Raw genomic sequence first — 72,089 nt, 5'->3', positions numbered from 1 at the left:
ACGCTCGATACAGGATCGATCAGGGTTTCGACTTCCACCTATGATTTTTCTGACTCCTATTCGCACTCTCGCACATTCGATGTTATCCTTTCCTTTCTTTTTTGTCACTCGTCCAATCTTGAAGATGCAAGTACGAATTTTGGTTGAGGAGGCCACGGTTCTATATGTCTTCAGATTCTCCGCACGGAATTTTAAGTTGATTCTTTCAATTGATTACTGAACATTAGCTCAGTAAATAGAATTCAACAAATTCTATTTACTGATCGTGAAATGAATTATGCGCTGGTATCAAAACGAGTTGTTCAGAAGCGAGTTCGTCGGTCTTTGCGGATTTTGTTTCAGCGATGTCACTAATAACAATGACACGGCCTTTGAAATTGGAACTTGCTCGATTACAATCAACAAACAGCTAAACGAAAAGTCCAACATAGATTGCGATCAAGCTTTTGATTCTTCACACTCCAATCAATGCAAATGTCGTTGCGGAAAAGCCGGATTTAGATCTTTATTTGCTGTAATCACTGTAATCCCAAATTTATGGTACACTTATAGTGCTCGGTGAAAATTCTTTTGTAATTGATTTTCGCAATTGTTTCTTTTTCTGTAAGAAACAATTATAACTATTCATTATAGATATTAACTCTCTTCATTTTCTCATCCACGTGTCCTTCATCTTTTCGAACAAACTGTATCTTCACATACGTTAGCAGGCGGTTTATTTCTCTTCACAGCTAATCAAATCGCCGCAGTCAGCCGCAATCACCTTATCTTTCACTTTTTGGTAAGGACTGCTGGGTATCTTTAGACGATCGTTTGCCTTTCGTTTACGAACTTTTTTTACTTCTTCCTGTTTCTATCTCTTCGCGTTTGGTTGTGCGCGACGTTACCGTTTCTGTTCGGTTCTACCTGTACACCTCGAGGTTCGGCGGTGGTCCGGTGGTGGTAGCTGGTGAGTGACTCTACCGCAGAGATCTACAGGTGCTTGCGCACGGTGCCACTCGTCATCGTACCCTCACCACCGTCGGCTGCCGCCGCCACCACCACCGCCACCTCCGCCGCCGCCGCCACCACCACCACCGCCGCCGCCGCCGCCACCGTGCCCCTTCTATATGGGTTCACCGGTTCACTCTTCTGCCTCCACCACCGATTCGTTGTCGTTCGCGTGTCCCTACCAGACGAGCGGTAGTATAAAGCGGATGGTCTTTCTTCATCCCCCACCAAAGTCTTCCTCTGTGGTTCTCTCCTTGTGTTTTTCCTCCTCTTTCTCCTTTTTCTTTATCTTCTTCGTCTCGTTTCTCCTCCTTTTTCGTCCATTTTCTTGTTTAAATTTTGTTGCCTACATTTTCCCCGCGCTTTCATTTCTTTCGTCCTTATCCTTCTAATTTTTCTTTTTCTGTGGCTTTCAACTTACGTTGATCCTCTATTTTTCTTACATCTCCCTGCTTCTTTTCTCTTCCTTTAGTTTACGCGTTTTTTGAACTTGTTTTTTCTTTTTCTTCCTCCGTTTATTACTTTCTTCTCTATATTCTTTCATTTCCGTACGGTTCGGAATACTACTTTATTCTCTTTATCTTGAGACTTCGCTGCCTTTGCTTCGCATACGGATCTCTTTCGTGACGAGAGTCACTCGGTCGCGCCATTCACCGTTATTTGCCCGTAGGGTGCCACCCTCTTTAAGTTTGATATCCTGCTTATCCAGCGTACGTTGAGTGTAGGAGCGGTTTGATCAAATATACTCAAACGTTTAAATATTTATACAGATTTATTATATTTATAGACAAAATGAAAGAATTAAGTGAAGAACAAGAAAACTGTTTTATAGTATAATATTTAGTTTATAATATATAGCCACATTTCATAAACTTTCAATGATTTCATTTAAACGTTCGTCTATAAATTATAAGTAACTAGACACAGTTATATACAGTGTTCAAAACTTCTCACCGCTTGTGGACAGAGAGATCGGACAAAACTGATTCGAAAAGTTCTGTACCATTTTATTGTTTTCACAATACTTAGTGAGATATTAATTTCTAAGGCCGAATGATTAAGTAGATAAAATTGATGTGTAAGATAGCTATAAGATATCTTTCAGAGTTATTTATGAAATATCTTAGAGATTTTAAACATTCTGCTCATTGGATAACGAAAAGATTGTCAAAATTACAAAATAATAAAGAACTCTTCTCCGCTCTACTACGCTTGATACTCCGCTTACCTGCAAGCAGTGTGTCAAAAAGTTTTGGATACCTTGTATATCTTAAATAATTAATAGATATATTAAATATATTATATGATAAAAACATGAATATTACTACTCGCTTTGATAGAAAATATTTGTTATCATTTGCGTTCAATACCTTTCGATTTACTTTTAATTAATATTGTTTATATCAAATAATTTTTAATTAAAATGAAACGATATTGATTATTTTATTTAATTTGTGTAATTAAATATTGCTTAAAAATAAAGCTATTTTAATGTTGATAATAACTTATCTCATGTAAATTCCTTTTAAAATTACCGTTATGAATATTTCATCGTGAAAAAGTTCGATTGCAAAATGTAATTGTGTATATAATAATTTAAATTTATTAATTCAAGAAATTTATTTAACACACACACACAAAGAAAAACATATGAACATAATGAACATCTATCTTTCTTTAAAGAGATCTAAATTCCATTTTTATCCGCGAGAGTATTTAATATTAGAAAATTATTAGGATGATATAACAAAGAAGATATTTCAATGACAAAGGAGGGACCGAGATTCGCCGAAATCGATTCGTCGCGTCTTCCGTACCCTTGAATGCGCGATTATCTCGAGCCGGAGGAATCGCTCGGACCGTGCCCGCAGTCGTTCGTTGGCCGAACGTGAATATTCCGATGGTCATTGACCTCAGGCCGGTCTTTGGCGCCAAACCCAAGGCTAGTCCGACTTTCATGAAACGCTTGCTACCAGATATTTCATTATAGATCTTGGTATCCGCGCTCTGACATTTTTCAGAACAAAAGCATGATAAATTTTTTAGCTGCCCAAGCATTCGCGTGGTGCTTATGGTGCTTCAATTCTTCCCTGATTTCATTTATTCCGTTCACTCACGAGATATATATTGATACCAATCGATTTTCGATCTTGCTGATATAAAGTATGATAAAAAAATTTATTTAATATTTAGACTATCTAATGGAATTTTGTATACAAGTAAAATCGCTATTTACTTACACACTTCTCTTTCGTATGTATTTAAAAAAATGGATACTTTCAAAATTTATTTATAGTTTATGGTTAATTTTAATTTATTTATTTATAGTTTCGAAGTGTAAGAAAAAATATCTACCTTGTGTGCGCGCGCGTGCAGTATCTAAATTATGCACTGTTTCTTGAATTTCTAGACGTTATGAATGTTTTAATATACTTAAGTTTATGTACCAAATAATAAGACGAATGAATTGAAGAAAACATCTGTTTTTAAAAAGTTATACAGTACATAATTGCACATTTTTTAAGAGCAAGTTTTAAGCTGACATTTTACGTCGCAATATTAGAAACAATGATCGCGTGCCACCCCAGCGAGTTGAGAACGTACAACGCGTTATTGGCAGATCTTTTACAGAAAGCTTCACAATGAATTATTCGAAGATCTTCTCCTATATGATTTCTTTTTCGATACCGCTCGCATTGAGTTCTTCCTTCGCTCAACGCAGTAGCTATCAGTTTTATAGATAAAAACGTTAATTGTAAAAGGACACGCATAGATATATTTAAATTTATACGCATTCTTCTATATAATGCATATATTTTAACGATTGTTAACTTAATCATGCCGTCAGAGTTTCTTTTCAGAGGAATTTTTCCGTGATTTCAATTTAAACCATTTTTCAACATCTGATCACAAATACTAGCTAAAAGTTATAATGTGTTTCAGTGGTATAGTGAGAAAGGTGTTTCAGGAGGGGCTGTAGAAATCAGTTTTTTCTTAAATGTTCTTTTTTATACTAGTGACACATTTGGTAAGCATAAACAAAAAAAAATTCGTTTAAAATGTTAAATAAAAATGTAGTTAATGTTGATTTATATAACATTTTGTACATCAATTTGATCACATTAGTCGCCAAGTTTAAGCCTCTACACCGCGTCAAGATTGTGATCATTGCAGAGGTTTCTTTGAATTTTGAGAATTTTTGAATTTTTTTGTATTTTTTATAATTCACTAAATTCGACAAAATATTATTAAAAATCCGCCATTTTGTTGTAAAATGCTTCGAAAATTTCGGAATGACTCTACAAGTCGCAAAATATGTCAAAGATTATAGTGTAAAAATTTGAATAATAAATATTAATATCCGACTGAGATTTCACGAAGTGCTGCCGTTCTCCCAACGCCATTTTTTACGGTTGTACTAGCAGCAACATTTCTTTCCGTATAATTTATCGAATTTTTGTTTACGTACCAAATACAAAGGAAAATCATATTTTAAGAAATTATATATTTTATTTATTTTAGGAAAATATGTATATTTTTAAATACATAATAAACGGTATTTTTGCAACTAAATTAAATATGAGAACTATCCCAAGGATTTAATTTCTTCTCTCAAAACAAATTGATTTACGGCTCCACAATAATTTTTACACATTCTTATGAAATTATTGAAATTATTTAGAATTTCGGGAGAGGGCTGCAGCCCCCACAGCCCCCCTCTTGGTTACACCACTGATGTGTTTATATATAGAAACTTGTGTACTCAAGATTGCATGAGTATTTGAAAAGTATATTTGTTTAAATACAAATAGAGTTCGCTCGAACTTTCGCGTTTCGTCGTTTTTACAAAAGTTGTGTCTAGTGTGGTAGGTTTATAGGGACATCCGTTTAACTTATATGAGCTTGTGAAAATTCTCCATCAAATAGATGCGCTCGTAAGCTTGCTTCTTCGAGCATGCGCACAAGCGGGGGCTAGGCTGCTGAATCAAATCGCGTGCAAAACTTCGCTTCTCGCGCGAGTAGGTGGGAGAGCAAAGAGGAGAACGTCGGGCCGCAACCGCAACACGGATGCCGCGTGAGCGAACGAGCGGCTCGCAACGGTAAAACGTAACCGTTGTGCCCCCGACTGCGAAAATTGTGATGAGGAGGGGGCACGACTTGTGATGAGAGACGCGAGAGGGAGAGAGTTCGAAGAGTAACACATAGCGGTATAGCATCCCCACCATTGGTGAAATCATCCTCGGGGTTCACGGATAGTCGTAATTCGTGGCTATCGCGCGTACGGAGCTCGTTTTTTAATTTTCCGTGGGATACCGTGACCGATAGGCTCGGAAACCGGTATTTTATGATAATATCGCGCTGTATACAGCGCGGTAGAGCGCTGTTGAGCAATGATAATCTGTTTATTTCTCTCCGGTACGCCGTAACCGTAGTGACGATTCAGATGTCAGCTGCACTATTAAGGCTTTGTTTAACTCTTTCGATAAGATAAAATTTTTAATTTTTAGAAACTTTAAAAAATTTGTTTTACTTGCATTTTAGGACAATTAAATTTTAAACACAATTTGACTAAAAGAGAATGAACGATTTAAATTGATTGCAATTAAAAAAATATTAAGGTATGAGGAATTTATTTGTTAATCTTTACACAACGAAAAAACCACTCTATTTACACAAAAGGAGCTGTAAATTTTTAAAATAAGCCTTTGCTCTTAAAAAATTCTTACTTCTTTATACTTAATAAGAATAACACTTTCAAGAACATTGTTTTACGATGTATTATGTCACGTTGATTTTATTATTGTCAATTTCTGAAAAATTTTACATTTTTCAACAATTTTAATGCTTTTGTTACAAAATCAAATTGTCATCTTAATATTTAAATATTTATAATAATTAAAGGAATTGCATTTAGTAAATACTTAACTAGTACAATTTAAGAGAGTATAGGTATATATTTATTAAAATTTGTATCTTTTTCTCAGAATGATTTGTTTTACGAAAGTTCGAAAAACAACAATAAAAAATAAAAAAGTAAAAAAAGTAATTCTATAATTTCATTTTAGCCATAATATTATTAAAGTGTTTCTTCTTAGGAAGATAGCATCAGGATCAGAACTCGTTCTTAGAAAAATAATTTTTTCGACAGAGCGTTTCTGTCATAAAAAGAAGTATCTAACGGTTAATCGACTATGATTAAGGTAAAGTTAGCGAAGACGTAGGCTCCAAATATCGAGACTTCGAAATGCTTCGCCCTATTACCGCCTGGTAACTTCGATGCTGTCGCCTTCAAGGTTCATGGTCGGTCATTTTTGTGTCTATCGCTGTTACGTGAATCAAATGTCATATACTATTACTTCGATATTCTATTTATAGTTTTATTTTTATCCTTATACAATGTAAACTTTCTAATAGAAATGTTAATTTTTTTGAACAGCAATAATCTAACGCCGCTTTGGCACAAAAAATTATATCATTTATTTATTATATTGAATAAATCAAATTATAAATTATTATACAACTCGTAATTATTATAATAATAATAATTATTCTAATTTGTTATAATAAGAATTACTGCAATAAATTACTAAAAATTATACTATTGCTTGATGTATAAAGTTTTTTTTATCATTTAGACATATTTTTATCCAAAATTTAATTTAATTGCGAATATTATTTTTTTCTTTTTATTTAAGTCATATAGTCTTTACTTTTAGATCAATTTGTTTAGGTTTTATCTATAAATATTAAACAACATATTAATTTGTGATTAGTTTGTAAACTTTTATTAATATATCCACGTACATTAGCATAAATATACAAAATCTATGCTTAAAACGAATAATTCGTTTTTAGAAGGAGCCATTACTTACCATACACTTTTGTGTACGTCGTTCTCCGTGAAGTTCATGGTCGGTCGTTTGTACACTGTTCGTTCGCCATTACGGACCGTTTGCTACCACGCTGTATAATGAAATTTGCTTTATAAATTTTACACGTTAACTTATTTCCTGTTCAGTAATTTTATCGAGGATTCTTTCTTCTATAGTCGTTTCAATGCTTTCACGATATATGATGTTCAATACTAATATCTTACCTTCAAAAGTAACACAACTACAAGTTAAGTTGTCTAAAATAGCCAATTCTAGACTAAGCAATGGAATCTTTCTACGTATGTCCTTTCGTTTTTTTATGTGCTAAATTATTTACAAATGTTAATTTCAAGCAAAATTGATAGAAAAATATCAAAAATTGTAATCGAAGCTTGAAGTTATACTACTTTTTATGCGATTTTCAATATATTCAATATATAAATTTGCAAATGATTCAGCACATTAAAAAATATAAGAAAACATACATAAAGAATGTTTAAGTCAAAATTCAATATATACTTTTATTCAATAATTTTACCCCTCATTTTTTATTAAACAAAAGATGCTTAAAAACGATCTCTATGTTAAAAAAATTCTAAATCATTTCCACTTATTTCTGTATTTCAAAACATCAGCATTCATCATTTGAGTATTGAATTAACAAAAGTATCAATACTTGGTAATCTGTAAGGTAACCTTAATCTGTGTGCCCTGTAATTTTGGGTGCGGTTGAACATCATGACGTGTCTGATTCTTTGATTCCATCGAGAATTATGTTCCGAACGGGACGCGCGAGATGAGAAGAAACTGGCGATGTGAAGAGAAGAGAAGAGCTGTGACGCCCACGGCGATCAACGGTACATCGCACCCGCTTGTAATGCCTTGTACAGCAGCCATATGCGCGCCTCAGGTAATAAGTCCGTACGTAAATATGTAAATCTTCTAGTGTCTTATGTGTACTACGTGCATCGCGCTTCAACTTTCACGAAGTCAAAAACGTGTATGCAGGATATTAGTAACTGTTGCATTTCCTTTTATTTATAGTACCGTATGTATTATGCGGTGATATCATTGCAGTCGCAACATACAAAATTTTATTTCATATGACAAACAAAAGATTTGCGAGTTATCACCGTGTTGTGATCAATTGCTAATGCCAACGTTTTGTAAACCTTGTCGTTCTCTTCGTTACGACGAGTGCACGGATAAATTTATATAACTTTCTTTTCTTATAACACTATAATATATACAATTTATAATTGTATATTACTATTTTACATCTTTCTATTTATTAATCTTTATAGAAAGAAACAAAGAAAAAGAGAAAGAGAAAGAAAGAGAAAAAGGGAAGTTTAAGTTAATTATTTTTCGGTTACGTTATTTTTCAGGAAAAGAAACATTGTAACGCTAACGTGTTACTTTTAAAAAGTAACTTTTTTAATCCTTATAATAAATTGTTTTTAATCCTTATATATAAATAGATTAATAGAATATATAACGTTTAGATTTTTTTTAGAGTTAAGAAAAGTTCGTTACCTTTTTGTAATATTAAATAAGTTGCTAGAGAGAGAGAGAAAGAGAGAGAGAGAGAGAGAGAGAGAGAGAGATGGAGGAAGAAAGATTTTAAATTAAATTGTTTTATAATATACATATAAATTTATTTAATTGATTGATAATAAATGTTAAATATTATAATAAATATTAAAACTTGAAACTGTCTAAACTAGTTTTGTATATACAGCAGAGTTTTTCTTTATATTAAACTTACTTAATAATTTTTTAAATTCTTTATATTATCTATTATATTTATTTCTTAGTACTCATTTATATAAATTTAGATTAAATATTGTTTTTAAGTATTAATGTTATTACTAAGAGTGTACTTCAATATTCACTTCCAATACCAAAGATTTATGGTATGCACATATGTAATGTAAATTATAGGATGGTATTCATAGACAGTTCTCTACTTATATTTAATTTTAATTTTAAGATGAACCAAGGGAGCCGTATTAGTACCTTAAGACGGTTATCTTAAAATAATTACTTGAGACAGTTGTAAAGTAAGAATAAATTATGAATACCGTCCACAGATTTTCAATAGCAACATTGGAATGCAGCTCAAGAGATGAAGTACATTTTTCGGTACTTAAATTTTTATTATCAAATATTTTCAGTTAAGTAAAAATAATACGATCTATTAAATAGTAATAAATATAATAAGAGATTAAAATAACGATAAAAGTAACGGCCGAATTCATTAAAATTACCGTTACTGTAAAAATGTAAAGACGTTACCGTTACCGTTATAGACAGAAAAAAGTAACGATCATTACCGAAAAGAAATATTTAACGAAAGCGGTAATGGTATTACAAATAACCCGATAAGGTTCAACCCAGCATTTTATTTTGTATAAGAGTTTCAGCATTTAAATATTATTAAATGAAAAAAATTGTTAAATAAGTTTACATTAGTATAAAGTATTTTAGTAACTAATATTCTTTCTATTTTTTAAGATAAAGTAATAATAAAAATATATATTATTTTAACTTGCATTTATGTACATATAATGTTTATAAAGTTATAGATTAGTATATTAATATTTATTTCATATGGTAATCGCGGTACAGAACGTATAACTACTACTCTCTGTGCTTCTCTGTATCAATTATAGATTCAAAGTTCAAATCAAACCAGAACATTTTATTTGATCGCCACCTCTTGGAAGGCAATGGCACCTTTGAGAGTCTCTTTGCCATCGCTATTCAGATTCAACGTTAAAAACTGTAAGTCCTATATATCAGTGGCTATATGTATATTGATATACTCGCCAACACGCATGTGGCAAGAGTGGCATTTTAATGCCAAACTCTTTCCTTCCAAAGACCATGTATAATAGAATGGAAAAGGTTGAAAGAAGCCGATATTTAATAGGGGGTGAAATTAGGCTGATCTAGATAGATATAGACATTAATGTTTATAGAGTATATAATGTTATTGCGTTATAAAGCTTAGCTGTTTTCTTTTATATACGTTTTCATTTATATACATTCTTTTTAAACTAGATATTTCCAGAATTCTCGGTAAAATAACTGTTACGACTCATTTAAAATAAAAAATATAAAATAAAAAGTTTAGAAACTTATTTAGAATATAAACTTGCAGGATAAAATAAAAAATGATACAATTTATTTATCTAATATATTATATAAAATATAAAATAAATAAAAAATTTATTTAAAATGTTAAGTAGGAAATAGGTCGAAAAAGTTATTTAAAATAATAAATACTAAATAACTATTTTATTATCGCGTTTACCGAAAGTATATATTTTAAATAAAATTAGTTTAAATTTTGAGTATTTCATTTAGACCTTTTCTAAATTATTAATATTGCACTATTTTCAAAAGCAAATTATGTACATGTGACATGCGAATATATGTATCTATAAAGTACTGTGTTTGGGTTTGTGGATTCATTGTAGATCAATTATCAGTATTTTTATAAAAAATATATATGGATAGTCTTCTCGTTGTAATAGACGCGCCATCAACCGAGTAACAAAGGAAAGATCTAGATATACCCAGAGAACAATTTGACGTCTTAAAGACGTCATAAAGACGTCCTAAAATTCATGAGACATTTTTTGGAAGTATCAGAATGGCGTCTATATGACGTCTTAAAGATGTCTTATGCGTCGATTTATGACGTCTTAAAGATATTATCTTTAAGACGTCTTATGGACATTGATTTAGGATCAATTTCAGTTATGTTAACGTAAATGAAATTGATCCCAAATCAATGTCCATAAGACGTCTTAAGGATAATGTCTGAAAGACGTCTTTCAGACATTATTTTTAGATCAATTTCAGACTTATGCATTAATCGTCGGTAATGTAGAAATCATTAATTATTTAATTATTAATTTTTATTTAATTTTTAAATATATTTTTACACAAAATAAATACAAATTTTTTTTTAATTCCAATGCACGTCTTCTTTGTTACTATATATTCTTTTCAAGAATAGGAGTTTCGATCCGCATCCGCAATCGAGTTGGAAGAAAAACCAAAATAGGGAAACTCAGAAGACGGTGAAGGAGTAAGGACATTGCAGCCTTGGACAGGAGAGGAACGAATGCTGGGGAGGAATGAATGAATGAATGTTATGTGATTTTATAGTCACCGAATTTTAATTATAATCATTTTTTAGTATTTTATATTATTTGAAATATTTATGTTATATATGGCGCATCTAGAGATTTTTATTATTAATAATAAATATAAAATTGACAATATAAGTCAACTCTTAGTCAATTACATTCAAAATCGACAAAAAATCATTTCAGAATAGTCGATATTATAAATGTCAATCTTAAAAATCGACTTTAAGAGTCGACTATAAAAATCAACTTTAAGTCGTCTTAACGATGTCTTTTGGAAAAGTCCTCAAGACGTCTTTTTCAAATGTCCTCAAGACGTCTTTCCGACTACATGCAACAGACTTATTTTGGATAAAATCCGAAAGACATCTTAAGAACGTCTTTTGGAAAAGTCCTCAAGACGTCTTTTTGAAGACGTCTTTTGGATGTCTTTCAGACGTGCATTGTTCTCTGGGTATATATTCAATATGAGAAGAAGGTAGTGGAGTTATTATCTTCCGTCGCGTTGATACATCCTATTTTACCGACATAAGAAATTTTATTGTTAGATATCCCAGAGAACAATTATGTTATTGCCACGTGTTAAGTAATGTCTTCTTTAATTACCTTTTTGCAAATAAAATGTGTTATCAGTGTCAATAATTTTTTTAACTTACAATTAATTTTAAGTATTTTTGAGAATGGAATTATTGTGATATTAAATATACATTTTTTTACACTATATAATTAATATTTATGTATTTTTTATATGACAACTGTGTTACTTATCAATTCATTATCATAATTAAATTATAATATTATGTTATAACTATATATTTTTTACATTAGAGGTGTGCCAAATATAAATTATTAAAAATTTTATTTACTTATTAATATAAATTTATAATATGAAATTAAATTATACAGAAGTAATTATTATATTTGTAAATAATAAATTGTTTATGATAATTGTAATATTTGTAACATAATGCAGTATTGTGAATTAAATTAATACTATGAGAGATTATTTTTTTAAACATAATTTATTTTGTTTTTACTCTTATAACATACACATTCTATTGTAAGAAGTTATAATAAATGATTTTTTATTTATCTTGCATACATTCAACATATACGCGTAAATCATTTATCAGAAGACGCATCCCTTGTCAAGTATTTTTGATGAAGTTTAGTATATTAATAACATCTTCTTTATATATTACTTATCATGAAAGAGACGATATAGCATATCCTTTACAGAAAGGAGAATACTTATGCGAACAAAATTATTATTTTGTTTAAATGAACTGATATTATAAAATGCATTTATATTGAGGAAGATATATATTTTTATAATTAAAATGAGATAATGTTCATGTCTGTAGGTGCATCTAAGTGTATTATACATATGAACATATATTTATGTGTGTATCAAATAGGTATGCACATATTTTTCTATTTGATGTATATCATTCAGATACGTGTCATCATCTTCTTCGCAAAATTAAAAAAAAAGGATTCTCTGACTTTCTGAAAATAAAATTAATAATATTTATTATACTTTGTGTCTCGTGCTTAGAGATTGCGAAGGTAAAATTCTATGCCTATCAAGCCACATCTTTAAAAGTCGAATTTTTAATTTGACGCCTCCCATGTCTTGCGGCGATTTTACATTGACCTTATGGAACTTTGGAGGATTGTGCAAATTTATTTTCATCATAGTGGGGAGTGTCTAAGGGGTGGTAAATCGTGGTCACAAGACGCATCATCATTCCTGGTTCCATCGTTAACGCTTGCGCTATCAGAGCAATTGTACGCAGAGCGCGCGGCCATATAAAAGCAGCCACTTGTTGAGCGACACGCATTCTGCCGATTCGCTTCCGTCGCGGATATATCCTTCTTGAGGACGAAAAGGGGAACGAACATCCGACGGGTGACTACGGTGGTATTTTCCGTATTGTGCGACTTCAAGTTACGGCTTTAGCTCAATTCGTCACAAGGAGTGATTGACGTGGGATTTCCAAACAGGTTAGCGCTAAAATTAAATTAACAAATTGAATATCAATTAAATTATTATTTAAAAAATTAGTTTTATAAGCGATCTAGACACAAGCTTAAATTATAAACATGTTTTTTGACACTATTGCACACAAACTGCATTACACACCCAACTATCGGCAAATAAAAGAGAACATTTAATGTGATTTGTGACGATTACATCATTATAAAATAAAGTAATATTTTAGTAATAATTTAGTAATATTTTAGTAATAATAACAGCTTTTTAATAATCAAGGATTTCAAACCTCAGTGTAGTGTCTTTATAAAATTGTAGTGACAGCTTAATAAATTGTATAAAATACGTATATATACTTTTGCATGTATAATGTTTGTTAAATTCGTTTACGTGAAAAAAATTGATTTATCACAATCTTTATTAATGTGATGTGATTAATCTAATACGTTTAAACCGTCATTTAATCAATAATTGAATAATTATGTAATTACAATATCCGAGAGATTATTTTGAACGAAATAAACAGTGTGATGAATTATCGAATAGAAAAAAAGCATTTTACATGTAAACAAGTTCGTCTCATTAATATTTAACACCTTTATTATAATATTTAAAATAAGTGCAATTTGGACGTATCGTTTTAACATATAAACTACTTTTCATGATAGCATTAGTCACTTTTTGTGATAGCATTAGTCATTTGATTAAAACAGAAAAGTTGCAATTGTGTTGAAAAGTAATAATAAAAGTAGTAATTGCTTCTAGCAATGCAATAAATAAGTTGCACATTTGTAAAACACACGATTCTCTTTCTTTTTTCTCTTATTCTTACAACAACTATTCTAGAAATCATAAATAATATCTGAATATTCTTTATTTGAGAATTTTTGTAGCACTTTGATAAGAAATTTTGTATTACACGTATACTGATCTTTGAGAGTAATACAAATATTAATAAATTCTTCTAAAACATCTAAACTGTAAAGATTTGACAAAGTGTTCATATGTAAGTAGATAAAATAGATTAAATTGTGTGAGTCGAGATGTTCTCTACCATTTTGTAATTTTCATAATAATTAACAAAATATTAATTTCTAAAGATTATGAAAGCGAGTAAAATTGAAGTTTATTTGGACCAATATTTATAAACTCATTTTTATCTACCCATAAAATATATTAGCAAGATCTAATTATTTAACTTTGGAATATCTTATGTAAATTTATAATTTGATGTGAACTCGATTTGATCGAAGAGACTATTGAATTACGTATATTGAATTACCTACTCGATAATCGTTAAAGTGCTTTGATAGTATCGACATTATGCCGCTATCAAATGCCTAACTGGCATTTTCTTCGTTGAATCGCGAATCACTGATGGAGAATCCGCGGGCGTCCGACGGCTTTGCGGATAAATAAATCTCTCAGCAAACCGCTCGGTGGCGGTGAAAGCTACGGGAAATTACAAAAGTCGGAAGCGGAAACAGAGGAAGGACGAGCTTTTAATATCGCCGGGCGTCATTCTGGCTTTAGATCTTCGCTACTGCTCGTGGCCAGTTCGATTTTCCGTTCTACGCGTGTCTCGTGATTCTTTCCGGATTTGCTATAAGATCATCTTGTCGAAACTATATAATAAAAAGATATTGTGTTGAAAACGGTGCACTCATATTCTTGTTAACAGTTTGTGTTGAAAATTATGTGCTGAATATAACACATTTCACATGTTCCAAATGGTCTATTTAAATTGTTGTGATTATTTAACATAAATGTGTTAGAAAATAATACAGATATGCTATTGTGAGAAAAATGATCACAAAAAAGGTACTCTGATAGAATTTGTTAACTATGAAAGTATTAATATATGTATATATTTTTTTAGTATAATTAACATTTATGACATGTTGAATTAACATGTATTTTATTCATTCTTCTTAGAATTTATGTTTTAAAACATTATTTTTAAATTTACTTCTTCACTTATTCATAAATTATGTCATTTTGACACTAAGAAACGTTGAATATCAATTTAACACAAAACCTTTAAATTACGTAATCACATTATGTTAAAATTTAAATTAACACTCGAATCTTAAAAAATCCAAAACGATTAACAATAACGTAAGACAAAACTGTTTCTAACACAAAATTTTTTTGTGTCTACAACTTTCTTATTTTTATAGCTCACTAGGATATTAAATTTTTAATATAAAGTTTTTTTAAAAAGGTTTATTTAAAATAATTATTTTAGCATTTTTTCTTCAACAAATTAAAATAGGTTGATGTCTAATTTCATTGTAATAAACTTGTAAAAAGATATTGATAAGTTAGTATCAACATGTAATTAATAAAAAAATTATTAATATTTATGCGCCGTGTGTTGTAAAGTTTGATTTTATAATACACATATTATCGAATATATATACACGCGAAGATACTGTTTATGTTCACATTGTTTTTGAAATAATTTTTATTATTATTAAGTATTTTTAATATCATTTTTTGCTAGAAAACACGTGTTTCCTATATAGATGGAATTAATATAAATATGAAGAGACTAAAAGCTTGGTGTCGCCAAACGAAAATCTCAATAAATCGCCTATACTAAGAAGCTCGACTTATATGACTCCAACGCGATCGATGATGAATCCGTAGAAATTAGCGACTAACTCGCATTGCGAATTTTGGTATTAGGTCAACATCGTTCGTAGTGTTATAATCGTGCTTCGGCGGTGTCTGTATACAAACCTTGTCGCGAGAAAATTTCATGGATTTTACTAACAATAAGTAATTAAAAAAGTGCACAGTGTTTTGCCTCCTAATTTTTGCAATTTGCAACACTAATTTGTAGAAAATCAAAGAACATGCAACGAGTTTAAATCAGTGTGCCATAATTCTTGTAACTTAAATTGACAAGGAATTATCACATGCTACTAATAAAGTACGATCAATAAACCATCATTAAAGTGTTATTCACAAACCATTATATGTATTTATATATCCTATATTTATATATCATAAATATAGGAAATATAAATTATTATTTTTATTATTAAATAGAAATCTTGTAATTTTCTATTATGTTTTTCTAAATTAAAGCAATGTACATACTGTATGTGAATTTAAAAAAATCTCATATGACATTTAGCAATAAGAAGTGGAGTCTTTTGTTTGCTCACAACTCGATTATTGATGTCAATCCATTGCAACTAAAAGGATTCTCTAGCGTTTTCCTGAAGCAGAAAAAAAGTTTTTTAATATAATATTATTTTTAATAAAGTCTTTCTGTTTTGATACAATGTTTTACGCAATATTGTGTTAAAAAATATATCGTTCTATAATTTATTTTTAAAAATTCTGAAAGATTTTAAGTTGAAATAAAACTGAATAGTCAATAATTAACAATTATCTAATATTGTTTCAGGTAAAATGGATTTGGAGGATTACCGCCGATATGGTAAGCAAATATACACATATGCAAATTTAACAAAAGTTTGGGCGAATTTTGAATTTGTATAATCATTTGGGTTCACATATATCAATGATTATTTGTATTTAATGCAGTAACATTAAATTCATTTTTGTATAATTTTACACAACATTTGTAAAATAAATAGTTAATATTTTACAAAAATTTTAAAATCTAAAGATTTATATATATTTTCTAAAGATTTGATTAATATATATACTAATGTATCACATACACACACACAATCAACTCACTACGCTGATAGAAAAATAACACAAATAAACAATTACCATTTTTTAAACAATAAAAGAGAGAAATAAAAGAAATTTAACCATTAGGTGTGTCGGAAATCTTCCGTACGTTTTTATGCAAACAGTATGACTTCATTTAAGAAACAAAATAAAAACGTAAATCAATCAAAGTATTGGCCATCGTTAGATATGATATTTTCCCATCTTTCTGGTAATAAGCGGATCCCACGGTGAAAAAACGACTCATCTTTAGAGACTATCCAGTTAGAGACTCATTTTTTGACGCTTTCATAAGAGTTGAAGTGTTCCTCTGCAAGTGCGTGTGCCATCGACCGAAACAAGTCGGAAGGGGCACAGTCTGGTAAATATGCCGCATGGGGTAGCACTTCCCAGCGAAGTGCTCCTAACGTTTCTTTAACGAGTTTTGTGACGTGAGGTCGAGCGTTGTCATGAAGCAAGATCACTTTATGCTGTCTCGTTTCATATTCTGGTCACAAATAGTATTTCGGCGTTTGGAGTTATCGAAATAGATCCACTTTTCATCACCAGTCACAATTCGGTACAAAAATCCCTTTCTTTGTTGCCTAGCAAGCAGAATTTCGCAGGTGGTTTTTCGCCTTTCAATGTCTCTTGGCTTTAGTTGGGATCCGTTTTCCTTCCTTGTAGATCTTTCCCAAGGCTTTTAAACAATCGACATATTCGATGCAGTAAAAAACAATGTTATTGATGCAAACGTATACTTTTATACACTGAATTTTTTTGACAGACGGTAAAACTAAAAAATTAAGCTTGATTTAAACATTAGAGTTATCGACAGTTCTAGCTATAGCTACTCGCCGCTAGATGGATGGAACTTTCCGACACACCTAATATAAAAATTAATAATAGATGTATTTTTGTGAAAAAATGACACATTTGTAACTAATTTGCTTATATGGAAAAGTGTCATAAATCTGATATAGTAGTATGTGTAAAATTTATATATCTACTATAATAGTATTATCCAATGTTTAAATTTTGAAAATTTATGATTTATAATTTTAAAGAATACATTATAATTGAAAGTATAACATAGAAAGCAAGTAAAAAATTCGAGAAATTACATATTTATTTATTTACATTACTATTCTAATTGAAACATTTTATTTCAATTCAGAATTTTTAAACGTTGTACTACTAAAAAGTTGCTAATTTCTAGATGCGTTATTTTTTCATTAGCAGCAAATTGATTTAAATCTGAATCGAAATAATATGTCGCGCAATGAAAAAGTCAAACCAATTCAAGACAATGATTGTACTATATGGAGTCAATAAATAGAGATCACTGGTAGAAACTTTATAGGTGTGATATTGTTTCCAATACATCGTTTACAATCTAAAGTTCCCGCATTGAAACTACGGCTTGGTTTGAAATCGCTTTTCTCCTGGGATTTCATTTCTAGTCGATTATTTTATTTATACGTTTTGGTAAATTAGAATTGGCAATGCGTGTCACTTTATATTGTAACACGAGATAGTCTATTAATTTATAATCGTTACTATATTAACAATAAGTAAAACAAATTAGTCCTTTTTCTTTTAGATGCCTATAAAGTATTTTAATAGAGAATCAATGATCGAATAAAACAATTTTAGAAAACTATGTACTCTCATTTACAGAATGTTGTTTCCGTTGAGGACATTATATAGTAACAGAAAGAGTGATTACGTTTTTCAAATAAAGGAATTCGCATGTGCAAAGGGAGAGTCTAATCTCTGAAAAATTGCGTCTTTTCTTTAGTACAGAATAGTTCCTTTAGCATCTTTGTTCCTGTTTGATGGCTTTTTGTTGCAGATAATGACGCTAAGTTTTAAACGAAGAGGATTCGCAAACTTATTTTCTATAGTTTACTTAATATTAGGATTTTTAATTCTAGTTTGTCAACACTTTTTAAACTTATTGTCTCTTAATTGTCTTTATTTAAGATACTTACAATAAATGAGTCGACGAAACAAATTAGAATTAAACAAATTAGAACCGTTTAAAAAATGCAGTATACCTTTAAAATATTGTTTCGCGCGCGCGCCGTTTACAAAATTAATTATTATTACTTTTTATATAATTACTTCATAAAGAAATTAAAAAGAAAAAATTATTAATGTGATTATTGTAAATGATTTTGTGTGTCGTAATATTAAATTTATTTATTACTTTAATTATTAGTTATAATTTATTTTTATTTAATGTAAACATTGATTAAACATTATATTTAACAAAAAAATAGGAAACAGTTTCAACACGCTCAAAATTATACAAAGTTGGTATAAATCATCACAAACAAAAAAATAAAAAAGCATTTTAAAGCTTGAAAATTGCAAAAGCATGTAGAAAAAGCTGCAAGCTTTAAAATACTTTTTCATTTCTTTGTCCGCGATGATTTTTCATCGAATTTCGGTGATCTGATTTCAAAATTATGTAATTTTGAGAAGTTTGAAAATATTTTTTATTTTTTGTTAAATAGTGTATGTTTTATAAGCCAATTTTATAAAATTATCATTTCTGTAAAAATATAAATAATTAGTCAGCAATTTGTAAATTGAGAAGTACAATCTGTAAGAGAGTGCACTTTATAGTAATGTAGTACTTGTTAGATATTGTGCACAATGATTTAGAATAATCATAAATTTGAAAATTACGCAGGAAAGGAAATGGTAGATTATATCGCCGATTATCTGAGAGACATCCGTTCTCGGCGAGTATATCCAGCGGTCTCGCCGGGATACTTGAGAAATGTCCTGCCGGCGTCGGCCCCTGTAGACGGCGAGTCCTGGGAGAACATATTCGCCGACGTTGAGAAATGCATAATGCCAGGAGTGACGCACTGGCAGAGTCCGCACATGCACGCCTACTTTCCGGCTTTGAATTCACCTGCTAGTCTGCTGGGCGACATGCTGGCCGACGCAATAAACTGTCTGGGTTTCACGTGGGTAAGCACAATTTTACGCATTTATTTTTAACGGTATAATTTGATATTTGCATGTAGTTTATGCATTTATTAATGTGCGAAAAACATCCAGCTTGACTTTTAGCCCTTTAATTTGTGTTTAATATAATAATTTGATGTTTCGTGTTTAATATTAAATAATAAAGTGTTTTTAATCTAAATAATATCTTTCTTCATTACGCAAACAATTTAACAAGATATTTTGAGTTAATTAAGGTCTTTCGATTAAAATGTGAAATTAAAATAGAACATTTTGCACAACATTTTTTTATAATTTAGATATATATTTGCATTAATATAATTTATGAAAAACCTATATTTCTTATAATTTAAAACTTTTCTTATATAATAGGAGAAAGTCGATTGTATTGTGCCACTTAAACAAAATTGTAACAAAAATACTGAAGAGATCATAATAGTTCTTTTTTTTACATCAAACTTTGGTTCATTGACAATAAAATAAAACAATTTTACAAAAATAAACATTAAATTATTGCTTAAATCAGATTTTTGAAATAGCTTTTGGTACAATTTGGAGATCGGATCATTAAATAGTATCATTGGATTTTGGATTCTATGGTAAATCTAAATTCTCTTTAAATCTAACTTATCTTAAAAAGACTTAAAACATACTTTTTCTTATACAAAAACATCAAAATATAGTAATTATATAGTATTTTTCAATTATTCTATCTTAATAAGTTATTTTATCTTAAATGTAGGTATAAAACATTTAAAATGTATGAAGACCAACGATAAGTACGCTTTACCTAATTCCCCCTATTTTTACAAATTTGCTTACAGCAACATAACTTACAAAAATTTTAATTTGATAGTTATACTAAACAAAAGTTTAAGTATCAATTGTAACCCTTTATTTTATATTATAATTCTCAATTACTCACTTTGTATTGTCAACATCTTAAGTAAATTGAAAACTTAAATCAAAGTGTCACACCGAACAAAATAAATTTTGAATATCGCTCGTAAATGTATAGCTCGAAAACAAAACAAAAAGAATAAGTAGGTATAAGAACTTCAGTATTTTTCTTAACGATAACGACACAGATGTTACTGGCATTACATCTATGTCGTTATCTTTAAGAAAAAATATTTCGTTTAGAAAATACAATGGAGGTATGATTTAACCATCGATACAACATAGCCAATTCTATTCTATATATAGTTATGTTTTAATTATTTCTCCTTTAATTAATAAAAAAAGATTATATAAACATTATTATTCAAATTTTTATCATTTAATCATTAAAGTCAAATCTTTAAAAGTTGGAAATGATCATCTTAATACGCGCGATTTTTAATTTAATACTATTACATTTCTATAGGCTTCCAGTCCAGCATGTACCGAGTTAGAAACGATCGTTATGAATTGGTTAGGCAAAATGATCGGTCTACCCGAAGATTTTTTGCATCAACCGGGCGGCTCCGGCGGCGGTGGCGTCATTCAAACGACGGCTTCAGAAGCTACGCTGGTGTGTTTGCTTGCAGCCAGAACCAGAGCTATTAGAGATGTGCAAGAGAATGATCCTGACTGTTTGGCCACAGAGATTAATTCGCGTCTAGTTGCATACTGCTCGGATCAGGTTTGTAGCTATTGCTTTATGCTGAAAATAATGAGTTTATAAATGTATCTAGATGATTAAATAGGAGTGCAAATTCTCACAATGTTTTATTTAAAAATATGTGTGTGTACGACCACTGGGAGCAATCGCGAAAGTAGCGAGCAGAAATAATAAATGTTAATAGGAGAACGTTTAATACTCCGTGTATTGCGTGAATAAAAATTGTTTAACTGTAGCGTTCCTTTGAGAGCTCTTTAAAATGTACTTGGACACATTACACGGATGAACGGAGATGTATACAATCCAAATTGAAATAAGTTTTCTTAGGAATATCAAAATACTTTATTGTAGACACGTTTTGGATAAATATAAAAAAATATTAGAAAGTATTTGATTATGTAATTGTAATTTATCCAAAAATACATTTGTATTATTAATGTAACTATTAAAATAATATAATATATAATTATTGAAATTATAAGATATGTTTTCGAAACGTTGTACAATTATCACAATATAAACACATTCACAACTTCACACCAACACCAAGTGCAATGACTCGATAAGGCATTATTTCTATTTCCTTTTAATTTTATTATACGAGTCCATCGAATTATTATTTTTCATTATTTTTATAAGATATGTGTTAGATCAAAGATATTATTGTAACAGTAAATTTGCTGATATAAACTTTTTTTTCGTTTTGGTACGTGGGAAGCTTGGCCTCGAAGTTTGTTACATTATTTCAGTTGGATTCATGTATATCATTATTTAGTCAGGTGCTTCTAATACTTCAAGAAAAAGACACTGAGGATACGAATGACCTAGTCGTGTGTATTAAGAATTAGTAGTTACTAATAGTAATTAATGTAACAATTAATAGTTACATTATGTAGTTTACTAGAACCTACAGAACAAAAGCGACGAGTTTAATAATAATTGAAAGATTTTTATCCGTCAGGAAATATTTTTATTTGTTAACAGGCACATTCAAGTGTGGAAAAAGCTGGACTTATAGGACTAGTTCGAATGCGATATATTAAATCTGACAATGAATTAAGCATGAGGGGAGATGCTTTACTTGAGACACTAACACGCGACCGAGCTGAGGGTCTGCTTCCTTTCTTTGTAAGTTTTGCTGATATTGTTTTTCTTAAACATAATCTGAATATTCTAGTATATTTCGACTTATTATTACATCTATTTTTTTCTAGATACATTTAATATAATTAATTTTAAAATTTTATTCTGTTTTATTTTATTTTATTAAATATACATACATATAATCTTATTTTGCTTATAATTTCCAAATTCATAATTTTATGTCATTGTTCTGCAGTTTATTATTTTTATAAGAGGAATGTTTCTATTGATTATATACTTTTCCTAAGCTTTATTGCTCTGATTTTTTTATATAATCCTCTTATTACGAATTTGTTATAATACTCTGCTATTACGTATAAATCACAGCAAAAGTAATACAGTCGATTTAATAACAATATAGAGACAACGAAATCCGCAGTTACTAACGTCGTGGGCGCAAGGGCTAGTAATCTAGGTATACGTATGAACAGACCGGTGCACCAATTACAGACGTATTCCCTGCAAGTAGTAACGGACGCACGGATTCGGTGAACAAAGCCGGATCGACGTTGCACTAGTTGGTCCCATAGGAGCTTTTTAGCTCCTAATTTGAGTCTTGCAAGCCTGTTCGCAACGAAAAATATTTATAATCACGATTTTTCGTGATGTAATAATACTCCCCGGATTATTTTGCTAATTACGTTTTTACGACAATAGTACAGATATTACGTGTAATGATAAAATGTAAATGTTCCTTCTTAAAATTTGTCTTTAAAATAAAAGAGTTGTGATATTTGTATATAACATCGATGAATTTAAAAAGAATCAAATTTGAACTGGGTTACTATAAAAGATATAATTTTATTATGATGCGAATTTTATTATGATGTTATTTTTTGAATATTAATTCTATATTTTTATAATATTATAAGTATATTTTTACATTATAAGAAATATACTTACCCGCAAGAAAAAAACGGGCGACTGTTAGAACAATTTGTGATATCTTTCAATAGCGGTTACTTAGCGAAAAATTATCGTATTTTGAGAGAAAGAGATGAACCAAAGCTCAAAGATTTATCTCGATAACCATGAGGATCAAATCTGAGTTACACAAAATGTATTACGTAATGGTAGACGATGAAGACGGACATTGAATGATAGGAAAAAAATTGACTGTCAGGCATAAAAGTATATGAGTCTTGATTTCCAAACAAATCCATATTTCAAACACTTCCACGATTTTTTGACAAAGTTATATTGTTTTAAAGAAAGTGTTACAAAATAACGAACTTTTTTTTGTAAATTCAGTATAACTCAAAAACTAATTATTTAAAAAATTTTCTTTTCTACACATGATACAGACGACTATTACTCTGTAATTTGTATAGGTATGCGCAACCTTAGGCACAACTGGCGCATGTTCCTTTGATAATCTGAAAGAAATTGGACCGATATGTAAGTAGGAAAATTTGGATACTTAAATATGCTTTTGAATGTCAATTTCAACTTTTTTACTATTTTCTTTTAGATTATGTCGTAAAACGTAAATATAACAGTTCGCAAATTTTTTATTGCATATGCAGGTCAACAAAATGGTTTATGGTTACACGTCGATGCAGCCTATGCTGGTAGCGCTTTCATATGTCCAGAATTTCGAGGTTGGCTTCAGGGAGTAGAGTTCACTGATTCTATTGCCTTCAATCCGAGCAAATGGCTCATGGTCCATTTCGATTGTACAGCTATGTGGTATATATATAAGCAGTATTACTAATAAAACTCTTTTTATAAATTAAAAGTTAATAGTTTTAAAGAAGAAAATTAATTTTTTTAATTCCCAACCATAACAGGATATTTGCATGATAAATATTTTTAATTTGGCTGGAATATATAACTAAACTTAATTTGTAAGATTAATCGACCACAGCTTGCAGTTCTTACAAATTATATTTTATAATAATATTTGTAAGAAAAATTGGCTATAACTTGTAATTTTTACGAATTACATTAATAATTGATTGTGCGTGATAGTATAAGCCACGTGCCTTGCAAGATTATCTATCGTTCAATTTTCGTTTCATTGCAGTTGGATTGCAGAGGTACAGTCATCTTTTTTCGTTCCTTCCGCAATTTCCTTTCGAGGCCGTTCAACGATCGAACAGTTCATAATCTTTCAGAATGTTATTTCAATTGCGTTTAAAGTCGATAGTGCTAAGTAACGTGATTTATAATATTTCATGTTAATATGTATTTATTAATGTATTGTCTTTTATTTACGCACATATTTAATTAATTATTTAATTAAAAAATAGCAACCATATAAATAACTACAATAATTATAAAAACGAAATAAAGTCACAAAATAATGATTATATCTTTGATAAACGTGTTAAAAAATCTGGAATAAAAAATCTGCACTATTATTGTTATAGTAACTATTAGAAATAACTAATTAGTAAACTAATTAGTAAACTTTTTACAAAAGATTATTCATTCTTCCGTGATAACGTATACTTAAATTTCTTTAATAATTGAGGTAAATAGAATGTGCTGGAAAACATTAGCAAGCTAAAAGAAATGCTCAATATTTCATGTTTAAAAACCTAGTAAATTCACGTACATATAAATAACTTGAAAAATGATTAGATTAAACAGAAAATAAATAAATTCTTCCTTGGTATATATTTGTTTCAGGGTAAAGAACAGTCAAGCGCTACATAGAACTTTTAATGTCGATCCACTATACTTAAAGCATGAAAATTCAGGTAATTAAATAATATAATGTGTTTATTGGGGCAATAAATAATTAAAAAATTTGTATTTTTCATATAAAATTCAGTTATTAGAGATAGTCAATTAAATTGTTCTTATTTTAGATCTTTTAATTTGTTTTTCATTAATTAAAAATTACTTATATACAAAAGATAACATCTAATTTTAATATATTTAGAACGTATAAAATATAAAATATATTTTTAAATTAAAATAGTAGATACGAATTATTAAAAAAAATTTTTTAATGTGATAATATATCATATATCTTTTATATTTTTGATATAATAATATAATCAGTGGTATCCGGATAAAACTATCGGATATAATTAGATTTTCATCATTTAGAGAATTCGATAAAAGACGATTATTTACATAATTTGAAAAATTAATACTTTTTTTATTTAAAACACAGATGAAAAGATAATGTAATTCTAATAAAAATAAGATAAAGTCATTTCACATTTAGATTATGTACATAATTTTGTCTGGATATTAGTAAATACTGAATATAATAAATATTTCTCTTAATAGGTCTTGCGATTGATTATATGGTAAGTAATATGCCTTATAATATGAAGTTTTATTCAATAAATATTCGTCAACGTTATATTATTAGAGACAATGCGTTCAAATATAAGATATTGTACCGTCAATATTTAAAAACGTTATTGTATAAAATTTGGTTTTAATGTAATTTCAGCACTGGCAAATTCCTCTATCCAAAAGATTTCGGGCTTTAAAACTATGGTTCGTTATCAGGAATTACGGAATTACTGGTTTGCAGAAACATATACGAGAGGTGAATAATATGAAGTAAATATGTTCTTTTGTATCAAAAAGTTAAATCTATTATAATAAAAGATGTTTACAAAGAAATACTTTAAATTTAATTAATGCTATTTTCATTTGTTACATAGAAATATATAATATGAGTCTGAAAATATTTATAGGGCGTAAGGCTGGCACAAAAGTTCGAAGCTTTGGTCTTGGCCGATGCTCGCTTTGAAATTCCTGCTCCAAGGCACCTTGGCATGGTGGTCTTTCGTCTTCTCGGGGAAAACACCTTAACAGAACGTTTGCTAAAGAAGCTTAATTCGCGGGGTCGACTACATTGTGTGCCAGCAGCTTTGCACGGCAAATACGTTATCAGATTTACAGTTACCTCTACAAAGTATGTCTTTTTATATGTTTATATTTCAATATTTATAATAAATTCATGTAGTCATATTGAACTAAAAAAATGAAAAGAATTTTTCTCCAAACTTTGCTATTCTATATGAATAAAAGAGATTCTTCAAAAATTGCGGCTCCCTAGATATATTTATTATTCTTGTCACATCGATAATTCTAATGCATTTAATACATTTTATGATCATTTCAAATGAAACCTTATTATTTACGTATTTTTAGAACGACGAATGAGGATATTCTAAAGGATTGGGCAGAAATACGAAGTACCGCTAATGAAATCTTGGGTGATACTACTCGATCACCTATACGAGCTAGAGTTCCTCTCGCAGGTAATAACGAGCCGAGACTAAGACAGCTTCAAGCAGCTTAACAGATAATAGCAACTGATAATGACAATAACGTTAAACTATTTTTGACAATAAAAACTCACCTTAAGTTAAAACTATATGCTGCACATAAACATTAAGTTATGTATAATTGAAAATATATGTACGTTTAAAACTTTGCATTCTATTACTTACATATACGTTTCATGTATCAAGAAAAATATAATAAATTAAGATTATTTTCCACATACGAATAGAGAATTTATAAGGAATCTATCTGATTATATTTTTATATATGGAATTTTATATAGAATATTTTTTATATGAGGAAAGATAATTCAAATTTATCAGATATATGTATGTAATACATAAAATACTATGTAAGTAATATAATGCAAAATCTCTTATATATGTACATATATATGTATATATAAGGGAAAATGGGAGAATTGCAAATACGGAGTAAACACGAACGATATTGTATTATAGTATTTTAAAGTAGGATATAATTACTTCTTGCCTTCAGCGTAATATATATACGTTTAGAGTAACGCATATAACATGATTTAGTAAAAATAATAAAAAAAATAAATGTAAATAAATGATATAATCATTTTATTTACATTTATTATTTTTATTACATTGTAGTACAAATGATATTGTAATTAATAAATAAATGACTTTTTATTACGCTTATACACAATAAGTTTTTATTTTTTCATTACGATAAACACACGATTGCTCCCATATTCTTACATATTACACTTATTAAAGGTGAGTTTTATATAATTTTCGCGTAACAGAATTAAATTTATATTAATTGCAGGTTTTTCATTAACTTATAATATTTAAATGCTACACAAAATATGTAACTAATTTCGATAATTTGCAGATACACGGCAGAAGAATGAAAATTTTGGATCGAGTTTATTATTAGCAAATTCACCAATGTCACCGAAAATTGTAAATGGTAGCTTTGCTGCCATATATGACACTGCTGATGTATTTGAAGAATGCATGAAAACTTTTGGGAAAATTCATCTTGAGGCAAGAGATAGTCCAGGTAAATATTTATACTTGATTTATGTTATTTATATGATTATGTAATTTTAATATTTGAAATTAAATTTTGTGTATCGATTTAAACGATAAATATTGTCTTTAATTTGAGAGAAAAAAAAAATTTATATAAACTTATTTATATAAATAAATTTATTACTATTACCGTCGTTTAGTTAAAAAAAATTATATGAATTTAATAAGGACACACACACACACACAGAGCATTTTGCACACGTTGCAAGTCAGTATATTTATAAGCACGTGTTCTACTCTGAGACCAAGTTTCATAATTCACAATTAACTAATATATCACTATTAACTTTTAACCGAGATTCAACTTATTTCTCATCTCTTTCTAATTCGAGAATTAAAAGAATAAGTTGTATCTTAGTTAAGAGTTAATCAAGTGAATTGTGCAGAAATTGGGACTGAATGGTACGCGCGCTCTGTTCTAAGTGGCGCGAGTCAATCGTTTTTCCGCCGAGACAAAATATGAGTCGAATCAAATGATCATAAATGAGTCAGAAATCAAGATCAATGAAATTGTCAGTAGTATAGAACAAACTAAACAATGTAATTTTTACAAATTCTGATTTTTCTCTACACTTGTTAAATCTATAGTGTCAAATTTAACCTAATGTGAGTCGTCTCCTACCAAAATATTGTTATTTTATATTAAAATAATAATTAAATTTAATATATTTTTTTTTTTTATTTAACAGTATACTTTGTTACATCCTTTACGACAGTTAATTGTAATTCTATTATATATGCACAAATTTTCTTGACTTTAATTAATCTTTGAAATATATTATTAAAGCATTACACATTAATTGCAAGATAATCTACATCAGCTAATATTAACTCGTGTGAAGCTGGCCCCCCAATATTAAAAAATCAATTTTTTTCTTCATGTATTCGTTTGCTCATCGTTTGCTCACGAATGCTCAGTTGGAATTTTCGTTTGCTCACCCTTAGTTCAAAAGATACAAGAAAATTAAGTTTTGGTATCGAATTAAAAAATCGATTTTTTTTCTTCATGCATCCGTTTGCTCATCGTTTGCTCACAAATCTTTTGAACTAAGGGTGAGCAAATGAAAATTCCAACTGAGCATTCGTGAGCAAACAAATGCATGAAGAAAAACATTGAATTTTTTAAATATTGGGGGCTAGTGTGAAGTTGGCCCCCCAAAATATAATTTTCGTATATCTTTTGAACTAAGGGTGAGCAAACAAAAATTCTAACTGAGCATTCGTGAGCAAACGAATGCATGAAGAAAAAAATCGATTTTTTAATATTGGGGGGCCAGCTTCACACGGGTCTAACATTATCTTATATTTATTTCAGCCATACGTCGTCGTATTCGTGGAATATTAATGTCAGGCAAACAATTTTCACTGGATTCTCGTATGGATCTTGTCCAGGTGTATATTTGACTCAATCGATAATTTTTTTTTACATATTTTGATGTTTATTGATTAATGAAATAAATGTAACATAATTATATCTAAATGATATTGTTTCTTAGGGATATGCTTGTAGCCGTCCACTTTCGGATTCTTCTTTTGAGTTACCATTAATGAAAGAGGATGAAGATGCCGGATTAAGCGAATCAATATTTGATATTGACACAATGGATGAATCTGACAATGGTGCGTTTCCATTATTCTATAAATAACAAAAATAAGCAATATTATATTATGCAATTTATGGTTTTTAGATAAATCAATTGTTTATAAAAATTGGGAAGATTCTGATAATTCTGAAACAACTGAGAGGGAATCATCTGTCTCGAAGAGCGATTCGAGTTATACAGTGACGAATGGTTCGTTCATCAATGTTGGTGCTAAAGATAACGGCGATAACATAGTGACGATTGCTTCGGCCGATGTAGGCTTTCCTAGAAGTGAAACTATAGCTGCTATTGGACATCGACCTTATACAGGCGATCTAGTACCTGTCCGAATTTCGAAAGAGAAGTCAATGAAAGGAAATAAAGAAGATGATGGCAAGGAAGAACTCTGCAGAAAATGTGGTCACTACTCTAAACGTCAGTAATTAGTCCAAAAGTATTATGTATTCTTCATAAGTTAAAGAGCGTATGCACTCGAAGCCATTCTTATTTAGTAAATCGGTCAATTTAAAATTATTTTCACAATATATTGTTAGCAAGTTAAGTTAAATGTTAAGTGGAATGGTGAATAAATTACATCATCTTGGTAAATAAATTTCGAAATTTGAGAACATAGCAAATTTTAGAACAATACAAAATTATTATATGTAAATTAATCTTGTACTTTTTAATAAGTGCATAAAATATTTATACACTTTGTTAAGATTATCAACTGATGTATTTATATTTTTATTTAAAAATATAATTTATTTTTTGTTTGTAATAATTTTATTTACACAAATTAGATTATTAATTGTATACTATTAATATCCTATAAATAAAAAAATATTAAAAATTAGCAAATAATTAATAGTCGCCTTCTTTTTAATATTTATGTAGTTTATGTTGTTAGAACAGTTGTAGTAATTGTCAAAGTTATAAAGTGCAATGTGTACGTTAAAAAAACGTATAAAATTCAATAAATGCACAACATAATAAAACGCTTTTTTAATAACCTATTAATTATCATTTATGCATAAATGTACATATGTATACTTCATTCCTTCGTTGTATTCTAAAAATCTTAAAAGTATATTAAAATGCAGTGCATATGTAAATATTATATATGTTACATTCTGTAGATTTCACAATTCTTTTTCTCATGAGGATCTGTATCATCGTCACAAACCTTTAGAAATAATTCTAAAGTCAAATGAAACTTTATCTGTAAATATTTGCGATACCGTTCGAAAACATACAAAATATAACTACGGCAAGAATTGCGTTACACATCACGTATAACACTAAAGATATAGTCAGTGGGTATTACAAAGACTACAGTTGATCTTTCGTTCAAGTAATTAATGTTCTAAAATTATCCACACCTCCTAGAATTTGTCTCAGGCTATTAGCATTATTTAGTGTCATTCTGTCCATGTTTTACATTTAATAAATGATGAAGATAGACTAACACAAATAGCACTATAGCGTCCCTCCGAACGCATTGTTAGTATTCAGTCCGTAGTTTCTATTCGAAGAATCAGGATATTAAAAGAACGAAAAATAATCAAACTCCGATTGGATTGCTCATTACGTCGATGTATATAATGTAGTATTTAATCAAAAAGGAAATTTCTAATTATCACTAATTATTTCCATTTAGCAGCTTTGCAGAACATTTTAGTGCGCAAGCGTTATGTCTCAATGGACCGATCTCGATGTAGATAGTTGTTATTATAGTTATTTTCTTTGATTATTTTAACATCAATTGATTGAATATTTGCTTCTGTTTCAAATAAAGCTTCACGTTGAATGTTATCAGCTAAAACTCTTTACAAGCCTTTGTCGAGGAGCAGTAACAGCAACTTTGTCGGTACAATTGCCGCAACGTGAGCACGTGGTACAGACTGGCCGACAGCGTCATATTGATCGACCTGAATCTATGCTCCGGTCGGCGCGTTGACTGGCGCGCTTGCCAGTACCCTGAAAGCACTTGTACGCTGCATTTACGGGGTAATCGCAACCGCATATTCGCATCGTGGCATTTCGCGAACTGCATCGTGCTGCATATCCTTGTAACCTCGTTATGTGCGTTTCGCCGTCGCTATGCATCGGTGATGTAGACTCGTCGATAAATACGCTAGGGTGTCTGAGCTAAAAAGAGGTATAAGCACAGCAATGACGGATTGCGTTAGAAAGTCGACAGTCAAATCTGAAATCACGACACGAGAGGAATGATAATAATTCGTTTAAAAAATTAGATTTTGTTTTCCAGACAGCCTTTAACAACAGAACGTCAGCATTGTCACAAGAAAATCAACCCTTCCAGATTCCGTGGTTCAATATAAGTATGTGGGATTCGTGAATGATTAGGCATAGGAATGTGTTAAACCTGCTTCGATTTGTTTCGTAGATTCAAGTATTTCAAATTTTGTGCAGTTTTACTTCATATTTCAATGTACGTAGTTGGTTAAATATTTTTCAATTGAATTGTTGTTAACGTAAAATAATATCTAGATATAATAATATTATATATTTGCATACAAATATATAATACATAAAATACAAAGAATTTTAGTTTATTGAATTAAATTTGAAAAAAATGTATGTTGAGAAGGGCTTATACGAACCAAAGACAATAGGTTTTGTAGCCTTCTTCAACATACTTTTATTTAATTTAATTATTTGAGCCATTCTATATTAGGATATTTTTTAAATTTGAAAAATTAAAAAATTGTTAATTTGAAGAATACTCAGCAATCCTTGATATTGAATAAAAAATAATGAGTACTTAACACAAAAAATGTTAATATGTATGTGTGTGTGTATTGTAACTAATATCTTAATATATATTTATTTTTTTTAATAGAAAAAAGTAGAGTATTTTGATCATTTAGAAGCATTAAAATAAATAAAAATATAAAAAATATTTTTATAGCTTCTTTATTATTCCAACAATCACGATTACATAACTGTTTTTGTACACATGCATGTAATAACATTGTTATTACTCTTCTCTTAATTCACATTTTTTTTTATAATGTATATGTAATCACACATTTATTTCAAAGGTATATGAAAAAAAATCTTATATTTTAGAATATACTAATTAATATAGTTTATAAATAATATTAAGTAATTAATACCAAAATTTAAGTATAGAGTCTTTTAGGATATAAATATTTAACGTTACAACTAAATGTGACTAATTAATATAATTTATTATTACCATAATATCATGATATTCAGTTCCATAATCAGTCAAATGATTTAGTGCGCATTTATGTCACTGACAATGAGCTGTTATGTTAAGTGCCTTAAATTAAGCGTTTTTTTATGTGACAGTTCTCAAATAGGCATGCGTTACTATATAAACTTAGAATGAGTAAGTATACATTTATAGTGTTCGAATATCAACATCAATTAATACATCAAAAGTTGAAAAAACTGATATTTATTTAACTAATTTTTATTTAACATTAATTTAATGTTATCAACAAAATAACTAATTTTTATTTAACATTAATTTAATGTTATCAACAAAATGAACAAAATATTTTGCAGTATCTAATTAAAATAAATATCGGAAAATTTCAAAAAAATATATAATTAGAGTAAAATATTTACCATATTATAAAAAAGTTTACTTAAAAAATTTATAAAACAAATTATCTGAATGTAATTACAATTTGTTATAAGTATTATTACAGTTATAAAACTTATTATTAAAACTACAGGGTGATCCGAAATTCGCGGATACGGAGTACAGGACATGATACTTTATGCTAAAACAATCAACTTTTTCCTTTAGCAAAATTGCGTCCGACAAATAGTTTTTGCATGAGAGCTTCTTGAAATTAACGAATAAGCACTCGGATCCATGCAGCGCTCAGGGCCGGCGCGCGCGCCTCACTTGCGTGTACCTAGTCCGTGACTAGTATTCATAAATGATGTCTTTTAAGACGCTCATACGGCTCTGTTATGATTAGTTTACGACATCTTAAGACTGTACTTAAGATATCTTATCTTAAATAATAAGCAAAAGCTATGAACAATATCGGCATTTGACCATTTTTCATATTGTGTTGCATAAATGATGAAAAGTTAATGAAATAAATACTGCCTTTATTTCTTACGTAATACATGAATAAAAAATTGTCTGCTTGCAGACAATTAAATTAATTTTTAAATTAATTAGCTAATTAATTTAAAAATTAATTTAATTGTCTGCAAGCAGACAATTTTTTATTCATGTATTACGTAAGAAATAAAGGCAGTATTTATTTCATTAACTTTTCATCATTTATGCAACACAATATGAAAAATGGTCAAATGCCGATATTGTTCATAGCTTTTGCTTATTATTTAAGATAAGATATCTTAAGTACAGTCTTAAGATGTCGTAAACTAATCATAACAGAGCCGTATGAGCGTCTTAAAAGACATCATTTATGAATACTAGTCACGGACTAGGTACACGCAAGTGAGGCGCGCGCGCTGGCCCTGAGCGCTGCATGGATACGAGTGCTTATTCGTTAATTTCAAGAAGCTCTCATGCAAAAACTATTTGTCGGACACAATTTTGCTAAAGGAAAAAGTTGTTTGTTTTAGCATAAAGTATTATGTCCTGTACTCCGTATCCGCGAATTTCGGATCACCCTGTATATTAAAATTTAAAGAAAGTAGCTAAATATAAAAAATTAATCTAACTTTTTCACTTACTTTAATTATGTAATTTTAATTGTATATAATTTTATAGCTGCTTTTGTTTTTCGAGCAGCTTAAAGCGGAATTAATGAAAAATATTTCATTGTTTAATTTGTTTTTCATATAATATGCTATTAAATTCTTATATTTAAATTGATTTGTTTTACTTTCATGACTCGTAGTCCTGTTATGTTTTGATATTTTTAAAAATATTTGTTATAAATGATACTACAATTAAGTTTGATCTATGCATCTTTAAAAATCTATCCTAATTTTAATTTAAAAATTGATTTATAATTTCAGGGAATATTCAGCTTGAAATATACAGTTAGATCAGTTCGCGCTAATCAGGCGTTACACTCTATTCGATGTTCAAGGAAGTCTCGTCATGACGCGAAGCTAAGCAAAGAATAAGGAGATCCTGCCGCTATCAACATGTGGACGAATCAGTTGATAGTGGGTGAGTTTGCGTGCGTTCTTAATGAGCTTTCTATTTAATTCCAAAAAGTTCTTCTATATTTTAAGAAGATATAATATTGTTGAACTGAAATAGGCTTCTCTTTTGCACAATTATTAATCATATATAGAACATTTAATTTTACTTTTTAAAATTGAAACAATTATTATAATCCTGTTATTTGAAATTTGGATAGAAAAATTAATATATTCTAAAAATCCTTATATATATACACATATATATCTAGAGTTTGATGATTTAACATCTGTTTTTTAATGTAAAAGCAATTTTGAGCGTAAATGTTTTAATGCATAATTTAATATAATCGTGGCTTATAATTCGTCAAAATATTCATTAGCATAAAAATATAATCGTCTCAATCGGTCACGATCTTGCAATTACTGAGTTTTATTACGATCTAGAAATCATAGGTGTTATATATTAGATCAATCAACACGCGTACGGCCGCTGCTTCCATGCTGCTAGGTACGTGGACATGTACGTACGTAAGATTCATGAAGAAAAATTACATTTGAGAAATACAAAGGACTGTAGAATAAGGATGTACAGAGGTTGATGTTATACACTCATCATTTTATATATAATAGAAATTGTTAACAAATTAACATGTCAATAATTTTGACTTCAAATTTTATTTAATTATATTTAAAAAATTTAAGTTCTCTGTATTTCAAGTCAAATGCAAAAGTATTTTCAAAAAAGTGCGTCAGTCATCTCCAAATTGTTTTGGTTCATTGATAGATAGACAATTATTGCTAAATGTTTCATTTACGAAGAAACTTACAAAATGTAATAGTTTTATATTTCTGTATATATTTATATTTAAAAGAGCATTTACTTTTATTATCTTTAGTTTACCTATATTTTTATACTATTGCACTCTACTCGTACCTTTTCCATTTCTTTTCTACTTCGTTCTGTATTTTTGTATATTCGTACATATCTTTTAAATGATTTAAAAAAAAAAATGATTTGAAATAATATCGTCATAAGGACCAATAATTAAATTTGTTTTTAAATCATTTTGTATCATTATTTTAATTGTTGTTCTTTGTACGACATTATAATTTCATTGTGGTTTTCCTTATACTGCGGTGCTTTTTAGATAATATTGTTTCACGGTTTTATCATTACAACTTTTGACTGACAAACAATTTACAAAATGGACAACCATAATCTCTTTCTAACGTTTATTATTGACTTCAATTGTTCAAGCATCCGGACTTATAACATAGGTAGAACAATTTTCTGTATAATTTTCTAACGTATTTTTAATGATTTGTCAGATCTCATCAGATAAAAAGATAAGAAATATTATGTAACGGAAAAACATAGAGCGTCAGCAAAGTTCACACTTTACGATTATATTTTCTTATTTCACTTTTTTACGATTATATTTTTTTATTAAATAAAAATTATTATCATTCAATCGTCTAACGCAATGTATTTTCTAATAATTATTCTAAATATTACATGTAAATTTAATGCAAAATAAGAAGAAAGCCAATATGAGCCGACGCTGATTATTGTTGCGATTCAATTTATTACATAACAATACAAAACGATTAATAATAAATGTGATGTGTTGTGTACGCCAGTCATAGGTCGAGTGAGATAAAATTATAACGAACAATAACACGGAGATCTTGTCATAAATTAAATAACTAATTTAATCATGACATATTTACTATTTAGAGAAAAAATGTTTGTGATTACCGATATTTGGTAATATACATATATAATTATAATTTGATGTATTTACTGAGGAGGACCTTATAATTAATCGTTTTGTATTGTTATGTAATAAATTGAATCGCAACAACAACCAGCGTTATCTCATATTGGTTTGCTTCTTATTTTGCATTGATGTAATTCATTCAGAGCCATTACAAATTTTATTATTAATAAATTTAATTTTACACTAACGATTGAATGCAATCAGTATGTATGCGACTGTGAGAACGACTTTTCCTAGCGACAATGCATTTGTTAGAGCTTAAAATGCCGCTCATTAGTTTTCCACTCGAATTGAAGGATTCTAAAACCTCAAAAATAATGGATTTTAATGAGTTTTGGATATGTTGTAAAGCATGAAAAAATACTAGACTCATATTTTTTTAGTGGCGTATTTCAAAATTTAGAGGGTAAAACGCCCTTAAAAGTAACAGTATAGGGACATTTTTTGTTTTTAATAATCTTCGAAACTATGCGGAAGGAACGCGTATATGGAGCACTTTTAAAAATTTTTAAATATATTTATAATAATATATAATACATCTTGTAATTTAACATACGTCTCAAGACTTTTAAAATTATGTACGATCAAGTTTAATTTCTAAATTAGATCTTAGATATATTGTCATTTACTATTATATATTTTCTATACTATGTTCTTTTTAAATGTTTACATCGCATGAATGGCAATTTTACATCCTATACCTCTGTATTCTATGCTTTGTTTCCAATCCTCACATGTATACCTCACAATATCCCACTGGAGTAAAAGCGCAAAAAGATTAGAAACATTCAGCAAATAGAAAAATATGGACTGACTGCCGCACGAACTCTCTTTGATCAATCAGATCATTATTAGCTAGCACAATTATCAGCAGTTCCCAACATCATTATATACTAGAGCCGCGCTATGGAGACAGTAGAGATTGTAATGATAGTCACAGTCACCGTAGTCGTTATAATAGCGTTAGTCCTGTTGCTTGCGTTACCACAGATCACACCAAGTTACTTAAGCTAGCTACCTGCGCGTAATGCCAACAAACATTGCCTAAAGCAGTAACGAATCTTTCGTTTTCAGCGGCAATTGTACTCGCGGTTGCCACCGTCTGTCATGCGGAGTGCCAGAGTGAGTGATTAAGCCAGCTTACTCTCCTCGGTATGCCCGTACCGTGTTATCGTTTGCTAGGGACTGTATGAAGTTCGATGAAGCTCAATGCGTCCGCGGCCAAGTGACTCTATTTTGTCAGAATGTTCACCCCAGGGTGAAAAAGTGTTCTCCAACGAGAGTTATTCGATCGAGATTGCTCTTGCTCCGAACTGGACAAAAATTGTATAAAAAAAAAAACATTTTGCTTGATGAAACATACAGTTATTATATTTCAATAATTAAATGTAAAATTTTTTAATAAATTATAACAGATCTTTGTAAATTGTTAAATGCCGCACAGCAATTAATACAAATTAATCTTATTCTCATCCAATTTCATCGAACATAGCCACATTACCGAAGTGTATTATCTATCATGCCATGAAAGTGAATGGTATATTAAATATTTCACTTTTAGAACTCATGCACGCTCATCGATACATAAAACCTTACATAAAAAAGTGTGCACTCGGGAAATTGTGCAATTCTTATATATATATATATTTCATATATGTACATGCATGTATGTATATTATATATGTGCGTGTGTTTGTATGTATAACAAAAAGCTATATACAGCTTGTTAATTAAAAACTTATTTACAAATATTTTTATAATATTCACTCTATATATACATCACATTTGATTAAATTATTATTCATTATTATTCATTATTATTCATTATTATTCATTATTATTAATAATTATTAATTATTTTTTATAACAAAAAATGTCACAGAGTCGTGTTTAACATTAAATGAAAACAGGAATTTAACATTATTAAAATAAGTGTCTAATGTAGAAAGATTATCATATTTTTTAACTTCCTACATCTTTTCCCAAGTGCGATAGAAAGAAAACACGATCTTTGAACGGGCATCTGTTTCACAGCTCGTTCTATTTACTGCTACGAATGCGATTCATGGACGGATCTCAGATGCAAGGATCCTTTCAACTATACAGCACTACCCAGAGATCAGCCACCATTGATGACATGTAACGGATGCTGCGTGAAAATGGTTCGCAACGCAAAATCACGTAAGTATTTATCTTCATTACAAGAAATCCACCGTTATTTAAAGATAATTAAAAAGTCTATTAAATTTTTCTTCACTCAGATTACATCATAGCTGATTAAATTTAAAGAAACCTTTTAAAAATAATTTAACGACATTCAAACATGTCACAAGAGAAATCTGGCAAGTATAAAATAAAAAGAACTGAAATTTGCATGTATATAAAGTAGACTCAAATATAAATCTAATGACGAATTCATTTCTTGTTGGCTGATTCTCTTGAAAAATATCGGTTTTTTTGTTTCTAAGCAAACTTCGCCAAAACAAAAAAAATACAGAAAATATTTTGAATAAAAGTTTTATAATTTTAAAAGCATTTGTAATAACATGACTAGATATTTCGAAAAACACATAAAATTTTTAAAATATCCCTACCACATATCTTTTCTTTAATAATTTAAAATCTTTTTTCAACTCAAAGATTGCTAAGATTGGTGCAATCTACTAAAACAATTGGACCAATATAGAAGAAACCTTTTGTTTTACGAAGTTGTAATTAAGTGATTTATACCACTATGATTTTCATCCTTCCATATATTCGACATAAAAAATAAAATAAAATAACATAGAAAATAAAAAAAACATATACGTGTATATGTATATAGTAGTATTATCAAGAGATACGGTAGTGTAGGTCTAGCGCCAAGTGAACGCAAAGTTAGACCGTATCGAGTCCGTGAGTTCCGATCGAGTAACCCAAGGTTATCGGATCTCACAATAAACGGCTGAATTAATCGACTTCTCAGTATTTTCAATTTACTCAGAAGTTTGAATTTTATAATAAAATTGTTTTTTATTGCTTACATACCCTACGAATGGAGATATTACAATGTGAAGTCCGAATCGTAAAATTTTAACGTCAAAATACGTCATTATTAGATATCATTATCCTCAGAATGTTGTCCAATTCACATTTTAAACGTCAGATGGCACTCGTTAGCATATCTTATTTTGCAAGGTTGGCCAATAAATTATATTATCTATCTCTTGTATCGATGTAAATACAAATGTTTACTATACGAGATAAATGAACATATAGTTATGAATTTATTTTAACAGTTGATATATTTTGTAATATCTTGCTAATAAAATAGTATTATACGATATATAATACTATTCCGATATTAATTATGCATATTAATTATGAACATGTGTGTATAATTAAAAATTAAAAATGTACAAATATTTTTTTTCAAACAACTTTATGAAAAATATTACATGTTAAGGGGGCCCTCGTGGTACATTCACCACTTGACGTATCATCATACCTGAGTGCGCGAAATGTCAACTCTATGATTAGCGAAATTTAATTGCGATTAATTTAAAAACTATTATAGCCTCGACATTTTTATATTAAAATTTTCATCATAAAATTATCTCAAAAATACGTGTCTAAAAAGAATATAATAAGAATAACGTATATGTATACATATAATATAATATGTGTATATATATTATAAATGCAATTTAAAGATTTCATTTTATTTTTTGTATACTGTAATAACATATGTAACGGTTTTTTGTGAGGCAAACGCGCACACTTGGCGCCTTTCTTCCCTTTTTTTAAAAAGGTAATTTTGTTGATATTTTTATCACGAAGAGAAAGAAGAGAACTACTATGGTTCACGTAACTCATGATCACGTGGGCTGTGATGGGGAAGATTTCAAGGGCTGTCACTCATTGCCGTACGCGTATGGTCTTCTTCGAATTATCCATAATTATTCTCATCCCCCCATCTCCACTGGCGGCGCGTTGATTCGTCCAATAAGAATTGCATACATATGATGTGTAAAATCCGTTGAGACCACTCGAACAGGACGGAAGTGTTTCGTTGGGTGTTGTATCATCTCATCTGTGTACTATATTTTTGAAAAGTGTTGCCAACTTCGATTGTGCGATCGTTTTGCTAGCTTATTATTGCTACTAATTTAATTTCTTTTAATTTCGTTATGTTACTCGCCACCGATGGTGGCTATTTTGATTCTAATACGATACGTAAATTTCGATCCCAATATCAATTGCAATCACTGATATATCAAAAGTTCATTTAGCATTATGCACTAATTCAGTTTATTTTTCGTTTTTGTTTTGCGGGTTCAAACTTGGATATTGATGGCCGGATTCGGTCTACGCGGGCTGTCAGTTGCGTATCTCTGTCCTAAGGTATTGCAAAAATTACACAAAATAATAAGAAATACAAAAAAGTGTTTCGCTCAAAAGTTATATAGGTGTCCCTGACCTACGAGATTACGGGAATAATATTTTTGTATTTCTTATTATTTTGATGCAATCAAAGCAAATTATTTAGAAACAGTCACTTAGAAACATAAAAACTGATTTTTCTTCAGGAAAATAATTTCATTTATAAATTTTGTTTATCAGCCACAATAAAAACATTAAAAACTATTTCGTAATAAAATCCATTTACTCTATGTACTTATGAAAAGTCTATACTAAAATTCAGATTTTTTCTTTAATTTTACATGTAGTGAACGTTTCTTGTTAGTAAATTATGATATTATGGTAAATAGTTACACACATATTAAATAATAATTATAAGAGCATGTATTTTGATCGACTTTATTAGAGATAATATATAGTTATAAATATAAAGTAATAAATATGAATTAGATAAACTTTAACAATCATCAGAAACTTACTTATAGCTTATTATTCCCTTTGGCTTACAGCGTACGAAAGTGTAAGAAGAACCTGCACCGCGCAGCTACAAATAAACTTATTCATGGTGGACCACGTGTGCATGATGGAAAGTACCGGCACTGGTCACATGTGCTTCTGTGAGGAGGATATGTGCAATCGTGTACCCCCGACCTCGCGCTCGAATCCCGTACTCCTACTAATCCTGTCAACCATCCTTATTCTGCGTTCGGCAATCTTAGGAACCTCCGCTTGCTTTGTAGAACGTTGCAATAATCATATCGTATAACATCAATTAATTCGATCCACCCATCGCAGTGGTGTCCAATCATATCCTTTGTAGAAATTTTAGCGAGTCGACAAACCGACAACATGACCAATCGTCGGAACGAACGATTAAGGCTGATTTCGTTCTCGAAGACTAAATCCTTTGAGATGAAGAAAGTCAGAAGCGTATAGACGATTGACATGTATTATTATCATTAACTTTGTGCCTCTTTCAAGTGCATATATATATATTATTGATCCATTAGATCGCATAAAAATTGAATAAATTTGTATAATATAAAAATTTTATCAAAATTTTGCATATCTAATAATAGATACCGTATGCATAATAAAAGATGAGATAATGTTATAAGATCCATTTGGTAAAAGCTGAAAAGAAATATATATAGTATAAATAGACGTCTGCACAAGTGAGATATAGTATATTCGTGTATTTTCGTAAAAAAATTTATTATTCATTATAAGGCCGCTCAAATTAATTTTATTAATTAATTTATGTTTCCCTCAAAAAACAGACTCTTTGAAGTAAACATAATATATAATGGTGAATTCGGTCACTTGTAGTACACAGGATTAATGCACATTAAAGGCTGCTTTATAAGTACTTAAACGCAGTAGCATAATATAATTAATTTTAACAATGAAATAATACATGTATATTCTGTTAAAATAACGTAACAATATCACATTATTAAATATTTTTCATTGTAAATATTTAAATCCTTTAAATATTTAATTTTGCTAATTTTGGATAGCAGTTTTTTTAGGCACTGTAATTACACACAACTATGATTCTACGCCATAACGTATATGATCTAAACCGATATTTGAAATGTGTACATCTGGCAAACTATTTATGTACTAAATAGAGCATAGATTGAATGACATTATAGTTATGGTATTGGAACTTTGGTCTGTTTATTTTGTTTTTCCGCATAGTTGTGGCATGATTTTGAACCATAGTTGTATGAAATTACGACATTAATCTAGTATAATGTAATTGACTAAATAAGAAGGATAGGCCTCGCGTATCTGATACTTTAAAATGAAAGATAAAAGAAAGTTAAAAAAATTATTAATGTTATTAAATAACATTAATAATAAATGTTATGATAAACTTATCTTGGAATAAGATTAGATAATTGTTAATTGCTGTAACTGTAATAGAAAATTTCATTTTGTTTTCCATAGCGAGATTTGCCCAATTTGAGAGTATCGTTCGTTCCGATCATTGGCCTTAGACAGCATCGATAGTACTTAGGCGTTTCTCGTGTAGAAATCATCCCAACTATCTAATTCGACATCTCTAACATTTACGGGGCGAGTCCGGGTTCTCTATTAGTTGCTCTTCGAGCAAGCACGGCTAGTATCACATTATTAGTAATATAAACCCTGAGGAAGGAATTTTATTGAAAAGTAAGCTAAATCTTAAATAGAGTTAAATTACGTGATCTAAATAATCTAAGTTTGAATGATAAAAGCCATATTTTTAGCAAAATTGATTTAATGCAATAATTTCATTTAGAAAATTTAATTATATTTATAATATTGTTTGACATACATTGCATACAAATATATTGCAAATTATTTGTTAAAATTAATTATAATTGATTGTAAATATTTACTGCTTATTTTTAAATATTCTTAAATTTTAGAAAGTGATACAATACATAGTTTTAAATTAACAAGTAGAATATGATATAAACTTCTTCCTTAGTGTTAACGGGTTGCATGTACTCGACTGTCGTCCAGAAACATCGATGATGATTTAGCCATTTATCTCAATATTACGATAAGAGAAGAAACAAATGTGGATACTCTAGCTTTTGAATTCTTCTCACAATAATGCACCTCACTGTGTTATTCGTTTTATTCTAATGCGACAATGTTCGACGCGACTGGTCGAGTTTCGTTTGATGCAAAAACTTATAAAGAAGCACAACAAAATTAGACGAGGTATGAACGCCGATTGTACGTATTATGTAAAAAACGTTAGGCTGGGTCCACAACCTTGCTTTAAGAGGCCGTAAGCCGTAAAGCCGTAAGAAATTGACCAATCATAGTTGAATGTGAGAAAAATAATCTACTATGATTGGTCAATTTCTTACGGCTTTACGGCTTAGGGCCTCTTAAAGCGAGACTGTGGACCCAGCCTTAGCAATCAAAGATATCAGAAATTTTTATTTTTTAGATGGAGTGAGTATTAACAAAAAATAGTAAAAAAACAAAAACTTTCTACATACAAAATCTAAAGCCCATAGTCCCGAAATTCATGTAATTTATTAATTTTATAACAAAAATATTTTCATATCTCCAAGAATATTAGTAATATATAGATGGACAAAATTATTGCTTTACTATGTATATCAATTTCTGTAGAATTATACAGTTAGTATAATTATATAATTAATTAAATTATATAGTTAGTATAATGTACTATTCTATACGATAGATTAAAAAATTAAAAAATTTACATAATAATACTAATAACATACCATGCATTCATAAAATAATGTTTATATGATAATATTGGTCATTTTACATTAGTGATTTGACATTATAGTGACAAATGGCGTTCATTCGTCGTACAATTCAACCGATTTAGTAGAAAGTAGTAGCTTTCTCGATTATATCTAATTATGATTTTCCTTGTCATTATTCTTTATTACATCACCTTTTTTCTCTTTCTCTCTCTTTCTCTTTCTTCATCTCTCTTTCTCTCTCTCCCTCTCTCTCTGTCTTTCTTTCACACAGACTGATTTTTTATTTTTTGCATTCTTCTATCATTCCTTTTACTCTATAATTTCGTAGATATATTTTAGTAATTCTAGGAAAAACATTTTTATATGAGAAAGATGGGAGATAAATGAATTTACAATAGAAGGCGAGCTTGTACAATAGAAAATTATTCTATTTTAGAAGGCATGGTTACAGCATGCACAAACAAAGCTGACAGACACAAAGATAAGCCACCGACAAACAGCGAGGATGATTTTTCTCAAGTTCTGGAAGTTATTTGGTTATACATGCGCAAGTTTTTCTATTTCTTAAAAAATGTCTTGTCTGGAAAATCTTAGAAAATTTGTAAATTAGACAGAAAGTATAAAGATTGAATAATAAAGTAATTAAAATCCATTTCACACTATATACAAATGTTTGTTGTAAAAATATGAAATAAAAAAGTAAACCATTTTGAATTTTTTAATAATAAGTTTAACAAAGATTGAAATAAATTTAAAAAATTCAAAATATAAAGAAGATTTACGTTTAGAAAAATAATTTAAAAATTAGAGAGAAATTCAATAAATTTGAAAACTTAGAGATTCTAACAACTGTAAATTTGCATAAAAGTTCTATAGTCCAAAAATTTACTAGAAATGTTCTGAAATTAGGCACACACATAAAAGCCTAGATCATATTATTTTAATAATGTATTGATACATTATAATATTATATTAATATAATTTCAGAACACACTAAGAAAAAACAAGTCGCACGTAGACAAAAATGAAGTTGATTGCATGGATTGTAGCATTTGTAAGGTTGTACAATTTATAGAAAGTCAACGCAAACCATTTTTAAACTTAAACTTATATTTTTATACTTAAACATTTTTTGTTTGCATAAAGATAACCAGGGTTTGAACAATCAATTTAAAAATAACTCGTTACCATTACGCGTTTTTCATTAAAAAGTGAGAATAATTCATTACTTGAAGAAAGTTATTATGTAACACTACATAACAAGTAAAGTAACGAATTATTTTCTTCAAGTAATGAGTTACTTTCTATCATAAAAAATTGTAACTTTATTATCAAATCGTTATTATAAAAAAGTAATGGCAGTATAAAAAAATAATGGTAATGGTGTTACAAGAAATATATTACTTGCCATCTTTGTATATTTTATATACCTCTTAAAAGGAATAAAAGAGGATAGTCTTATTTATGTAATTATTTATTATATTTATTACTTTGTATAATTATATTTTTTTAAACAAGAAGATATTTCACTAATAAGGTTCTTTACCGATTTTATCTATAAATATTTTCTTTATATAATTTCTGTATCTTTATACAACTTATGTTATAATTTAAAAAAATAAAACTTTAAAATAATTATTTTGAAATATTTTATAAGCAATTTAGACAAAAAATATGTTTTGTGTAATTAATGGTTAAAATCACATGATTAATTAGTACAGAGAGCTTTGACGTTTGACTTTCAAATAAATAAATACACCAACACTTTGCATGACACTGCATGATCTTATCATTATTACTCTTGCGTATAAACGAGTACTCCACAGTTACTGATTAAAAGCGAACAGCACTAGAGTTTTTTAAAATTTTGTCAAATACGTTATTGATATTCAAACAGACAATTAATAAAATATCAAAAATTTTAAAATTCAAAGCTGTTTTACGGTTCATATAAAAAAAAATTAAATCTGCTGTTCCTTTTCTTCTGTAGCGCGTCCAAATGCAACAACAGCTACAGAATTAACATAAATACGGTTTAACAACTGTGATGACTACTATGATAACCCACGATACCTTCCACCCTGACAAATGCAACGCAAAGCAGACGAAAAACAAAGCACAACGTGAGCCTTCAGCTTTATTCGTGCCGCGAATAACAAGTTTACCGCTTTTTATAAGATTTGGCCTCATCTGGCAAAATTGACTTTAACCTTATTTGATATTTTTTTTTAGAAAGTTTTGATTATTCAGCAGAGAAAATTGTTGAATCAGTTTCAGCATTTAGTTTAGTATGTAATAAGGGATATGTACATCTGTGATTCTTAATGAATATTTATATTCATATAATCTGTATAACTATCGTAACATGTTACACACACACACACACACACACACACACACATACACACCACACACACACATACACACACATATAGTATGTTATTATAAATACATAAATATATATATTGTATGTGTGTGTATAACTAAATTATTTAAAAAAAATTGTTCTAATATGTTTTTATATAATATCTATATATAAAAATTACGGTTATAACTAGTATCGGGACTGACAATGTATTGAAATTACTTGTATTCAAAACGGAATGTTTGTAAAACAAATGTATTTTGTATTTTTTTCAGCGAAGCACATGAAAATAGTACATATTTTGTATTTAATATCGAAAGATTGAATATTTTGTGTATTGTCCAAATAATAAGATTGAATATCAATCTTAGAGTATTTGAAATACAAAGTACAGAGTACTTTATATACGCGCGCGCTTTCATAAAATACAAAATACTGTGAAATATGTATTTTCATGTGTCTCCAGCTGAAATATGAAATATAAGATACAACTATCTTGCTATTTTTCAAATAAAAGTATTTTAAATACATGTCCATAGTCCCGGCCAGTGTACAAAATATACTCTTGTCCACAATACAGAATATTTTAAACATTAATTACTAATTTTATTTTTCAAATAAATAAATTATGAATGATTATAACTTATAATACTCTTTACGACCAGAAATATTGTGTACAAATATGTATAAACGCAAGAGATTCAGCAATCACTAACGTACGCCATTTTAAATCAATTATAATTTATGATACAACTGTTATCTCTGTTGAAAACTATTAATCGATGTTGCAATTGTTTGCAACGACTAAGCTGAACGCACATGTCCTCACAGAGAGGCTTTTGAATCGGAGCCTCTTGCCAAATAAGCATCGGTGCTTACTTGACTGATGGTGAGTAAACCGACGTTTCTTTGGCAAGCCATGCGGCTCGTGTCGCGTCATTTGTTCATTGTCGCACGCGCGGCTGCGAGGCTATCTATTCACGTTTTTAATGTTTTTATTATCGCGATCTACGTCGTTTTTACGTTTATACCCCGTTTCTCCATTTCATCGTTCTTTACACTATTTTATATATTTAATATTCTTTAATATCTTTTGATTTAATTTGTATTGTTTTTTAATAAGATATAAATGCTCATTATGCAATCGAAGAAAATGCTCAAATTGAATTATACTTTTATTTAACTTTAACTAAGCGTTTTTCATGATCGAGTTGTAGAAAAATGTAGATTGAGATTGTTCTTTTCTTTAAAAAATGGATTTTTAAATAATTTATTCAAATAAAAAAATTAAATGGCATCAAGACATAAGTTCATGATTTACAATTATAAATATACGTATCTATATAGTGTGACAAAAATTTGTAATAAAAAATGTTACTCTATGTCATTATTATTTTAAAATTCTGATATTAAAATATACAGAGAAACAACAAATTATTGAATTAAATGTTATTGTAAAGAATGCAGTCAAAATATGTATTTCCCCAATCTAGTTAGGAAAATAAGAGGTAAATATATATACCAAATCATCAAATTTCATTTAATATAGGTACCAAATGGAATACCGTTAAACTGAAAACAAATGTATAAGTTTTATTTCTCATCGATTTTCCGTTACAAAGTTATGGAGTTCCAAAGGTTCCAAATTCAAAACAATTTTTTATTACGTGCAACATGGCCACACTATCATTATGTAGATCACAATTGTCAATATATACTATTAGAAAATAATTATTACTTTACATTGCTATCTTTTATTGGTGATATCAGTAAAGTATAATCATTTAAAATAGTGCAATATTGATAATACTTTTAAAGCTTTTACAAATATTTTCTTTAAACATATTAGAGGTTTTGCGGGTTATCGCAATGTCGTGCCATTAGTATTGGATCACGATATGTACGACAATAACTAGCAAATCCTCTATAACGTCTTTAAAATGTAATATATTGTCACATATAATTGATACTTTCGAAAAAACATATATTTCTGCACAATTAAGCTAACAGATTTAAACATTATTTTTTGTTTTTATATACTAGTGATCGATTAGTGATACTTTTATTTTCAAAAATCAACCGAAAGTATAATAGTCCAATCCGAACACTTGAATATCCGGTTCTTATAATATTTTGATATAATTTTTTATCCATTGAAAAATAGGAGTTATAAGCTTTCAAACGAATATCCTTATATATATATACAACAAAACTCCAACGTTTTCATTTTTTTTACAATAAAAAACTGTTTTGAAATTGGATTTAGGGAAAATTGGTGCAAAATGAAACTTATATATGTATTTGCTTTCAGATTAACGAAATCTTTTATTTGATACCTTCAACCTCTTATTTCCTTAATTAGATTAAGAAAACATGCCCAATACTTATTTAACAGCATTTTTTGAAATAATATGTGTATATATAAACTATTCTTCTATTAACACACAATATTGCATTCTTTTCTTCATTCAAAATGTATCAAAAATAACGATTAAAATTTGGAAAATAAATATATCGAACATATTTCCTTGAAACGGAGATACGGGGAATATCGAAATTGAATTCTAGTTGATATAATGATAATAAAATAATCGGTATTAGCCTCGCAGCTGAAAAGTATCCACGTATAGCTATTAAACAAATCTATCTACAATATAAATTATTTAATAGAGAAAATCATAGGAAAACATCGACGTAAAAATAAATATAGATAAAAAGAAAAATTTTAATAATTTAAAATAAGAATAGTTTGTAGTTTTAAAAACAAATTAATTTAATCCTTTAACACAAATATTGTATAATAATTTTCAATTTTATTCATCAGAATATAACATTTGTTTTACATATTAAAAAAATTTGTACTTAAGTTAATAAATTGATAAATGCATGAAATAAAAATATAGTTAAAGGATTAATTATTGAAATATATAGATATGCATATATTTTATTATAAATTGCACTTCTATACAATATGCGATAATTATGTATATATATATATATATAATATAAAAAGAAATGTAACTTTATTTCATTGTAATGTATGTATTTAAAGAAACAATCATATGTATGTTAATTTTATTTATAAATTTAATAGTATACGAAGGCGAAAACGTTAAATAATTGTTACTGCCTGCGTTGATGGTACGTAAATAGCGACAAAAAAATGTTCCTCGTTCTTAGAAATTGTTAATAATTAATGCATATCAATAAGCTTTAATTCATGTTTGCTGTTTTTTACCTAAATTATAAACTTTTAAATCTATTTCAATTTACGTAAATTAAGAGAAAGAGAAGAAGATTTCTTTAGCAAACTGTATTTATTATTTATTATCCTGATTTCATTAGTATATACTTTGTCGCAAACTTGTATGTAGATTTTTAAATTGTAAAGAAACAAATAATGTATGTTATTGAGTTTTATCAAATAATGAAAATAAACCATAGTTTATAATCTTTCTATTCAATAATACTAATATAATATAGTAAAATAAAAAAAAAGATTCTTAAATATCTCTTATTAATTTGTTATTATTTAATTTGTCATATCCACACTATGTTTCTATTAAAATTTAAAGAAATATAAATAAAATTATTAGACATAAAATTAAATATATTTTGTTAACTCATATTACCTGTCATTTTTGTTATAAAATTTACTTTTTAATTTGTTATAACTTAATGAGTCGTTTTCCAAACTTAATAGTTTTGTGATAGTTTATATTCTTTTGTAAGGTTGAAAATATGCGTTGCCAACATAGATCATTCTTTAACTTCATACACAGTGTCTTCGGATTATATTATAGTCGTAAATTTTTACTATATATAATTATTAATAAGAATATAATTTAGTAAAATAAAATGTCAACAAAAATGTCAATAGAGAAAATAATAAAAGGCAATTTCTTTATTTGTATACGTAAAAATTATAAATAAATAAATATTGCAATAATTTTACTACTTGAGTAGATTAGTCTAGTATGTCTCCCTCCCCCTTGAACTGCGTTCGAAAACATTACTCGAGTGTCCTCGTATATCATCACATTTATCACACACACACACACACACACACACGCGCGCGCGCGCGTGCAATGTGATTCTGACCAATCAAACTCCATGCAGTTCATATTGAGAAAAATAACAAACATAATTTGAGCTAACGACAGCAATATGCTATCTTAAATTTGAAATAACTCAGCGAAAAATGATCATATCAAGATTAGTAAAAAAATATTTTAAAAATAAAATTTTATACTTTCACGTTTATGTTGTCCCATTAACTGGCGATATCCGATTCACACCATGCGTCATCGCAAAGTTGGATCTTTGATTATCAATTTTGCATGTTATTACATTATCATCTGCCATTTTGAAAATAATGGCATAGTACGATTCCCATTCAAATAATCTTAAAGTATACATTTTAAGCTTCATTTGCATTTTTGAACATATTTTTATCTTCATCATTTATCAAGTTATGATTATTTGAAATTTTGTAAATTTTTCCTAAATTTATACTTTACTGCTTTTTTTGTGGGTAAGTATAATAATCCTTTAAACATGAATCGAATTAAGCGCAATTTATTGGCATTGGACGAACTTCTTATTATTTTCACTAAGATTAAGCCAAATGCAACACGCAATGATGTGAGAAATAAAATTAATACCTACTCTGAGATCGAACTATCGCAAAGAGCTAAAGAAAATGCTTTCATCTAAACATTCAAGAAGTTATACGAATATTATAGCAATACATGCACTTTCTTTAAGATTTATCGCAATCTCGTAGATAATATACGTTAATCTGAAGTGAAATAATGTCAATAATACTGATCGTGTAAGGTTGTAAAAATGCTGATGCATACAGTCAGTAATATTAATCATTAATACTGATTTTCAGTATTATACTGAATCCGTATCACTGGCTATGTAGAGTCATCTTACCACTACTTTACTCGCTCCACGTCGAAACTAACCGAGCACGACGTCGGTCGATGGGACAAAAGTAGAGGGAATGATTTTCTGTGACGCACGAAGTCAAATGTGCAATGTTGAAGTGCTCACTGATCCCATGTAATGGCACTGTAAGACTGTGTTCGGAATCGTCGTCCAGATGTACCTAGATGATGATTCTGAACGCAGCCCAGTACTCATAGTGGAATTAGACAGGTGACTCATTCTGGCCTATACTAAGTTAGCCCCCCACTTTTTGAATTCACTTATTTTGAGAATTGTGCTGAATTGTGCTAGGTTTGTGCTACATTGTGCTCGAATATTAATATCAAAATACGAAAAATACGTTAAAAAATTTTAAAAAACCATATCTTAGGCCAGCCCCCCACTTTGCGATTTTTTCAATTTTTAAGGTTGTGCTAGGTTGTGCTAATTTGTGCTAACATTGTGCTAAAGTGGTATTCAAAAATAATGACAACAACAAAAGATATGATAGAAAAACGATTTTTCACAAAACGGAATAAAAATAACGCTAACATTCGTATCCGTCATTCAAATACCACAAAATTGCATATCTGAATTGTGCTAGCCTAGCACAAGTCAGCACAACCGTTAGATTCGCTGGAACAACGATATTAAGGGTACTTTACTCTTGAGCGCGACCGCTCGCGAAACCATTTTTTGTTCAAAATTCGGATTTACAACGCTTCGATGTGAATGATACTGCATATCTGAGTTGTGCTAGCCTAGCACAAATCAGCACAACCGTTCATCAGCACACCTAGCACAATTCTCAAAATAAGTGAATTCAAAAAGTGGGGGACTAACTTAGTATAGGTTCTGGCGGATCCGTAGTAAGTTGAAAGTAATAAGAGGATCTGTCAATCAATCAAGTTTTGAGCTTATTTGCAAAAATTCACATGACTCGTTTACACTGATAGATAGATAAACATTTATTTCTTTCCTTACGGTTTTTTTTGAAGAAGGTCTTTACATTGATCTTACATAAATTTTTTTAACATATACCATAATAATTTTATACAACATAATAATAAATTATAGTACTTATTACATGAAGATAAGAGGAACAATCTCCAGGATTATTAATCTTAACAAATATTATCAAGGTCACACACATGACCCTGAACAACGTTCTAGCCATTGGTTGGACGTCTTGAGTAATGCTAATATCGGCGATAATGCAAATTTCAAGTCTTATAACTTGAAAAGTACTTAATAAAAATATTTTATTATATAGAGTTTTTCAGTCAAAGTAAGCAACAAAAATATACAATGAAAAATGGAGGATTCTACTTAAAAAATTTAAATTGATCGTGTCCTGGTTTCATCATTCAAGGTCAAACCAATGGTACCCTCTTATGTTTCTCTCGAAAGCATAAAACTTTTAAAACATCTCCGTATCTTTTCTATATTTTTAAATATTTCGATGCAAAGGTATAATGGAACATCCTATATGTATATATGTATATATTATACATATAATATATATAATATTCATATATATATATATATATAATATACATATCCATATAATAATAGATCTCTCAGTACATTCTTATTTATTCTTAAATAATTTTTCCTGTATATAAATGAAATATTGTTCTATTATGAAAAAAACAGTGCGCAAATTAAATTTTAAAGATAAAATTAGTATTATACATAATTATATACGCTCAATAAATACATATATTAAATAGAATAAGCAAGTGTACATTTATTATAAATATATTCAGTTTCCTTGTTTTTTTCTTTCTTTTTTGCCTTAACTCTAGCATTTCTTATATTAAATATATTTTACCAGTAATTATTGTCTGTTTGAAATCTTCTATAATTATTAATAATAGACATAATTTATACCATAATAATATTAAGGTTTCTACATCAAGTACGAAGATAAATATGGTCTAATTAATTTATCGAGTACATGCACGATCATGTGCATACTTAACTACGCGCGATGTTTAATAAGTTTGTGAGTTTGATAAGAAATAGCGTTCAGATCAATCGTAAGTTTGATATTATTTTTTACATTTGCTATACTTTGTAGGAATATATTTTAATTTTCAAATATGTAGATCTGTCAAATAATAAATTTTTAAAACAGCATTTGAAAGTGGATAAGTTTGTTTTTTTTCATTGTAGCAAAAAAAAACACTAACTTATTCACTTTTAAACACTGTTAAAAATTTATTATTTGATAGATCTATTAGAAACTTGGTGTGTATAAAAAGATGGTAAGTGTCAAAAATAATACTAAATGTGTGACATGAACGCCATTTCTTATTAAAAATTTATTATTGTATTCGACAGATCTACTTGAAATTTGGTGTATATGCCTGCAAAAGAATGGCAAATGTAAAAAATAATATCAAACTTACGATCGATTTGAATACCATTTCTTATATGTATATCAAAGTCACTGACTTATCAAACATCTCACGTATATGGAGTACACATCATACATGCATATAAATATATATGTGTATGTGTGAGTGTCGTGTCGAGTGTATAGGAGTGATACACTTATATATCTTAAACAATATGTAAGTCTTTCATTTTTATTACAGAATACAACGCATTTAAGATTATCTTTCTCTCTCCTGTTTTAAAATATCACTTATGATTAAAATTTATTGTCGTTATATATTTGGCAAGTTTTACTATCTAATAATAAAATATAGGTAAGCACACCATGAGGTTTCATGAGTTTAGAGAGAAAGTATTCGAGCAGCTGCATACTTTTTTATATATATCTTTAATGCTGTCCTTTTTAACGAAATGCTGCAGTAGATTATTAATATTCATGTTATTAGAGAAGTTACGTGTAGTAGTATAATAATAGTAATAGATAAATATGATAATTATGCATTTGATAACATTATACATACAACAATCTTTTTCTTCCTTATAGAAAGAAGATAATTCGATATATATTGATAATTATTTTAAATCGATCTTTTATATTTGTACAAGTATGCCTAATATCTTTAGTCTTTAATAATGTTTGCAGCTTACTTGAATCTTAATCTCGAGATTGTTCGACCAGTCTCTAGTTTGTAATATTAGGCACTGGGTCTCAATTAAGAACCTCAGCCTTAACGACAGTATTTTAAAACAATCTATAATATTGTAAGTAACAGCCTTATTTATGAAAAAATCTTTCTTGTGTGAAGTCTTTCTTACGACGAACAGTCGATCGACAAGAAAGCTAAAAGCTCACGTATTTGTCAGTTGATTAATTCGTAATTTATTCAATAATCATGACATTCGCACGGTTAAATAAAAAATGAGTTGAATTGTTCATTGCTACATTTTCATTGTTTATGGTTTTATATATGATAATAAATAGAATAATTTAATGATAATAATTTACATAACACATGTAGAAATAAGAGTTAAATATGAGGGAAATTCCAAAAGTAAGTTTCTCTTTTCATAAGAAAAAAAACTGGTTATACGAGTAACTTGTACATTGTAAAATTTTTTCTTTGAAGTATGTTGGTAACATTTTTGCATTCAAAATTGTCTTTATTGCAACCATTGTTAGCCAAATAAATTTAAATCATGGAGGCGCTAATACAAGATGTGTCCGATTGCGAATTAACAGTTTTCGACCATATGAAACGAAAATGCAATAAGAGATATTCATTGTCAAATAATTTCTGTATATAAAGAAAAAAAAACAGTTAAATACCAAAAATTTTTACAGCGATAAAATGAGTAAGTCAAGGCTAAAGTGAAATTGTGGTTTAAGAACAAATTTTTAAAATACTGATATAGAAAAACTGGTGTTACGTTACGACAAGTACTTAAATATTAATGGTAACTACGTTGAGAAATAACTTAAGGATCAAAAGTTAAAATAAAAAAGTTTTATATATCTATATAAATTGTGCTATCTTCCATTTTATTTTTTCCTACGGTAGGAAAACTTTCTTTTAGAATGCCCCTCTTATGTTCGATATTCAGTTCTAAAGATTTTGTTTGGAAGTAATAAGGTGTGGAAATTGATTCATTTAATATCTAACTATATTAATTACAATCAACGTATAATATATTATATATATATGTACATATATGAAATATCAAAGGTAGATTAATGATAGACCTTCATTTTGTTCGAATCGGAAAATAAAATAGAAGAATTAAAAGAGATTTTTTTGCAAAAATATTATATGTATATGTTAATATGTATTTTAAAAACTGTTTTAAGTTTTGATAAGAAATAGTATAATCATTTCATATATGTATTTAACAATGTCAATAAGATTTTACTTTTAGAAGTTTTTAATCTCTCGCAGTAACAACTTGTTACTCACGCTTTGTTACTCGATAACGTAATAAAATTTTTGTTAAGAAATATAACAAAATATAAATTACATCTGTATACATCTATTACAGTCACAATAATAAATTTAATTATAAATATTTGCAATAACATCTTAATATGATGTTGTAAACAATAAAAACTCTAATATTTTGTGTTGATTAGTTTATTAAAATTCATCAAAAATTTCAAGAAAAAGTGAAAGTCAAAGAGGGGTATCTATTATATGATATGTTTGCGCATTTGTGTCATGTGTGTAGGTAATAATAATATATGTGCACATCCACTATTCACAAAAAGTTTCTAGACATTGTCGTTTCTCGTTATTTCGAGTATATTTAAGTAAAGAGCAGATACATATATGTATATAGGTATTTGATTATATTTTAAAAGTAATAATTTGCGAATTACTATTATACATATACTTATTGCGCAATATGATAAAATCATCTTTGTTTTAATTCACAATGAATATTACGATAAACTCAATGACTTAAAGCTTTAAATATAAAAATTTTGTTACCATGTCCGGAAACTTTTCGAAGGTTATAGTGTAGATATGTGGTATTCAAAAATACAAATATAAAGTTTTCCCAATCAAGTCATACACACAGAACCGTCATTTAAATATCAAATTATACATATAATAGTTATATCCAGTTTTTTTGCATTTACGTCTTTTATAACTACAAAAGCTGGAAGTGATTATTTTTTCAGCTACAAAATAAGCTACATAAATTATAATCGTCCTATACAGTTTCAATTTTTTATAGGATTACAAGAGACTTTTATATTTATTGTCATTAAAACGCATTCTTTAACCCTTAATTGTTTGATCAAAATTTATAATAACAGTATTGTCTTATTACAATATTGCCCAGAAATGGCAAAATTTTAAATTTAATAAATATTTTGTGTGTAAAATATTGAAAGAGACACGTAATAAATTTACGTTACTATTATTACGTTGTTCTTATTACGCTTGTGAACATTAAACATTTAAGGGTCAATTGCTTGCATGTACCACTAGCATCAATTATATTCACAAAAAGCTTTTGTCTTATAATTTCGTTTTATGAGATATCAGAAATAATTTTTCTTGTTTTTTTTTCTTTTTTTACCACAATTTATAGTTATATATTTGTATTAAGAACACAGAAGTATTATATGCACAAACCTTTCCTTAAGAATAATTATTGTCTTTTGTTTATAATATACATCGGCACAATAATTTCTTGCTGGATCATCGAAGAATACATTAAAGTTTCTTACATTGTAAGTTAATGTACAATGTCAAAATCTGTTAGATATAAGTCTTACTAATTTATTGTCCAAGTATTGTTCTTATATGTATATTTAGGAAGAAGCGGGAATGCAACATTTTATTTCGCACAGTTGCAAATATTCATATACAAACATCCCCGAGAATATTTTGTCAAATTTAAATCGAATATTGAATACAAATAATATCTGTCTATTGATCAATGACGAACTAAAAAGAAATATAAAACATGTATTCTATAAAACTAAATTAAAACAATCAAAATTGATAAAATATATAATTTTACTCTATAATTGTGTTATGCGCAAATTATTTAAATAATAAATAACTAACTTACAAGAAATGACATTACATTAAAATATATAACAAATTAAAAATATATAAATTAAATATACAAATTAAATATACAACAAATTAAAATATATAATAACCCATGATCTTTAATCATGTTCATGATTTTCACTTAATAATATCAAATGTCTGATGATTTCTAACAATAAGTTCTGTTTTCTGGAATAGTATTAAAATTCTGCATGTGCAATCCGCAAATGTGATTCAGTCTATGCAACTGCGCATTGAATTATATTTATATTTTGAATTTTTTCGCAATGTACTTGATTAGCGATTTTCCATTTTTCATATTTTTAAAACTCAATTTCATATTTCAAATAAATTGCGCCTTATTTAACAAGAAATATGAAACGTTACTATTATTTTGTAAAGACAGGTTGAATGATTTTTTTCGTAAAATTAAACACATTTAGATATCTTGTATTCTTGTGCCAAATGATTGAAGAGATTTCTATTCTCTTTAACATATACAAGTTAGATTTTAAGAAAGAGAGGAGAAAGACAGATAGAGACAGAAAGTGAGAAAGAAAGATGAAAATTGCAATTTTGGATTTTATATCATATCTAAAATTATTGTATTGTAGTTTTTAAAGATATTGTAAAAGGGAAATTTGCTTTTTCTGAGCTTCTTTGAGGATCAAATAATTATTATGTGTCAATTTAAGAAATCTATTGTAACATATTAATTCTTTTCCGCTTTATACAAATTTAAAAACCGCGAAAAATTTTACAATCCATGAAAATATGCTGTTCCATATCAAATTACACATTTCAATGTTGCACAAATATATCAAAAAAATGCATGCAAATTATCAATAAAATCAGCCTGATATGCAAATTGATTTCATGCATTTAATGTTAAATTTTGCATTTTCTATTTTATCAAGGATATGCAGGCAAATTATGATACATTCAGGAAGTATAACTTTTTGAAGCTGTTAATTCAATAGAAGTGCCATTCGATCCATTTCTTAGGCCGGTCACACACATTCAAAGAAACTTGCTCAAGTGGCTTGCTTAAGCATATTTGACAAATTTACTTGAACGTGTGTGGCCGACCTTATATATATGTATACACATATACATATGTATATATTTCTTTTTTTCTGAAATTTTGTTCAGGATTTAAACTTTCAATGCGGAAAAAGAATTTGTTTTTTTCGTTATATATGATGATTTCGTCATATTGAAAGGGGTTTTTTTGGTATTGGCCAATATTAGATTAAAATTTCTGATTTACACTTACTATTGACATAAAGACTTAAAAGTTCGCGCAGAGATCCAGAAGCCACAGGTTCTTCAAAAGTTTGCGCAGAAATCCAGAAGCCACAGGTTCTTCAAAACGCTTACGATCTTCGAGATGAGTATTGTTTCTCTTACTGCAGTTTGCAGCAAAAGTAACAACACTCATCTTGCAGCTTCGCTGTCACTTGCAATTGGCTGCAACTGCATCGTGCAAAACAGTCAGAAATACCAGTATGCATGCGGCAGTTTTTTCGGATTTGTACCGTTTCCTCACAGCAATTCGCATCACCTTAAGATAACATGTACTCTCGTGAGAGAGGTCCGCTCCTCTGCGAAAAAAGAATAATGTACGTCATTGTTTATATTAAGTGATACTTGTAGAATATTACGATATAACAATATTTTTAATTGAAGGATATACGAAATATAGAAATCGTAAACACGAAATAAAATATGCGATCTGTAAGATATAAGTATATTTAAATTTGAAAAAAAAGAAAATTTTGAAAGAAATAATTATAATAAATAAAATCATTTAAAATTTTATAATAGGTATATTATAATCAAAATTATAATAATATTTAATTAAATCGGGACAATGAGAAATTATTACGTTATAAGACATTGAATTTAGGATAAGTTAAAAAAAAAATAGTACAATCTATAAAATCTTTTTTGCTAGTTTTTACGTAGAGGTAAAGAAAGAACATACCGACCAAGCTTGACCAATATTAGGCGGATTGTTATAACGTCGCTGATTGTAATCGTAATTGACATTTGGTGTCATTTCTAAGAGTGGCGGGTTGAAGAATTGTTTTCGCAACTGTTGTCTATTCAATAATTGCTCTTCGTTTATTAGGTCTTTATTGCCTTTAAAAGCATTCTGTTTCATTTCTTCCTCAGCTATATGTTGCTCCTGAAATATACCTTGTATAAATGACCTTTATAATACTTTTGAAGTTTTCACGGAAGTTTTCTTCAGAAGTGTCAAAGGATTTCCGGATTATATCACCGTGTCGTGATTGGTGACTGACCTGTAATTCGCGTGCTCTCTCGACTTGGATAAGATTTTTGAGCGTTTCAAATCTGCCGGATTGAGGAACCAGTGAAGAGACGCCGCCGCCGCGCAACTTAGTTTGAGTAGCTATCTTGTACGGTCCCGTATTCACAGTCCCAAAATGTCGCGAGAGATCCTCGATTACCTTCATACGCGAAGGCCCCCGCATTCCGTTTCGCCATCTAATTCCTGGTGGACCCTTATGCACCATCCTTCCATAAATCGGACTTCCTGCGGCCCGATTGCGCGGTCGTCCAGCGTGTCTCCCTGCAAATTATTAATTTTTCACTTCATGTGCCTATCTATTCTCTTTTTTTCTACAATTATTATTTTGCACAACATAAATAATTCTCTTCTTTTTGCGCGAAAATCAATATTACCATGAAAATAAGAACTAATCATAAACTCAGTCCGAAAAATATATACACAAGCATTTGTAATTGTATTTAATCAAGTTTTATTACAATGCAAATCTTGCTAAGATTTTATTATTAATATGTTCCTTGAAAGAAATTCCATAAATATGTAATGTAAAATTATCTGAGGTAATTTGAATCTTCTTCTTTATTCTGACTTCTTTTCAAAGAAAAAGAGAGCTTATTAATAAGAAAAAAAGTTGACAGTTTAGAATAAATTAATTAATGCCCGTTTCCACCGATGTAGATTAATTTTAATCTCGGTTTAACCTACTGTTCATCTTTCTTTAATTTTTGCTAAGAACTAGAAAAAGACAACGAGCAGATTGAAATGAAATTAAAATTAATCTACATTGATGGAAATGAGCATAAAAGTATCTTAAATTAACACATGCTTTCGGAATAAACAATCTAAATGTATAACACATGATTAAAATTGGTTAAAATTACCGAGATTGCCGTACATGCGTTGTTTGCGTGGGTGACATCAGGAAATATTATGGAATTATTCAGAATGGGTTCTAATCGGATTATTCAATTATGCTAGATTTCTATTGCGTTCTCTATTGAAGATGGAATAATTCCGAACGGAATGTTTTCCGATTTGTCTTATGATATAGGTGCCCACTGGTTAGGTCAAAAACCTCGTATATACATATATTACGTTTTAATGAATCAAAAAGATATGAAAAGGATTGCTGGCGTTTTGCACAGAGCTCAAAGATTTGAGAACATATTGTAAGAGAACATATATTGTATGTTTGACCTGAGGGTCACACAATCATGTATTTTTTTTTATTATTTACTATTTATTATTTTACTATTGTACTTTTTCTCTAGTGAATAATTTTTGTATGTACACGGAAAGAATTAAATCTTAAAATTTACCCTGAAAATATGGTAATCGTGGGACAACATTATATTTCGAAGAATTTTTATGTAAATCTCTCATATTCATTAATAAAACTACAATAAAATATAAAATAAGTATGATTAATTTTACTGAAGTGCATATGGTAAAAATCTTTAAATTTATTGTATTGTACCATAATTACTATATTTTCAGGGTAAATTTTAAGAAATCCTTCTCTCCGTGTACTTAACGAAAAATAATTTTATTTAATGTTTTAGAAAGTTCTTGACATCAAAGATTCTGAAATAAAAGATAAAAAGTCCTTAATAAAAAAATCGATTTGACCTTAATCTGACCTGGGCAACGCCATCCAAGATCAAATGAATGTGATCAGTAAATAAATCTTTTTAAATCCTACAATTTTTGTCTGAAACATTTTTCTCAAAAATGCTCTGTGCTTTTGAGATATTCGAATTCATGGAGGTAGAAAGAGTTAATTGATTTTCGGTTAATAAGAATTGCAAGAGAAGACTACTAAACGATTTAAGCGCAATGTAGGTATGTTAATTGCATGTTTGCTTTGTATAGACAATCGGATTTAAATGCGGTCAAAGCGTTCGATTCGTGCCTATATGATACTATCGCGCTAGCATAGGTAACCAACATTCTCCCAATAATTAGCCTGAATCGTGTATACTCGTTAGCGTAAGTGCTCGGTGCATACGTGGTAAAGTAGCGCGCTTGACCCATATGTGTGGCGTATTTGCAAAATGGTATTACAATCTGTCTGTATAGGTTCATGTTGCAACTCATGGACTCTACGATGCATAACTCAAGTTATAAAATCGATAAAACGCACGTGTTCCTTTCCTTATATTACGAATTTTATCAGAATGATCGCGTTTTTTTTTTTATAATATATCGAAGAAAATATATATCAATTCGTGCAAAAATTCTTATCATATTGTTATCAAGTTGTCCGATAAATATTCGCTAACAAAGTGATTGACGGGAAATAGAATTTATTCTCAAAATAATTTACATTTATTAAGACACACACTATACTGTTAAATTTATAAAGTCAAACTTAATTTACAGCATTTTCTCTTGGCTGCACTATCGCCCATCAGTGCAACACTCGGACAGTACAGCGTGTGTCCTTGGCTGGTGGTAGACAAACTCATTCAGTGTAACGTGTTTTCATAGTATAGTGCAAATTTTATGCACGAAGTGGAATTTTGCTACACGATCTCAAAAGGACGGTGTAGAGTCAGTGTAACATTTAAAATTTGAAAATGAAAGTCAACCGACAGCAGGATTAAACACGATAGCATGAAACAGTGTATACCATGGTGTATGTACAATCATTATTTTATACTAAAAAGAGTTTTTAATACTAAAAATTATTTTATATTAAAAATAATAATTAAATTTGGCAGATGTATAAATTTAACAGTGAAGTTAAAAAAATTATGCAGAAAATTTGCTTACCTTCCAACTCTTCTCGTAATTTCAGTCGTGTAGGTGCGACAATATCTGCACAAAGCCAACCAATTTTATTAAATCTTTGTGAAATTTTTATTTTACATGTAGAAAACCATTTTTATTCTTTTTTATCATATACGGACAGCAAAGGAGAAATTCTGGATCTTCAGAAAAATTTCACCAAGTTGCGTTGACGCTTCGCATTTCTGGAGAACATAAAGGGTCTTACCTCGCGTATATCCTCTGGATAATTTCGAATCGGGTTTGTACATTGTACCACGCTGCTGCCATATATTGGGATTGTATGAGTACATCGAGAATCCGTTAGTGGTTTTAGCGGCTCTGATCTGTCTCTTCGTATATCTCCACATAGCGCGCAACTCGTCACATGTTGGCTCAGTCAGGTCCAATCGTGTGTTGCCGATGTCAGCTTTACTTGCCGCCTGTGGATCGATATATCGCAAACCCGCGACAAACGATCCGCTTGTGTATGTCAAAACGAAGGCGATGCACACGGCCGCGGAGCGCATTTTCTAAAATCAAAACAATGAAAATCGATCGCGGACTGATGCGGTAATTATATAGGTATAAGATATTGTTATAGGAAAGCTCATCTATTTATTGAACTGTTTCTGCTTTTTGATTCTAGATATTTTTTAAATGTGTATAATTAACGAAGAAACTGTAACAAAAAAGTTAACAAGATTAATTTTTTTTTACAGTAACATCTCTATATTTTACAGTATATCTCAGCTTTGAAATTTCGATTGTGAATCACGAATAATTATACTTCTAATAAATTAAATATATCTTTTAATTGACAAGAAGAGGATTCTATTTACAAATATGTAAAATAATTTTGGTTTTAGTAACGCGATGTTTATTCTGTAAAATTTACAGAATGAATTTATCAGATATGTCGCTTATGTGCTAATCAGGTTCCCTGTAATGTATATATATATAATGGCTATCTAAATAAAGACACTTGCACGAAATTGCTAGAGATTCAGGTTCGACTCCTGGCCGAGTTAATATTTTTCACAATATTTACAGATTTTCAGCACATTAACATCTCACTAGTTTGATTAAAAATCAAGTTATTAAATTGCTTGTTATTTTAATTTGTGATATTATTGTAGCAGTTCAGTTACGTTTCTTAATCCGAAAATCCAATTCAGCACATAATTAAAATGACTACATATATAGTATATAAATTCACATGGAAATTATTTAAAGTTATCATCAAAGATCCAGCTTTGAGCGTTATTAGACTTTAATTCTTACTTGTGTATTTATAAACAATAGATAACTCTCACCTTCCTCTCTTACAATTCGTAAGGTTGATCCTTTAAAAGAGTAGATTTCTCAAGTTTTTGCTCAAATTACCATCTGAGATAATTTCTACTCCATTCTCCAATCGAAAAAATGCCTGATAGGGGCGATTAACAATTTCACACAGAGTTTATTTTTCCATTATTTATTTTATTTTTTCATTATTTATTCAAAATTATTTCCGAGTTAATGAAGACATTTAAAAAAAATATTTGAGACAAAAGTATTATTTCTTTTCGCATAGAACCTGATTCTGCAATAAAAAGTATCATTTTTCTCTTAAAAATTTAACTTTTAATTGGAATAGTCCATTTCCGATCAGAACCGGAAGTAAGTAAAAAAATATCACTGTTCAATAGAACGTACTTGATTTACTTATCAAAATTTTTGGTATTTTTTTTTATAAGAATCACATACACTCTTCATTTTATTAAAGATGTATACAGGTGGTCTAGGACACTCTACACAGGGTGTTTAGCGTAACGGTCGACACGATTTTTTTATACACTTCCGACAATTAAAAAGAAAAGGTTGAAAGGTGATGATCCATATATTTCATGCGGGCTACAACATGCGATAAAAAAAATTAAAAAAAAATTTTTTTATTGAAAAAGTCAAGTCATCTTGAATTTCTTAAATAGCACCATACAATTTTTTGTCTATGACATTGTAGGGATCTTCAAAACGAATTCAACGCACTATTGAGATTGCCTCTTTCATTGATGTTTTATTGATTTTATTGATATACGTAGACCCATAATATCTATCATAAATATTTATTAATAAAGGAATACTTGCGTGAACTTATTAACTTATGTGAACAAATTTTATTGATTTTATTGATATTTAATATCAAATTTGTAATATTATAAACATAAATTAATAATGAAAAACTGTAACTTATGTAAGCAAATGTTCAAATAGCTTGCCTTCTTCTGCAACGCAAATTTTCTTCTCTTTTTAATAAATTACTATGCGTAGCAGCTATTATACTATTTTGATCCAAAGTTGCACAAACTATAATTATTCTTTCTCAAAGATCTTGAATATTATTTATTGGTGTTTGATATACAAAAGATGTCAAATGTTCCTATAAGAAAAAATTCATCGGAGATAAATCCGGAGAACGCGCCGTCCATATGTACTTATTAGGTGTATATCTATGAAATGCGGATTTTTTTAAGGAAAAACACATGTTAATCTTTTCCATCGCGTGCAAACGCTCGTTAACACTTTTTTGAGTCACATTTAATACTTCCGCCAATTGTGATTGAGTTTGAGTGGAGTCTTCGTCCAACAATGCTTACAACACTGCATCTTCAAATTTTTTCGATGGTTTTCCCTCAGCCTTATCTTTCACATCAAAATCACCAGTCTTGAATCGATTAAACCAACGTTCACGAGTGTCTTGAGATGGTGCATGTTCGTCATAAACTTCTACAAGTATTCGATAAGTTCGAGCAGCAATTTTCTTCAAAATGAAATAATGAATAAAAACCTCCAGCAATAAAACATCAATAAAAGTGGTAATCTCGATAGTGCGTTGAATTCGTTTTAAAGATCCTTACAATATTATAAAAAAAAATTGTATGGTGCTATTTAAAAAATTCAAAATGACCTTAACTTTTTTAATAAAAAAGAATTTTAAAAAATGTTTTGTTATATGTTGTAGCCCGCATGAAATAGATGGATAATCAATCTTTTTTTAATTGTCGGAAATGTCTAAAAAATTGTATCGACCGTTACGTTGAACATTCTGTATACGTAGGCATATGAATGTATACACATATATAAGATATCCGACAATGGCTTTATTATCTCTCGTAGGCAAGTAGAGCGGATTAAACTGACAAGTAAGTTAAAAAGATCTCTATCATTTTGCAATTTTCGCAATAGCTAGCAAGATATTAATTTCTAAAGATTGTCGAATAAGCGGATAAAATCGATACAACTTTAAGATATTTTTCAGAGTTCTTTATAAAATACTTTAAAGATGTCTTAAAGTTGTCTTATATGTTGATTTTAGACATTCTACTCCTTAGATAATTAAAAAAAAATTGCAAAATAGTAGAGAACTTTTCTCTCAACTCAGTTTATTCCGTTTTATCTGTTCACACGACCGGACAATCTGTACGGACATATATGCGGATACATATATGAATTAATCAACGTCTAATCAACTTTAGAGAAAGTTATCTGAATTGAAATTCGACTCAGAGAGAGAGAGAGAGAGAGAGAGAGAGAGAGAGAGAGAGAAAGAGAGAGAAAGATTATACAAAAAGTCAATTTTATTTAATATTTAGTTAAAAATTTAATGGTTATTCCAACAATGCAGCGTTATAGTAACGTACTTTATTTCGCACATTTTGCAAATAACAATTATTTTAGAATGTCAGGAATTAACGAGATTCTATTTTTTCTCCCGAATATGAATATTTCCTTCATGTCCGTGCGTCGCGTAATTATTACGCACGTGTATCGCTATTAAAATGCAATCGGATTATCAATGGCTCACTGAATATTATTACACTTTTTCGGAGAGAGCTTGTATTGTCCGCATTTACATGCATGACACGCAAAATTTACCTATCCATTATTGATTTCTCATGAGGCGTGACGTATATAGCACTGTACGTTTATTATCAGATTTTATATCAGGATTTGAGGTTCTTTAACAGAATGGCACGTGCTTTTTTGATTAAATATCTTTTGCATGCATGCTTTAAGTATGATTTGAATATAATTGAATTTTTATATTATATATCGTAATTGAATATATATAAGCTTAATTTAATAAATTATTAAAATTAATTTAAAGCTGAATATTTTGCAGTTTATTTTACAAATAGTAGCTTGCAAATTTAACAGTACATTAAATTACATAAAACAGATTATTAAATTAATTTTACACATATATTATATTAAGCAAAGTTAAAAACTGTTCTTCCACGAAAAATTTAAATCCGTCTTTAATATTTTGTTATTCAACACATTTTCTGGTTTATTTTGTATAAATATAATAGAAATAATAAGAATTTTTCTTATTTTATTTCTGTTACATTCAAACAAATTATTAAATATATAGGAACTTCTTTGTGATCAATTAAGGTTTTGTTGTAATTAAATACATTTTTAAGTTATCTGTAATTCTAATAAAAGAATTATTCAAATTCTTTTAAAAAGGGTTATTCAAAAGATATCAGGACTATAACAATGTATTTGACATTATGATTTATTAAGCCGCCGTGGCCGCCGTCGAAACGAGCAACATGTGTTTTCACCAGTAAATATACATATTTCAAGGAAACGTATGTATATTGGAGAACGGTCTATGCATATTCAAATTTGGCATCAGCACCGTGTTACGCACATATATGTCGATTCACTTGACAATCTCATAGCCGTGCTATCAGCGTGCAGTACTATAAAGATTTATGAAAGGAATCTCAGCCGACACAAAAACAATTAAAAAAACGTAAAGTAGCAAACTTACAAGAAAGTTCGATTATCTGGATTAGCCTGAAAATACGGAAGCTCGTGGATAATAATTAATCGATTCTTTACGAGCTCTGCAGCTTTTAATCTTGCGATGGTTTCACAAAAATGAAAGTATGAGTGAGCAAAATTGATATTCCAGCTTCATAAACGCTGTGGGTTCATGGAACGATTCCTTGCTCAATATATCATTTGACATTTCTTTCTATTATGTAAATAATGATAGATATTAGACCTTTATCTTGCTCTCCTTGCTTTGTCAGCTTCCTTAAATATCAAGTGATTCTATTTTCTTTAAATTTCTAGATAGAAGCAGGGTTGGCAACGTTACCTCATAAAAATAACTCGTTACCGTTACTCAAAATATAACGAATCGTTACTTTTTCGTTATTTTTTTTTTCTTGACACTAATATAATATTAGGTGCAGATTTTTCTTTTAAATGTAGAAAACATCAAAATTCTATTTTTTAGTAGAGGAATAGAACTAAAAAAGTGTATATATATATACATATATTTATATATTATACGTGCTTTAAGTACTTTACAGAGAGGAACAGATCTATGTTTGGAAGGCACTTTTAGTTGAAAGCAAAAAAGTTTTTATTCCGGCTTGCATGTAAATTGTATTTATAGAACAGAAATGCGCTGGTCGTGAAAGGTGACATTGCCATGAATGTAAAAATACAATTCGTTGAAAAAGCTCTGGATTTTCATGATAAACAGTATACGAACCGTTTTAAGTAATGCATTTTGCATTACTTCGTTCAATCCGATATGTACAAATATGTCGGTATACATGTAATTGAAGAGTAATTGTTGTAAATCCATCCATGCTATGTCTGCTCGGGATTCTATAATGAGTCGATAGTTGGAAGTTCTATAAGTCTTAATCGGTGAAGTTGGCCAATATATAGTCAACTTGTACGACTAAGGTTAATAGTAAGACTTCCGATTACCGACTACTAAATTTGTTGTAAAACCCCCATGCCAGTTTTAATTGTTGACGACAGCTGAATGCGCGATGTATCTACGATCCTTCTTGCGATCCATCAAATTGGAATTCTAATTACTGTAAGTAATTTATTTCCTGTTGGGAACGTGAAAACACGGAGCACATAATTATACGAGTATGTCAGTTTTACGTGCATAATTTAACAAATTTTTTTTACTTCGTAGATAAAATTAATCGCCTCTTAAATTTAAAATCATAATAGTAATATTCTAATAATATTATCCATCTTACTACTTTACAACATTATCTTCAATTTTTCCTTTGGGAACAATTAAAATGTAATTAATAAAGAAAGTAGTTATCTTGGAGTTTTATATTTTGTAGTAAACTTATATACATCATTTCTCGACTGTTAAGGTTCGCTTCGTACTGAGCACGTCACGCGTCCCATTTTATTATACATTTGTCGCACAGTAAATGATGCAATAAGATGGGATGTTTTGATTAACTCATGATGCTGACAGACGATGACGTTACGTGTAACACTTGGAAACGCATCCTTACTTCTCTTAAACAAGAATCGGATGTTTTTACAAGGAATAAGTACGCGAGAGCAAAAATATTAAAGTATAATATTCTTATTTATTTCGCAAAATCGATCTTTTAGATAATTCATCCGAGACCGCTTTTGGTCAATAAGTTGTATAGTACAATAGCTATTATCTAAATCTAAAATAACTGTTCAAACTTTATTGGAGTTAACAGAAGCTGCTTGAAGAAAATGAAATGTCTGTTGCAATGGAGCAGAACTTTCTTGCTTCGAATTTCTCGAGAAATTTCTGTCATAAAAGTACGAAATTTTCATTTAAAAATTCTTTTACTTTTATCTCAATGTTATCTTTTTATATAATAATATTTATATTAGCGCGAGTCATATCGTTTTTAATTTTTGATTGTTTCTTCAAATAATAGACATACAAAGTGTTAAAAATATTTGCATTATTTATAATTATCTTCAATTATTTTAACTTTAGAAAACAAACGTATTTTTTATCATGGACTCTTTCTTTTTCTGTTGTCTCGAATAATGACAAAATAATTATATAAAATATACAAATGGTATTAATTAATCAGTACGTTATAATTTATTGCATCACCTTCCTCTCCCTCTGTTTCTTATGCATGCGTGCGCGTTTAAATTCTAGTACTACTAATAACTAAATCGATTAATCTAATTTGTGGAAATATTAAACTCCATCGTTTACATTGGAATTTCTATGAACATGAATAGAATGCAATGCACATCACGTTTGCTATTTATTTGCAACATATATAATGAAGAAGTAATGAATATATTCGCGAAGCGGCATATGGAACAATAAGAAACCAACAGATATCTCAGATACATTGTCGTGTCAATGCTGTACAAGACCGAGAAAATGCATCTCCTATGTGATCGTCATGTACTTAATCAAATGTAGAGAAACAATCTAAATGAATTATACAAACGCGTTAACGTACAGGTATAAAGCAGGATACGTGCATTAATAGAAATTTAACTCATAAAATGAAAAGCCAGCATGCTATTTGTATTCCTATATAATTTCTTATATTTATTATTTATTCACTTAATCACATCATGTATCAGTATCCTAATTTACAGTGCTTGAAAATGTGTGATAGAAGCTACTATAAATTATTTTTTCACACAAATCAATATGAATTGCATAGGTGTATAATATTATGAATAGAAGAACTAAGAGAAATTGTATAGGAATAAAGTTATTATCAGAGTTGGAGAGTTGGATAAATTAATGTTCTTTAACTAAATTAAGTTAAAGTTAATGGTTTATAGTTAATTTAATTAAGTTAAAAATTGAATAAACAAAAAATTACTTCAGTTAAAGTTATGTTAAAATTAATTAACTCAAATAAAATCACAACAAAGAGTATATAGCCACAGCGCTAGTTATACCTAATGAGCGAATGTCCTTTATTCAAAATATACATTAAATTTGTCTAGATGTTTCGATCTATTTTAGACCATCATCAGTAAAAATTGTTACAATTAAAAATATTATAAAGTTACAAAGTAAAAATAGACCGAAACGTCTAGACAAATTTAACGTATATTTTGAATAACATTCGCTCATTATATAACTAGCGCTGTTGCTGTATACTTTTTGTTTTGATTTTATTTTATATTCTAAGCCACATAACATAAGTTAAGTAACTCAATTTAATAAAAAGTTAATTTCAAAAAAACATTATTTTTATTAAATCAGAATATTCTAATAAGAATTTTCCTTAAAATCGGATGACTTTAAATAAAACAATTAGAATATAGATCACCAAGTACTTTATTATTTTAATTGTAAACAATATATGAAACAACAGAGACATTCCTTATACATTAAAAAAAATTGATTTTTAGTAACTTTTACGTATTTAATATTTTATATTTTCATATTGACATTTTTATATATAATATTATAAAACAAATAAATTATAAAAATGTAAGTAATCTTGTACTTCTCTTTATATTCTTTAAAAATTATATATAAATTTTATTCGTTCTTTATTGTTTATTAAATGTAAAACAAGAATAGCATAATGTAATAGCATTTTCTAAATGTAGACTTAACCAATGTTATATTTAGGCACTACAAGTATTACATCCACACAATCGTTAAACTATTTCTAAATTAATTTATTCTTTAAGATTTTATAAAGATTAATATAGACATTTTTTAGAGAGTTAAAAAATTTTAACTTAAAAAAGTTAATAAATTGAAGTTTAAAAGTTACTACATTAAGTTAAAAATTAATTGATTTAAAATTAACGTTAAACTAAGTTAAGAGTTATTAACTTTTAATTTAATTTTTAACTTATTAATTAGTTATTTCTCAACTCTGTTATTCTCGTACAAATTTATCCGTTGTGCCTTTATCCATTTGTTACCATTGAAGAGTAATGTACTAGTTTGCAACCGCATTCGCAAAAGGTATTTGCCATTTAACCAATAATTTGTTAGCTTCAGAGTTCCGTATTAGCTTACAGTACTCGCGGAAACTCTCAGTATGCCGAATATATACCGAAATTATATACAGTAAATTATTCTCAATGAGACATTTTAAAGGTATTATATATATTTCCAAGTAGAGTGAGAAGCGAGCCTAAAGTCAAGTAGTACTTCGTAAGCCACGCGCGACGAACTCACCTATTTGTTCCCCTACTGAGCGTTAAAAGCAATCTATCTTGTTCTCCTTATTGTTAAATGACACTCACTGTTTGGTCTGTGACACGCATAGCCTTCGCGATCATCCTACATTTGATTTCTATGAGCAGCAAATCATCCTTTAACTAAAATTTATCGGACAGAAATTTATTTCAAAAATTAATTTGCAGCATTACCTACAATCGCAAAAATTTTCCTGCTTTTTCGTAATATCCAATATTATTTAGTTTTTTCATCTTTCACCAGATGCAGAATAATTATGGATTTATTAATCTTCGTATCCGTAAAAACTGATAATTGATTTTGCCTCCCCTCCAAACAAATATCTTATCAAGTACAATTTACGGTCGGTACAAAAATTAGTTAAATATCTTATCATTTAATGTATTAACTATATTTGATAGATACTTGATATAGATAAATGTATAAACATTTAATGTATTAACTATATTTGATAGATACTTGATAGATACAATATGTTCACAATTCTATAAAAACATAAGTTCAAGAAATTAAATCTAAATATATGTAAAATTATTGCCAATGTGAGCCATACGAACACTAGTTGTTTGTGTGAATTACAAATAACTTTATGAAAAGTTATAGAATAATGTAAATAAACATTTCGACCCTTTTCGTTTAAGTTCTCATCAGTATAAGTTTAATCGAAGTATTAGAATTTAAAAAATAATCTAATTCTAAGTCTTGAGAACACGATGTATATATGTTGAGTGAGATTAGATCTCGAATTTTTTGGATTGATATTAAACTATAAGATGAACGAACCACA

General features: G+C 28.9%; 3 protein-coding genes across 4 annotated transcripts; 2 read left to right on the top strand and 1 right to left on the bottom strand.

Moving 5' to 3' along the window:
* Positions 1 to 16,448: 16,448 nt before the first annotated feature.
* Hdc (histidine decarboxylase) lies at positions 16,449 to 29,875 on the top strand. 2 transcript variants are annotated; one of them, XM_018543631.1, is made up of 15 exons: positions 16,449 to 16,476; positions 19,420 to 19,706; positions 21,070 to 21,327; positions 22,291 to 22,434; positions 23,781 to 23,847; positions 23,976 to 24,138; positions 25,084 to 25,154; positions 25,696 to 25,715; positions 25,865 to 25,963; positions 26,115 to 26,335; positions 26,575 to 26,684; positions 27,574 to 27,744; positions 29,092 to 29,168; positions 29,273 to 29,396; positions 29,495 to 29,875. In XM_018543631.1, the coding sequence occupies exons 1-15, from the start codon at positions 16,449 to 16,451 to the stop codon at positions 29,800 to 29,802; spliced, it is 2,148 nt and encodes a 715-aa protein (XP_018399133.1). In that variant the 3' UTR covers positions 29,803 to 29,875. The 2 variants fall into 2 exon arrangements, with proteins under 2 accessions (XP_018399133.1, XP_018399126.1); XM_018543624.1 differs by having other exon boundaries at positions 29,465 to 29,875.
* Positions 29,876 to 34,443: 4,568 nt separating this feature from the next.
* qvr (glycosylphosphatidylinositol-anchored protein quiver) lies at positions 34,444 to 41,446 on the top strand. Its single transcript, XM_018543641.1, has 4 exons — positions 34,444 to 34,523; positions 37,354 to 37,401; positions 38,314 to 38,460; positions 41,190 to 41,446. The coding sequence occupies exons 1-4, from the start codon at positions 34,499 to 34,501 to the stop codon at positions 41,444 to 41,446; spliced, it is 477 nt and encodes a 158-aa protein (XP_018399143.1). The 5' UTR covers positions 34,444 to 34,498.
* Positions 41,447 to 58,650: 17,204 nt separating this feature from the next.
* Positions 58,651 to 62,810, bottom strand: LOC108776459 (uncharacterized). Its single transcript, XM_018543078.1, has 5 exons — positions 62,510 to 62,810; positions 62,287 to 62,331; positions 59,504 to 59,793; positions 59,159 to 59,385; positions 58,651 to 58,798 (listed from the first exon to the last, which is right to left on the bottom strand). The coding sequence occupies exons 1-5, from the start codon at positions 62,808 to 62,810 to the stop codon at positions 58,651 to 58,653; spliced, it is 1,011 nt and encodes a 336-aa protein (XP_018398580.1).
* Positions 62,811 to 72,089: the final 9,279 nt, after the last annotated feature.

The sequence above is a fragment of the Cyphomyrmex costatus genome, unplaced genomic scaffold (genome assembly GCF_001594065.2).
Source record: "Cyphomyrmex costatus isolate MS0001 unplaced genomic scaffold, Ccosl1.0 scaffold112, whole genome shotgun sequence".
Lineage (NCBI taxonomy): Eukaryota > Metazoa > Arthropoda > Insecta > Hymenoptera > Formicidae > Cyphomyrmex > Cyphomyrmex costatus.
This window is presented reverse-complemented; position numbering and strand designations above follow the sequence as displayed.

Bases quoted from the DNA above. Each gene is read 5' to 3' on its own strand.
- qvr (XM_018543641.1), top strand. From the start codon at position 34,499: ATGTGGACGAATCAGTTGATAGTGG. The intron at 34,524-37,353 runs GTGAGTTTGCGT...TTTCGTTTTCAG, and splicing joins GACGAATCAGTTGATAGTGG to CGGCAATTGTACTCGCGGTT. The intron at 38,461-41,189 runs GTAAGTATTTAT...TTTGGCTTACAG, and splicing joins GGTTCGCAACGCAAAATCAC to CGTACGAAAGTGTAAGAAGA.
- LOC108776459 (XM_018543078.1), bottom strand. From the start codon at position 62,810: ATGCGCTCCGCGGCCGTGTGCATCGCCTTCGTTTTGACATACACAAGC. The intron at 62,332-62,509 runs GTAAGACCCTTT...GGCTTTGTGCAG, and splicing joins ATCCAGAGGATATACGCGAG to ATATTGTCGCACCTACACGA. The intron at 59,794-62,286 runs GTAAGCAAATTT...AATAATTTGCAG, and splicing joins ATTACGAGAAGAGTTGGAAG to GGAGACACGCTGGACGACCG.
- Hdc (XM_018543624.1), top strand. From the start codon at position 16,449: ATGGATTTGGAGGATTACCGCCGATATG. The intron at 25,964-26,114 runs GTGAATAATATG...AAATATTTATAG, and splicing joins TGCAGAAACATATACGAGAG to GGCGTAAGGCTGGCACAAAA. The intron at 29,397-29,464 runs GTGCGTTTCCAT...TATGGTTTTTAG, and splicing joins AATGGATGAATCTGACAATG to ATAAATCAATTGTTTATAAA.